Source organism: Eutrigla gurnardus (genome assembly GCF_963514095.1).
Source record: "Eutrigla gurnardus genome assembly, chromosome: 15".
Lineage (NCBI taxonomy): Eukaryota > Metazoa > Chordata > Actinopteri > Perciformes > Triglidae > Eutrigla > Eutrigla gurnardus.
This window is the reverse complement of record NC_139938.1, coordinates 283,472-355,560: the sequence shown is the minus strand read 5'-3', so window position 1 is coordinate 355,560 and position 72,089 is coordinate 283,472. Positions and strand designations below refer to the sequence as shown.

The 72,089-nt window shown below is 42.9% G+C and overlaps 1 protein-coding gene and 2 long non-coding RNA genes across 3 annotated transcripts; all 3 read left to right on the top strand.

Moving 5' to 3' along the window:
* Positions 1-21,732: 21,732 nt before the first annotated feature.
* LOC311025286 (uncharacterized protein) lies at positions 21,733-24,631 on the top strand (the record flags this gene model as incomplete). Its single annotated transcript, XM_084028137.1, has 4 exons — positions 21,733-22,015; positions 22,122-23,482; positions 23,660-23,828; positions 24,580-24,631. The coding sequence occupies exons 2-4, from the start codon at positions 22,288-22,290 to the stop codon at positions 24,629-24,631; spliced, it is 1,416 nt and encodes a 471-aa protein (XP_083884263.1). The 5' UTR covers positions 21,733-22,015; positions 22,122-22,287.
* A 621-nt stretch (positions 24,632-25,252) lies between these two features.
* LOC311026379 lies at positions 25,253-25,974 on the top strand. Its single transcript, XR_014598476.1, has 3 exons — positions 25,253-25,392; positions 25,491-25,756; positions 25,880-25,974. It is a non-coding gene; the product is annotated as an uncharacterized lncRNA (long non-coding RNA).
* A 16,502-nt stretch (positions 25,975-42,476) lies between these two features.
* LOC311025591 lies at positions 42,477-43,723 on the top strand. Its single transcript, XR_014598402.1, has 3 exons — positions 42,477-42,573; positions 42,685-42,760; positions 43,318-43,723. It is a non-coding gene; the product is annotated as an uncharacterized lncRNA (long non-coding RNA).
* The last annotated feature ends 28,366 nt before the right edge of the window (positions 43,724-72,089 follow it).

Sequence of the window (72,089 nt, the reverse complement as noted above, 5' to 3'; positions counted from 1 at the left end):
AGTAGCAGGCGTTTGAAAAGCTACAATTTCTGCTTTTTTTTTTTCGCTCGTCCCATTCAAGTCAATGGGAAAAATGCGTTGGTTTTTCGCGACTTACGTCGCGAAAAATTCGTGTTCGGCTAAGAAAAGCAATAGCACGCCGATCCCGATCGAACCGCACGTTTTGATATATCATTTGTCCTACAACTCTTAAAGCTGTAGGATTTTTAGGCACTCGAAATTCGTCCGTAGGAAAAATAATAATAATAATAACTAGGAAAAAATCCTATGAATAACAATAGTGCTCGGGGCTTCGCCCCGAGCACTGGTCCCTTCAGCTTATAGCTGTAGGGGCCAGTGCTCGGTGCGATTGCCCCGTGGCCCTAAAAATGAGCGAAAAAAAGAAAGCAGAAATTGTAGCTTTTCAAACACCTGCTGCGCAGTCATACTTTCACCTAGAAACTCCATTTAAACTCTAAAACGTAGACACAAGTCTTCTGTCTTGGTGTGTCAATCCGCGTTTCAATAGCTCTTATAGTTTTTGATCAATCACTGTTCAATGACCATGATCGTTTTGGGAGAAATCGTGAGATTATAATGGGTGTGTATTGCGCGGAACCTTCTGGGCTAGAGTGCGTGACATCATCAGTTAGAGTGTGGGGGCTTCTCAGATCTTTTTCCTTTCCAAACTCCTCCCGGCCACAATCTTCACTCTACAGACGTGATATTTTCCAATTTTGTAGACAAACTTGTCCTGTCGCTCACAATGTGCTCAAAAAGTCTGTGCGATTTACAGAATTTGAACTAGCAACCTCTAAGCGCGGCCAAGTCAGGTTTTCTCGTCATCCGCTCTAATGTTAATTTAGAAGCAGATTTTCAAAGAAACCTGATCTGAACAGCATTTCTAACTCGCCCTAGCGTCCACATTTCTGACACTAGGAAAAAATAAAAGTCATCAGTGTCTTCAGCCGAGTCTCATGGCGCTAACGGTGCGAAAATTTTGGCGATAGGAGTTTCGGTGTGAGCGTGGCAAGCTTTTGTTCGGACCCAAACATAGAGGGGGAATTGAGCGATAGAGAGAAGCAGAGAGACGCTCCAAAGCAGTCATACACACGCAGCAAGGGCCGTTGCCATGGTGACAGCACTGTGTGGCACTGATCTTCATAACTGACAGCAGGTGTGCTCTGATTGGAGGACAGGAATGTACTAAAACTACATTAGTAGTGGGATATGTAGTTTTTTTAGTCAAACCTCTTCAGCTCAGCCATACTTTCACCTAGAAACTCCATTTAAACTTTAAAATGGAGTACTCGGTAGTACTTGAGTGACAGCTGAGTTCAGTGACCTGTACCTAGTAGTTCTCAGTACTTGAGTCTCAGTAGTACTCGGTAGTACTCGCTAGTACTCGGTAGTACTTGAGTGGCAGCTGAGTTCAGTGACCTGTACAGGGAAACAGTTGAGTGCGAAGCACTCAACTGTTTGACAATACATTGTAGCTAGTAGTTCTCAGTACTTGAGTCTCAGTAGTACTTGGTAGTACTTGGTAGTACTCGGTAGTACTCGCTAGTACTTGAGTGACAGCTGAGTTCAGTGACATGTACAGGGAAACAGTTGAGTGCGAAGCACTCAACTGCTTGCAAGTACATTGTACCTAGTAGTTCTCAGTACTTGAGACTCAGTAGTACTCGGTAGTACTTGGTAGTACTCGGTAGTACTCGCTAGTACTCGGTAGTACTTGAGTGACAGCTGAGTTCAGGGCATATTTTCACCTAGAAACTCCATTTAAACTTTAAAATGGAGACACGAGTGGTGTGCTCTGATTGGTGGACAGGAATGTACTAAAAACTACATTTAGTAGTGGGAAATGTAGTTTTTTTAGTCAAACGTCTTTTGCTCGGTCATACTTTCACCTAGAAACTCCATTTAAACTTTAAAATGGAGACACGAGTGGTGTGCTCTGATTGGTGGACACGAATGTACTAAGAACTACATTTAGTAGTGGGAAATGTAGTTTTTTTAGTCAAACGTCTTTTGCTCGGTCATACTTTCACCTAGAAACTCCATTTAAACTTTAAAATGGAGACACGAGTGGTGTGCTCTGATTGGTGGACAGGAATGTACTAAGAACTACATTTAGTAGTGGGAAATGTAGTTTTTTTAGTCAAACGTCTTCTGCTCGGTCATTCTCTCACCTAGAAACTCCGTTTGAACTTTAAACTTTTACAGACACACCCCCGGGCGGCGGCCCACTGCCTCCCTCTCAAAATTTCCCGGCGGGGGAATTTTCTAGTTAGGGAGGCAGTGCTAAGCACAGCCACCTACTGTTTGCAGAGACAAACAGTAGGTGGCTGTGCGAAGCACAGCCACCTATTAAAATCCTGCGTGTTTTTTCTTATTATTCTTCCTCTTCTTACCTTTTTTTGATTTCCTACTCCTAAAAAACATAAACGAGCACCTACGCGAATGTAACATCAAAACGTGCGCCTTGATTGGGATCGGTGTGCTACTTAAAAGATGTCCAGAATATTAATTTTTCGCGACGCTAGTCGCGAAAAACCACCGAAATTTTCCCATTGAAATGAATGGGACGAGCGAAAAAAAAGGAACATTCATTGTCGTTTTTCAAACGCCTGCTGCGCAGTCATACTTTCACCTAGAAGCTCCATTTAAACTCTAAAACGTAGACACAAGTCTTGTGTCCTGGTGTGCCAATCCGCGTTTCAATAGCTCATATAGTTTTTGATCAATGACTGTTCAATGACCATGATCGTTTTGGGAGAAATCCTGAGATTTCAATGGGTGTGTATTGCGCGGAACCTTCTGGGCTAGAGTGCGTGACATCATCAGTTAGAGTGTGGGGGCTTCTCAGATCTTTTTCCTTTCCAAACTCCTCCCGGCCACAATCTTCACTCTACAGACTTGATATTTTCCAATTTTGTAGACAAACTTGTCCTGTCTCTCACAATGTGCTCAAAAAGTCTGTGCGATTTACAGAATTTGAACTAGCAACCTCTAAGCGCGGCCAAGTCAGGTTTTCTCGTCATCCGCTCCAATGTTAATTTAGAAGCAGATTTTCAAAGAAACCTGATTTGAACAGCATTTCTAACTCGCCCTAGCGTCCACATTTCTGACACTAGGAAAAAATAAAAGTCATCAGTGTCTTCAGCCGAGTCTCGTGGCGCTAACGGTGCAAAAATTTTGGCGATAGGAGTTTCGGTGTGAGCGTGGCATGCTTTTGTTCGGACCCATGCGCAGAGGGGGAATTGAGCGATAGAGAGAAACAGAGAGACGCTCCAAAGCAGTCATACAGACGCAGCAAGGGCCGTTGCCATGGTGACAGCACTGTGTGGCACTGATCTTCATAACTGACAGCAGGTGTGCTCTGATTGGAGGACAGGAATGTACTAAAACTACATTAGTAGTGGGATATGTAGTTTTTTTAGTCAAACCTCTTCAGCTCAGCCATACTTTCACCTAGAAACTCCATTTAAACTTTAAAATGGAGTACTCGGTAGTACTTGAGTGACAGCTGAGTTCAGTGACCTGTACCTAGTAGTTCTCAGTACTTGAGTCTCAGTAGTACTCGGTAGTACTCGGTAGTACTCGGTAGTGCTCGGTAGTACTTGAGTGACAGCTGAGTTCAGTGACATGTACTGGCTAACAGTTGAGTGCGAAGCACTCAACTGTTTTACAATACATTGTACCTAGTAGTTCTCAGTACTTGAGTCTCAGTAGTACTCGGTAGTACTCGATAGTACTTGAGTGACAGCTGAGTTCAGTGACATGTATTGGCTAACAGTTGAGTGCGAAGCACTCAACTGTTTTACAATACATTGTACCTAGTAGTTCTCAGTACTTGAGTCTCAGTAGTACTCGGTAGTACTCGGTAGTACTTGAGTGACAGCTGAGTTCAGTGACCTGTACAGGGAAACAGTTGAGTGCGAAGCACTCAACTGTTTGACAATACATTGTAGCTAGTAGTTCTCAGTACTTGAGTCTCAGTAGTACTTGGTAGTACTTGGTAGTACTCGGTAGTACTCGCTAGTACTTGAGTGACAGCTGAGTTCAGTGACATGTACAGGGAAACAGTTGAGTGCGAAGCACTCAACTGTTTGACAATACATTGTACCTAGTAGTTCTCAGTACTTGAGACTCAGTAGTACTCGGTAGTACTCGGTAGTACTCGCTAGTACTCGCTAGTACTCGGTAGTACTTGAGTGACAGCTGAGTTCAGGGCATATTTTCACCTAGAAACTCCATTTAAACTTTAAAATGGAGACATGAGTGGTGTGCTCTGATTGGTGGACAGGAATGTACTAAGAACTACATTTAGTAGTGGGAAATGTAGTTTTTTTAGTCAAACGTCTTCTTCTCGTCCATACTTTCACCCAGAAACTCCATTTAAACTTTAAAATGGAGACACGAGTGGTGTGCTCTGATTGGTGGACAGGAATGTACTAAGAACTACATTTAGTAGTGGGAAATGTAGTTTTTTTAGTCAAACGTCTTCTTCTCGTCCATACTTTCACCCAGAAACTCCATTTAAACTTTAAAATGGAGACACGAGTGGTGTGCTCTGATTGGTGGACAGGAATGTACTAAAAACTACATTTAGTAGTGGGAAATGTAGTTTTTTGAGTCAAACGTCTTCTTCTCGTCCATACTTTCACCTAGAAACTCCATTTAAACTTTAAAATGGAGACACGAGTGGTGTGCTCTGATTGGTGGACAGGAATGTACTAAGAACTACATTTAGTAGTGGGAAATGTAGTTTTTTTAGTCAAACGTCTTCTTCTCGTCCATACTTTCACCTAGAAACTCCATTTAAACTTTAAAATGGAGACACGAGTGGTGTGCTCTGATTGGTGGACAGGAATGTACTAAGAACTACATTTAGTAGTGGGAAATGTAGTTTTTTTAGTCAAACGTCTTCTTCTCGTCCATACTTTCACCTAGAAACTCCATTTAAACTTTAAAATGGAGACACGAGTGGTGTGCTCTGATTGGTGGACAGGAATGTACTAAAAACTACATTTAGTAGTGGGAAATGTAGTTTTTTTAGTCAAACGTCTTCTGCTCGGTCATACTTTCACCTAGAAACTCCGTTTAAACTTTAAAATTTTACAGACACACCCCCGGGCGGCGGCCCACTGCCTCCCTCTCAAAATTTCCCGGCGGGGGAATTTTCTAGTTCTTATTCTTCCTCCTCCCGTTTTTTTGATTCCCTAAAACTGCCAAACAAAAACGAGCACCTAGGGGAATGTTACATCAAAACGTGCGGCTTGATCGGGATCGGTGTGCTATTTAAAAGAAGTCCAGAATATTAATTTTTCGCGACGTAAGTCGCGAAAAACCACCGCAATTTAGTCCCATAGGAATGAATGGGACAAGCGACAAAAAAAAAGCAGAAATTGTAGCTTTTCAAACGCCTGCTGCGCAGGCATACTTTCACCTAGAAACTCCATTTAAACTCTAAAACGTAGACACAAGTCTTGTGTCCTGGTGTGTCAATCCGCGTTTCAATAGCTCATATAGTTTTTGATCAATCACTGTTCAATGACCATGATCGTTTTGGGAGAAATCCTGAGATTACAATGGGTGTGTATTGCGCGGAACCTTCTGGGCTAGAGTGCGTGACATCATCGCTTAGAGTGTGGGGGCTTCTCAGTGTTTTTTTCTTTCCAAACTCCTCCCGGCCACAATCTTCACTCTACAGACGTGATATTTTCCAATTTTGTAGACAAACTTGTCCTGTCTCTCACAATGTGCTCAAAAAGTCTGTGCGATTTACAGAATTTGAACTAGCAACCTCTAAGCGCGGCCAAGTCAGGTTTTCTTGTCATCCGCTCCAATGTTAATTTAGAAGCAGATTTTCAAAGAAACCTGATCTGAACAGCATTTCTAACTCGCCCTAGCGTCCACATTTCTGACACTAGGAAAAAATAAAAGTCATCCGTGTCTTCAGCCGAGTCTCGTGGCGCTAACGGTGCGAACATTTTGGCGATAGGAGTTTCGGTGTGAGCGTGGCATGCTTTTGTTCGGACCCATGCGCAGAGGGGGAATTGAGCGATAGAGAGAAGCAAAGAGACGCTCCAAAGCAGTCATACACACGCAGCAAGGGCCGTTGCCATGGTGACAGCACTGTGTGGCACTGATCTTCATAACTGACAGCAGGTGTGCTCTGATTGGAGGACAGGAATGTACTAAAACTACATTAGTAGTGGGATATGTAGTTTTTTTAGTCAAACCTCTTCAGCTCAGCCATACTTTCACCTAGAAACTCCATTTAAACTTTAAAATGGAGTACTCGGTAGTACTTGAGTGACAGCTGAGTTCAGTGACCTGTACCTAGTAGTTCTCAGTACTTGAGTCTCAGTAGTACTCGCTAGTACTCGGTAGTACTCGGTAGTACTCGGTAGTACTTGAGTGACAGCTGAGTTCAGTGACCTGTACAGGGAAACAGTTGAGTGCGAAGCACTCAACTGTTTGACAATACATTGTACCTAGTAGTTCTCAGTACTTGAGTCTCAGTACTACTCGGTGGTACTTGGTAGTACTCGGTAGTACTTGAGTGACAGCTGAGTTCAGTGACATGTACTGGGAAACAGTTGAGTGCGAAGCACTCAACTGTTTGACAATACATTGTACCTAGTAGTTCTCAGTACTTGAGACTCAGTAGTACTCGGTAGTACTTGGTAGTATTCGGTAGTACTTGAGTGACAGCTGAGTTCAGTGACATGTACTGGGAAACAGTTGAGTGCGAAGCACTCAACTGTTTGACAATACATTGTACCTAGTAGTTCTCAGTACTTGAGACTCAGTAGTACTCGGTAGTACTTGGTAGTACTCGGTAGTACTCGCTAGTACTCGGTAGTACTTGAGTGACAGCTGAGTTCAGTGACATGTACTGGGAAACAGTTGAGTGCGAAGCACTCAACTGTTTGACAATACATTGTACCTAGTAGTTCTCAGTACTTGAGACTCAGTAGTACTCGGTAGTACTTGGTAGTACTCGGTAGTACTCGCTAGTACTCGGTAGTACTTGAGTGACAGCTGAGTTCAGGGCATATTTTCACCTAGAAACTCCATTTAAACTTTAAAATGGAGACACGAGTGTTGTGCTCTGATTGGTGGACAGGAATGTACTAAGAACTACATTTAGTAGTGGGAAATGTAGTTTTTTTAGTCAAACGTCTTCTTCTCGTCCATACTTTCACCCAGAAACTCCATTTAAACTTTAAAATGGAGACACGAGTGGTGTGCTCTGATTGGTGGACAGGAATGTACTAAGAACTACATTTAGTAGTGGGAAATGTAGTTTTTTTAGTCAAACGTCTTCTTCTCGTCCATACTTTCACCCAGAAACTCCATTTAAACTTTAAAATGGAGACACGAGTAGTGTGCTCTGATTGGTGGACAGGAATGTACTAAGAACTACATTTAGTAGTGGGAAATGTAGTTTTTTTTGTCAAACGTCTTCTTCTCGTCCATACTTTCACCCAGAAACTCCATTTAAACTTTAAAATGGAGACACGAGTGGTGTGCTCTGATTGGTGGATAGGAATGTACTAAGAACTACATTTAGTAGTGGGAAATGTAGTTTTTTTAGTCAAACGTCTTCTTCTCGTCCATACTTTCACCTAGAAACTCCATTTAAACTTTAAAATGGAGACACGAGTGGTGTGCTCTGATTGGTGGACAGGAATGTACTAAAAACTACATTTAGTAATGGGAAATGTAGTTTTTTTAGTCAAACGTCTTCTACTCGGACATACTTTCACCTAGAAACTCCATTTAAACTTTAAAATGGAGACACGAGTGGTGTGCTCTGATTGGTGGACAGGAATGTACTAAAACTACATTTAGTAGTGGGAAATGTAGTTTTTTTAGTCAAACGTCTTCAACTCAGCCATACTTTCACCTAGAAACTCCGTTTAAACTTTAAACTTTTACCCCCGGGCGGCGGCCCACTGCCTCCCTCTCAAAATTTCCCGGCGGGGGAATTTTCTAGTTCTTCCTCTTCTTACTTTTTTTGATTCGCTAAAACTACCAAACAAAAACGAGCACCTACGCGAATGTAACATCAAAACGTGCGCCTTGATCGCGATCGGTGTGCTACTTCAAAAATGTCCAGAATATTAATTTTTCGCGACGTGAGTCGCGAAAAACCAACGAAATTTTCCCATTGGAAATGAATGGGACGAGCGACAAAAAAAAAGCAGAAAAGGTAGCTTTTCAAACGCCTGCTGCACAGGCATACTTTCACCTAGAAGCTCCATTTAAACTCTAAAACGTAGACACAAGTCTTGTGTGCTGGTGTGCCAATCCGCGTTTCAATAGCTCATATAGTTTTTGATCAATCACTGTTCAATGACCATGATCGTTTTGGGAGAAATCGTGAGATTATAATGGGTGTGTATTGCGCGGAACCTTCTGGGCTAGAGTGCGTGACATCATCAGTTAGAGTGTGGGGGCTTCTCAGATCTTTTTCCTTTCCAAACTCCTCCCGGCCACAATCTTCACTCTACAGACGTGATATTTTCCAATTTTGTAGACAAACTTGTCCTGTCGCTCACAATGTGCTCAAAAAGTCTGTGCGATTTACAGAATTTGAACTAGCAACCTCTAAGCGCGGCCAAGTCAGGTTTTCTCGTCATCCGCTCCAATGTTAATTTAGAAGCAGATTTTCAAAGAAACCTGATATGAACAGCATTTCTAACTCGCCCTAGCGTCCACATTTCTGAGACTAGGAAAAAATAAAAGTCATCAGTGTCTTCAGCCGAGTCTCGTGGCGCTAACGGTGCGAAAATTTTGGCGATAGGAGTTTCGGTGTGAGTGTGGCATGCTTTTGTTCGGACCCATGCGCAGAGGGGGAATTGAGCGATAGAGAGAAGCAGAGAGACGCTCCGAAGCAGTCGTACACACGCAGCAAGGGCCGTTGCCATGGTGACAGCACTGTGTGGCACTGATCTTCATAACTGACAGCAGGTGTGCTCTGATTGGAGGACAGGAATGTACTAAAACTACATTAGTAGTGGGATATGTAGTTTTTTTTAGTCAAACCTCTTCAGCTCAGCCATACTTTCACCTAGAAACTCCATTTAAACTTTAAAATGAGACACAAGTACTGGCATACACTTGAGTGCGGAGCACTCAACTGTTTGCAAGTACATTGTACCTAGTAGTTCTCAGTACTTGAGTCTCAGTAGTACTCGGTAGTACTCGGTAGTACTCGGTAGTACTTGAGTGACAGCTGAGTTCAGTGACCTGTACAGGGAAACAGTTGAGTGCGAAGCACTCAACTGTTTGACAATACATTGTACCTAGTAGTTCTCAGTACTTGAGACTCAGTAGTACTCGGTAGTACTTGGTAGTACTCGGTAGTACTTGCTAGTACTCGCTAGTACTCGGTAGTACTTGAGTGACAGCTGAGTTCAGTGACCTGTACAGGGAAACAGTTGAGTGCGAAGCACTCAACTGTTTGACAATACATTGTACCTAGTAGTTCTCAGTACTTGAGACTCAGTAGTACTCGGTAGTACTTGGTAGTACTCGGTAGTACTTGAGTGACAGCTGAGTTCAGTGACCTGTACAGGGAAACAGTTGAGTGCGAAGCACTCAACTGTTTGACAATACATTGTACCTAGTAGTTCTCAGTACTTGAGACTCAGTAGTACTCGGTAGTACTTGGTAGTACTCGGTAGTACTCGGTAGTACTTGAGTGACAGCTGAGTTCAGTGACATGTACCGGGAAACAGTTGATTTTATAATTAAAAAATATAATGAATTAATAATAAGTAATCTCAATATTTAGTCAAAGCCTTTTTTGCTCAGGCAATAACTGTACCATCAAGCTCTATGATCATTGTCTCTCTTATGCATCTGTTCATGTCATGCATCAACATATTTTTGTAAGGTAACAGACATCAGAGAGGCTGGAGGAGATGGAGGAGGAGAGGCCTCCTTGTCTTTCATTAGTTGCTTTTATCTATAACATCTTCATGACGTGAAATGATGATTGCTAATGCAAATATTACTTTTCTCTAAAAAATACCTATTTTTGAGATGAAAGCAAGTCATTCACACAATGACTTAAAAAAATAAAATAAGATAAAAATAAAAGCATGGTAAAAGTAAAGTGTGGGCCTCTAAGCAGGGCTTTTTCCAGGTGAAAATCACAATATTTCTGGTATTTTGGCCTGTCTCTAGGGCTGCGGGCATGCCATCACTGGTATCCTCTTACCTCAGGGTCACAGACACACAGCTAAGAGAAACGGGTGACTTAGGTAGTCTGATCTCTGATGTCTATGCATGCTATGAAGAATTTCACAGATAACACAATGAACTAAGTTTTTGTCCTGTTTAAATCCTTAAATAGTTGGCGGTTCCTTTGTCTAAATCATTATTATTATTTTTTTTAAATAAAATGTTCAATAATGTCTTTGCTTTCATTGATAGCAACAGTGAATACGCCATATTTCCGCCACTATCCGGTGGCCTTGAACGCCACTTGGGAACGCGTGTGTGTGTGCGGGCATTCAAATCCTTTGTGTGCTCTCGTAGCCCGCGAAACTTTTTTTGCCCAGGAACAATGTCGTACAGTGATATCTATTATCTGATTCGACAATAAATATGGGGTGACGGATCAGGAGGATTTTGATTGGACACTGATGGATATGAAGCTGGTTGTCTGTCTTTGCTCGCCCCCTTTGATCCCGTCATAGGTAAGTGTGCGGTTCTCCTTTCTTCAATTGTGTTATAATATGTGCATAAGCCATTATTTACATTTTTACATTCTGTCTGTTTCGTACAAGAATACTAAGCCGAGCTAAAAGCTAATGGCTGTGACCGAGTACTTTGTCGTTAGCCGAGTAGATCGTGTTACTAACTGTGATGGTTTAGTGCTAGCTGGCGCTAACTACCATACATAAGCTATTAACAGAGGTGATATTTTCGAAGCTAAACATTGGTCTGGGGTAAAGATGGATTTAAATATTAACATTTTGTCCGTTTTCAGACAAGAATATTGAGCCGAGCTCAAAGCTAATGGCTGTGACCGAGTTCTTTGTTCTTAGCCGAGTAGATGGTGTTGCTAGCTAGCGCTAGCTTGCGCGCTAGCACGCTAGCACAAGCTAGCGCCACCTACCATGCATGAGCTGTTAACAGAAGGTGACATTTTCGAAGCTAAACATTGCTCTGGGGTAAAGATGGATTTAAATATTAACATTTTGTCCGTTTTCGGACAAGAATATTGAGCCGAGCTCAAAGCTAATGGCTGTGACCGAGTTCTTTGTTCTTAGCCGAGTAGATGGTGTTGCTAGCTAGCGCTAGCTTGCGCGCTAGCACGCTAGCGCAAGCTAGCGCCACCTACCACGCATGAGCTGTTAACAGAAGGTGACATTTTCGAAGCTAAACATTGCTCTGGGGTAAAGATTGATTGATTGTGATGTGGTTTGATTTGTGATAAGCTCTTAAAACGCATATTACTGAAGCTAGATATTGCTCTCATGTTATGGGCTAAATATGGATTTTAATATTTACGTTCTGTTTGTTTTCATCGAAGAATATTGAGCTGAGTTAAAAGCTAGTGGCTGTAATTGTGTCCTGTTTACACTTGATGCATAGCTCTCAGGTTTAAGCCAGTTAAAAACTACCCATCTATCTGTCTGCCCACAGTTATGCCTGCATGGTTGCTTGATTGATTGATTGATTGATTGTGATGTGGTTTGATTTGTGATAAGCCGTTAAAACGCATATTACTGAAGCTAGATATTGCTCTCTCATGTTATGGGCTAAATATGGATTTTAATATTTACGTTCTGTTTGTTTTCATCGAAGAATATTGAGCTGAGTTAAAAGCTAGTGGCTGTAATTGTGTCCTGTTTACACTTGATGCATAGCTCTCAGGTTTAAGCCAGTTAAAAACTACCCATCTATCTGTCTGCCCACAGTTATGCCTGCATGGTTGCTTGATTGATTGATTGATTGATTGTGATGTGGTTTGATTTGTGATAAGCTGTTAAAACGCATATTACTGAAGCTAGATATTGCTCTCATGTTATGGGCTAAATATGGATTTTAATATTTACGTTCTGTTTGTTTTCATCGAAGAATATTGAGCTGAGTTAAAAGCTAGTGGCTGTAATTGTGTCCTGTTTACACTTGATGCATAGCTCTCAGGTTTAAGCCAGTTAAAAACTACCCATCTATCTGTCTGCCCACAGTTATGCCTGCATGGTTGCTTGATTGATTGATTGATTGATTGTGATGTGGTTTGATTTGTGATAAGCTGTTAAAACGCATATTACTGAAGCTAGATATTGCTCTCATGTTATGGGCTAAATATGGATTTTAATATTTACGTTCTGTTTGTTTTCATCGAAGAATATTGAGCTGAGTTAAAAGCTAGTGGCTGTAATTGTGTCCTGTTTACACTTGATGCATAGCTCTCAGGTTTAAGCCAGTTAAAAACTACCCATCTATCTGTCTGCCCACAGTTATGCCTGCATGGTTGATTGATTGATTGATTGATTGATTGTGATGTGGTTTGATTTGTGATAAGCCGTTAAAACGCATATTACTGAAGCTAGATATTGCTCTCTCATGTTATGGGCTAAATATGGATTTTAATATTTACGTTCTGTTTGTTTTCATCGAAGAATATTGAGCTGAGTTAAAAGCTAGTGGCTGTAATTGTGTCCTGTTTACACTTGATGCATAGCTCTCAGGTTTAAGCCAGTTAAAAACTACCCATCTATCTGTCTGCCCACAGTTATGCCTGCATGGTTGCTTGATTGATTGATTGATTGATCGTGATGTGGTTTGATTTGTGCTGTGAAACTGTGAATGTTTCTTTATGGAGTTAGAAAGATATCCTACTCAAATTTGACATTCAATTTAAAAATCTACCATGATTAATTATTAGAAAAGGGAGCAAGGGAGTTGTTGACACTGACTGAAATTAAGACAAGGAAATTTCTGTTTTTATTGCAGGTTCACCCTTGATCCAGATCTAAGGATTTTGACTCTTCGAGTTCATTGCCATCTTTTGCAGCTGTTTGCCACCAACACCACATACATCACTACTACACTACATCTCTTATAACTTCACATTTGTTGCTTCACATACAGACACACTCACACACACACTCACACACACACACACAGTGTTGTTTTTCTCTTTGTGTGTTTGTTTCTCAGCAGGATGCCGAGGAAGGGGAGGCGGTCGACGGCGGCGAAGCTCCGTTGGAGGAACTTCGACCTGGAGGAGCTGAGCCCATCCGGTCCCCCCCTGCAGGTACTTGCACAGTACATGAGCTTTTGTGTCACAGTGACAAGTGTCAGCATGCAAATAGCTGTAGAAATGGTCCATCTATTGCTTTATTCTTAGCTGCTGAGTTTGTATGTAACTGCCATGACTGAGATTTCTTTGCTGTTAATGTTTTATTAGACGGTCCCGACGGTGCCCACCTCGCCGGCCAAAGGGTCAAGGACCAAAAAGACCCCCCCCTGCTCCCGAGCTCCAGTTGGCAACGTATGTTCCTAACACAACCCTCTCACCCACACACCGTCTCCATTGTGACACTGTCTGAGGTTTAATGTGTTTTATTTCATCTGTCATCAGTTGGTTGGTTCGTCACCCCCAGCCAGGTCGTTCAGGAGCTTGGATGTGGCGTGTGCCAAGTTTTGTGCACGTGAGTATCCGGATGATTTATCCTTAAATGACTGATGAATTGATTAATCATTGGTAGAAAAGAATGATTGTTGCAAAGACATTTTCTGGTTTGTTTTCCTTCATTATGTTTACCTTTTTATGTGTTTTGTCCCTTTCTAACAGGCCGCGGTACTGGTTTCCGCCACCGGGTGCTTCGATGGCCAACTTCTCCCTTTACGGGGCGTAGCCACAAGTTGGTCATCCCTCCCGAGTCTCCTGACAAGAAGGTATTATTATTATTGTCCAGTTTATGAAGTAATAGATCTTGAGAGGGATTAAAGAGTTTCATGCTGAATCAAATAATTTTTGTCGTTGCAGTTTGTTCTGATTGTCGGAGACTCCCATCTACGAGCCCTCGTAGATGGAGTGGTCGCGATGCCTAAAGGTAACGTCTCCTTTGGCATCATGTCGACCCCAGGAGCCTCTGCTTCTCAGCTGCGGACTGAGGTGTTGCACGCCGTGCTCCCTCGGATCCCTGAAGCAGTGTGCGTCCTGGCTCCGAGCAACAACCTGACGGCCAGCAGGACCATTGACGAGGCTGCCGTCGATTACGCCCAGCTCCTCACGGCTGTGAGGAGCCGCTGGCCTAAGGTATGCTATCTTTCATGTCTTGCTTGTTCTGTATTCTTATTAGTGCATTAACTCCTAATCAGATAAAATGTATGCGCTTTTACAAGATTGTGTTGTAACGTGTGTGATTTTGACTGATTTTGTTTCTTACAGGTTGTAGTCTTGGACTTCCCACCCCGCCTGACTGTCGAAGAGTCTTACCAAGACCTTCTTCGTCAGGAGTACCACCGGGTGGCGGCTCGTATGGGTACGTAAAAAAATAAAGTCCCCCCCAAAAATACATGTTAAGATATAGTAATGACTAAAAAGCCCCAATTCATGTGTGGATGCTATAATGACTTGTGTTTTTGAATATATTTTTCAGGTGTGAAGTACTTCTCTGCTGCGGAGTGCTTCCCCCTTACGCGCTTGGAGCTGTGGAGCAGAGATGGTGTAAGTACAATATGCATGCGTGACATAAAAAGCTATATTGGTTATTCTCATGTGTTGATATGAAATGCTCAGTGGGGCTACCTTTTTAGAGGCTCACTTTGTTTGCAATTGTGTCTGCAGGTCCATCTGAGCGATGGCGAGGGGATGGGCATCCTCGTCCGGTTGCTGTGGTCTTCTGTCCACCAGCAACTGGAGCCATCTCCACCTCCCCGGGTCTCTCCTCCGACGCCTAGGCCAGCTAGGAACCTTTCTCCTACGCTGGTTGTGGAGGAGGACCCTGCTCCACCTACCACTGATCCCTTTCAGTGGAGGCCTGCTGGTCGGGGCAGCAAGGTAATTATTACAGTGTAATGTGTGTGTACATGTTTCTGAAGCTGTTTACAAAAGTGATTTAAAAAGAACCAATTTGTTTAATGCAATGTGATGTTTTCTTACTTCCAGAAGAGCCAGCCTGGTGAACCCTCACAGTCCCAGGGTTCAGGCCAGACCAGGATGGCTCAGCAGCTGGTATGTTATATTGATCGTTTTTTTGGGGGGGGGGGGATATGTGTTAATCGTTTACTATTTAAACTTGTGTATTTGACCAGACAAATTCTCATTGTTTTTTTTGTGTGTTTTTCATTCCCAGGAGAAGGAGAGCTTCCTGCCACTGAATCCAGTTTGGTTCAGTGGCGCTGTCCTCCGGGCTATGGAGGAGGTCTCTCCTTCCCAGCTGTCTTGCCCAGCAGACTGCCAGCCTCCTGTAAGTTGCTGTTATTATAAAGTTTTGCCTGATTCCTGAACAGTCAATCCTGCTTATTTTACTTTACTCATAAAACTAATAACACTTTTCAAATAGACAGTTGTGATATATGATTTATGTTTAATTGGTGTCATGTTTTATGTAATGTTGCAGGTGGCAGGTCGCACTACGGGCCGCTCCCCTCGCAGCCGCCCTGGCAGCCGCCGGTCTCCAGCGAACAACGTATGCTACTTTTCGCCAGAATTGACACACAGACATCACTTGACTGTCCACTCTGTCTGACTTCTAATACATTTGTTCTGATCTGTCAACAGCTGGTTGGCTCACCCACAGCCAGGTTGTCCTGGACGTCCGAGGAGGCCCCCACCGGCCCAGTTTCTCTTCCTCCTCCGCAGCTCAGGGTAAATTGCTATTATTATAAAGTTTTGCCTGATTCCTGAACAGTCAATCCTGCTTATATTTCTATACTAATACTCATAATACTAAAAACACTTTTCAAATAGACAGAAATAATTGTGATATATGATTTATGTTTAATTGGTGTCATGTTTTATGTAATGGTGCAGGTGGCAGGTCGTACTACAGGCCGCCCCCCTCGCAGCCGCCCTGGCAGCCGCCGGTCTCCAGTGAACAACGTATGCTTCTTTTCACCACAATTGACACACAGACATCACTTGACTGTCCACTCTGTCTGACTTTTAATACATTTGTTCTGATCTGTCAACAGCTGGCTGGCCCACCCACAGCCAGGTCGTCCTGGAGTTCCGAGGAGGAGGCCAGCCCAGCTTCTGTGGCTCCGACGGTATGTTTTTGGTTTTTACTTAAATTGTCTGCACAGCTCTTTTTGCTGTAGTAATACTACTGTTAACATTCAGCTCAGTGTCTTGTGTAATTAAAACGATGTTGGGTGTAATTGATCTTGTGCTTTATTTGGTGTATCAGACGGCACCCCCAGCGAGACGGACCAGAACCAAGGACGGACGCCCCCCAGGCACCCAAACTTCAACGAACAACGTACGTTACTTCCTGCTACAATAGAAACAATCACACACACACGTGTACACAGTGTCGTCACCAGGCGTGTGAATCTAATATGTTTCTTATCTTGTGTCAACAGCTGGTTGGTTCACCCCCAGCCAGGTCATCCCTGGGTTTGGGTGATGCAGCGACCCCTTGCTGTTCGCCAGTTGCAAAGGTAAATATTACTCCTCCTGAATACAGTGCATAGTCTCATCAAAGTCTGGATTTTACTACATTTTTTGTCATGTGTTCTCAGATGGCCAGGATTAGGACGCCTTCACCAGCCGGACCATCCTGGACCATAACGGATGCAGCCTTGGATACTCCCCTCCCAGCTAAGGTATTTCATCTCCTCCACTACTGACACACACAGAAAGTACATTCACCTATAGATAAATAAAACTGGTTCAGTTGAAATCTGTAACATTATCTTTTTCTGCATTTCAGAAAAGCCAGTCGATAACTGAAATACATTTGGGAAACTTTAATTGTATGACTGTGGTGCATTGTGTTTTTTCATGTGTAAATATTCATTGGTACCGTGTCTCATCATAGACCCCCCGGACACAGACTCTCCCGACAGTGACACGCAACATGGACCACGCCCCCTCCACCTCTCGTTCCCCAGCTAAAGAGGTAAGGACATTTACACTTGCTATATGGAGGGATTAATAAAGTGTCTTTGTTTGTGGAAGTGAGGTTCACTTCAACTCGATTGCATAAAAAAAAAAGTATTAATTACTTTAAGGACAGAATTAATTTAAAGTAATATAGATGTAATTAACAAGTAGTTTTACATAATTGTATTAATTAAAGATACCAATACTGTATTCTAGACAAGATTAACTTTTCAGCTTTTTAACATGTTAATAGTAATTTAATTAACTACTAGGGCTGTAATTGTTATTAGTAATATTATTAATGTTAACAGTAATAATAATGATACTACTAATAGCATTATAATACTAATAAATAATCCTTTACAACATACTTTCAGGTCAGATTACAGAGTCAGCTTACTGTGAGGGCCAGTCATAGTCAGAGTGACAACAGATACACGACATTCTCTAGAAACCATCAGTGTTCCTGTATGTCCCTGACTTTTCTGGCCTTTGAGAACGAGGGCTGTCAGTTAAACAGGGGTACCCTTGACACTGTGCTAGCATATGGAGACAAACTGTATGTGGGAATCAAACAACAGCTAATACAGGAGAACAAATTCCAACAAAACCACCTTACAGTCGAGGAAATGCCAAAACAGGCACAGACAGGCACAAATATGTATGATGTCCACATGCCCGACATCAGATGTGGCCTCATCAGAGCACCCAGCTCTGGAAGCCAGCAGTGGTATTTGGACCTTGCCACACAGCTGGAGTGTCTGTCAGGTGAAGTGAGGCATGCTATACTCATGGTAACTCCAGAGTGTATTGCAGTTTTCCGAGACAAATTGGGTAGGTACGGCGTGTTTGATTCCCACAGCAGGGACGCAGAAGGCCTACCACACTACTCTGGGACTGCAATAATGAGGACCTTCTCTGAAATCGGTGACTTGGCTGACCACCTGCTCAAACTGTTTGCGAATCGTGGACCCTCTGCTACCTATGAGTTTGTACCGGTTTCATTTGAAAAGCTCTCTTCCGGTAAACATCATGGCCAATCAACAGTGGACATTTCCAACACAACTGTCCCACCAGCAGTGGAGACAGTGTCTGTGGCTGCTGTCCCACCAGCAGTGGAGACAGTGTCTGTGGCTGCTGTCCCACCAGCAGTGGAGACAGTGTCTGTGGCTGCTGTCCCACCAACTGTGGAGACGGTGTCTGTGGCTGCTGTCCCACCAACTGTGGAGACAGTGTCTGTGGCTGCGGTCCCAGCAGCAGCTCATATCTCAAAGCTGAGCAAACACAGACGATTAAAGGCTAGGCGGAGAGCAAGAGAGCAGCATGAACCTGTGTGTCGTCAACCAAATAGCACAGTCAAACATCAAAAACACAAGTACGCTAGAAAAATTCAAGCACAAAGGACTAAATATGCGCAAGAGAGTCATTATCACAAAAAACGGTTATCGTCGTTCAAACATTATTATGCAAATCCCTTAGTTCAGATTAGGAAGAAGGCAATAGTCAAACGTAGATATAGAGTAGATCCCGCTTATCGGAGCAAAAAGAAAAACTACATTAGAGAAAAGTACGAGGCAGTTCCCGCTTTTCGGTGTAGTCAGAAACACTATATGTCGCATAAATACAGCACACATAGTATTTATAGGCAAAACAAAAAGTATAGTGTTCTTTCTAGATATCACAGTGATCCCGAGTTTAGATTACGTTGTATTCAACGTTCTACTCGCAATCGGACAACCAAATTGGCCACAAACGCAGCCTTTTGCATCCGTTACAAGATGCAGAGGGCACTGCGTATCAAAAGGAAATATAGACAGATTGTAGACCCCAAACCTCGCCCGCCCCAGCGCTTGATGGGTCGTGTGATGGAAGCAGCCATAGCCTCATTCCGGGAATTCATTACACACGGCCCCACATACGTTTGTACGGCGTGTAACCGAACACTGTTTCCCAATCAGGTCAAAGTATGCAAGAGGGGCAAATATAGTAAACATAGTAAAATGGCTGCAGCATGCTTGACAGGAAACTATGTTCATTTTTGTGATAATGACTGCACTTGCCCTTGCTCTGTTCCCCAAGAGAGACTCCAGGAGTGGATCTGTCACAATTGTGACAGCCACCTGAGCAGGGGAAACATGCCACCCATTGCAGTAGCAAACAAACTGCAGTTGGCACCCATCCCACCGGAATTGGCTACCCTTAATGTGCTTGAACGGCAGCTCATTGCTAAAATTTTGCCATTTGCCAAAGTTGTTGCTTTGCCGAAGGGCCAACAGAGGGCTGTGCACGGAGCTGTTGTGTGCGTGCCGTCGGAGGTCCAAGCGACCGTGAACAGCCTTCCTAGGTCCAGAGACGAAGCGCAGCTACTTCAGGTTAAATTAAAGCGGCACATTAGATTTAAAGGACACCAACACTTTTACACCGTCAGCATGACGAATGTGTTAGCTTCTCTGGCTAAACTCAAAGAGTGTCATTCAGAGTATGCGGATGTGTCTGTTGATGAGGATGTGAGTTTTGACCTTGTAGATGATGTAGATGAGCAACCCCAAATTTTAGACCTAGACTTAGAAGAGGTGTTCAGCAGCCAAAACGAGCCAGGCCAGTCCACAGCTGGGCAAAGCCAGCAGCCCAAGGAGGCGGTGGAGGAAAAGGAGGAGCTGAGGCCTGGTCTGGCTCTGGACACCTGCATGCAGCCACCGGACATTGCACAGGAAATCCTTTCGTATGGCGATGGAATCTTCAGCGTTGCACCTGCCCAAGGTAACACACCTGTGGGATTCTTCACCATACCGAAACTAGAAGCCATGGCCTTTCCTGTGCAATTTCCAACAGGAGAAAACACGCTGGACGAGGCCAGAGACATTTCTCTGTCTCCCAGCTTGTATTTTAATAGTAGATTATTCGCTGCAGACATAAGATTCGCCAGTGACCAAAGCTACCTTTTCTTTGCGCAGTTTGTAACGGAGACACACATGGCCAGCAACAGCATGTCCATACAAATGCGCAAAGGAAAGTCCAAAACTGCAGACGGGCGTCGAATTAGCAATGTTATGCTCCAGGATAGGGATGAGGTTGAGGGACTAATTATGAACCAAGACGCCACGCGATTTATGCAACCCCTTAGAGGCACACCAGCTTATTGGAACAAAGCCCTTAGAGATGTCCACGCCATGGTGAGACAGATTGGCACACCAACCTTTTTTCTCACGTTCTCCGCTGCTGAGATGAGATGGCCTGAATTCATTGAGGTCATTAAAGCTCAGCAGGGAGAACGAGGAGACTTTTCAGAGCTGGATTGGAATGCCAAATGTGAAATTTTGCGCAGTAACCCCATTACGGTTATGCGCATGTTTGAAAAAAGAGTAGATGCTCTGATGTCGAACCTCATCCTCTCACCAGCACAGCCCATCGGTGAAGTAGAAGATTACTTTTACCGTGTTGAGTTTCAAGCCAGAGGAAGCCCGCACATTCACATGCTGGTTTGGATCAAGAATGCCCCCAAATTTGAAGAAAACCTCGACTCCACCGTCTTCAAATTCATAGATCGTCACGTTTCGTGCAAGATGCCTGACCCCGAGGCAGACCCAGAACTCCACCAAATTGTGTCGGAAGTTCAGATGCACAGCAGGAAACATTCAAAGTCGTGCAAAAAAGGCAACGTTTCCTGTAGATTTGGCTTTCCTAAGCTGCCCATGAGTGAAACTCTCATCACCAGGCCTTCCATTGTTGACACCGCACAGGGCCAATCACAGAATCCCGAAGAAGAGCAGAAGAGAATGAAACGGGAATTCGCCAGGATGCAGAGGGAAGCAAAGGAGAAGCTGAAGCCTGTTAGGGATGCTCTCATGGATCCAAGCGCCTCATTCAGCAGCTTGGCAGACCTGCTCCGCCACTGCAAGCTGACACACGAAGAGTACATCGGCTACGTCGAAGATCTGACGAGCGGCAGTGTAGTCATGCTGAAGCGCGATCCAAACGAGTGCTGGGTCAACGGTTACAATCCGGACCTGCTCCGAGCATGGAACGCCAACATGGACATCCAGTACGTTGTGGACGACTACAGTTGCATAATGTACATGATGTCCTATGTTTCCAAGCCTGAGCACGAGATGACTGAATTCCTCAACGCAGTCATCAAAGACGTCAAGAACTCAAAGGTAAACAAGCGCGACGAGATGAAGCAGATCATGCAGGCCTACGCTAAAAACAGAGAGGTCAGCGCACAAGAAGCTGTGGCTCGTACGTGCAGTTTACCTTTGAAGAAGTGCTCCCGTTCCGTCGTGTTCCTTCAGACCGATGAGGACGGTCTGAAGATGAGTCATCCCATGGGCAGGCTTCGGCAGATGTCACCGGATTCGGAGGAGGTGTGGATGTCAGGGATCCCTGAAAAATACCTCAACAGACCTCTCGGTCGAGAGTTTGAAGGGATGTGCTTGGCCGAGTTTGCGTCTGAGTTTAGGGTAGTTTACGGCCTGCAGGTAGAAGGTAAGAATGCCATTCCCCTGAGAAATGACATGGGTTACATCCAGAAGAGGACTAAAGGCAAGCCAGCCGTCATCAGATACACGCGCTTCTCGGAGAAGAAGACCCCTGAGAAGTTTTTCAGGAGACTTGTAAAACTCTATCTCCCGCACAGATCTGATGGCGACCTGACGGATGTAACATACCCCACATACGAACAGTTTTACAAGTGTGGCAAGAAGTGGGGTATGGACGTCCAACGCATCGTGGATGGCAACCAGAAACGATACGAAGGACGAGGCAAAAAGATTGATGCGGCGCTGGAACGGTATCGCCAGATCGGTCCAGTTGTTAGTGCTTGGAACACCTTTGCACCCGAGGCGGAAGTGGACCGGTTGGAGTGTCTGGACCAGCGCGAACCCATTGACGCAGAGCACGAGGGCGACGAAGACATCCCCGAATTTCAAGTCGAGAAAGGTGGGAGCGGCTTCGTGCCCAGGATCGACGCACCGCAGTTGAGTCCAGACTTTGTAAGAAAGATGTTTCAAAGTCTGAACGCCACTCAGGGTTCCATCTTTTACAGCGTGCGTCGCTGGTGCTTTCAGCGTCTCTGGGGGCACAATCCGGAGCCGTTTTATTTTTATCTGTCGGGTGGAGCTGGCTGCGGCAAGTCCCACGTCATCAAGTGCGTTCACCAGGAAGCGTCGAGGATTCTGCGTCAGCTGCCAATATTCCGGGACCAGGGCGACATGTCCCGGCCTGCTGTGCTGCTGACCGCCTTCACTGGCACAGCGGCGTTCAACATCTCTGGCAGCACGTTGCACTCCATCCTCAAGCTTCCGAGGTCCTTAAAGCCACCGTATCAGGGTCTCGGAAATGCACTCGATGACCTCAGGGTGGCACTGTCCAACGCTGAAATTCTCATCATTGACGAAGTGTCCATGATTTCCAAAGAGCTGTTTGCCTACGTCCACTGGCGTTTGCAGCAGATCAAAGGAAACCGGAGGCCATTTGGAGGAATGTCTGTCCTGGCTGTAGGTGACTTTTACCAGCTGCCGCCCCTCGGTAGAGCCAAGCCACTGTGTGTGTACGAGGAGGATGAGTTTGATCTCTGGAAGGACCACTTCACAATGGTCGACCTGACGGAGATCATGAGACAGAAGGACGATCGAGCTTTTGCCCAACTCCTGAACCGTCTGCGAGTGAAGCAAAAGGACGATCGTCTGAGCGATGAAGACAGAGCGTTGCTCACACAGACGGCGGCTTGTGCTCCAGGTTGTCCAGTGGACAGGCTCCACATCTACGCCACGAACAAAGAAGTGGACCGTCACAATGCCGATACTGTAGCCGCCCTCCACAAGGATGCCATCAACATTGCAGCCGAAGACTTCCGGAAAGACCCCACGAGTGGCTGCATGTTGCTGGCGCCTCGCAACATCAGAGGCCACAAACGAGATCTGCCTGACAGCATAACTGCTGCTCCTGGAGTACGCGTCATGGTGACCAGGAATCTCGACGTGGAGGATGGGCTCGTTAACGGCACGTTTGGTACCATCTCAAACATTGTGATGAGTGATCGTGGGCCAAAGGTTGCCAAGCTGATCGGACTGCGGCTGGACAATCCTACGTCAGGACAGCGATCGCGTAAGAAGGTGCTGGGTCCCTCAGATGACTCTGTCTACATCGAGAGATCTGAGGAGAACCTGAACAGCAAGAGAGGAGTTGTTCGACGTCAGTTTCCCATCAAGTTGGCCTTTGCCTGCACTGCCCACAAAGTGCAAGGCATGACCATGACGTCGGCGGTTGTGAGCCTCAAACGTGTATTCGAATCAGGAATGGCGTATGTCGCTCTCAGCCGCACAACTTCACTCCAGGGTCTCACCGTCACGGACTTTGATGAGAAAAAGATATATGCTGACCCCAAAATCAAGACGGCTCTGGAAAGTATGACTCGCGCATCTTTCCAGACTGTCAGACCCCTTTTGACTCGTTCCGGGTGTTTACAGGAAACTCCAAAGGCTTTGACGATCGTCCATCACAACACGCAAGGGCTTCCAACTCACATCGTGGACCTGAAAGCACATCACGAACTCCAACTAGCAGATGTGTTGTGTCTCACAGAGACACACCTGTCAGGCTCCTCTGTGTCCCCAATTTTCCATCTGGAGGGATACGACATGTTCACACGCAGTAGACAACTGTCTTACAACAGCTGTGTGGACTTGGCGGGGAAAGATGGAGGTGGAGTTGCAGTGTACTGTCGTAGCAATGTTCAGGCAGAGCCTCGAGGGTACATGCAAGATGTCAATGACTTGGAGTTTGTTGTCGTTAAAATTGAGGCTCCAGTCAAAGTACTATTAGCGACTGTCTACAGACCCCCACAATTCAGATTAGAACCCTTTTTACTAAACTTGAAAAACCTCTTGGACTCCTTGGCCATATTGGATCACCAGCCCATTGTTGTTTGCGGGGACTTCAATGAGGATCTGCTTTCTAAAGGAAAGAAAAGTATAAAAGATTTGTTTCAGTCCAGAGGTTACACTCAGTTAATTGCGGACTCCACAACTGAAAACAACACGCTGATTGATCACATTTATATATCACATCCTGATAAATGTGTTCAATCAGGTGTTCTCCAAACATATTACAGTTACCACAGTCCAGTTTATTGTATTTTGACTGACTAATAGCCTCTCCAGCTAACCCATTCTGCTATTTCCAATCCATCTCGTCACATCGTCTCATTGTCTATCTTGTGATTTCTGGGTGCTTTTTCCCATCGCTGCTTCTATGTCGTCTCTCTCGTCCTTATAATTGTTATTTCTCTCTCTTCTGTATTTTTCAGTTTGCTATTCTTTTTTTGTTTTTTTCTTGTAAATATACTACAGTGGTATGTATTGGCTGGAAATGTTGTAATAAAGTTGAATTTCAGTTTGTTTCTTTATTTATTTTGGGGGTCAGCATTATCTCAGAAGGACAGGACAGGGCAGGACAGGGATCTCAAAACATCCACAGGATTGATTGTAGGTGTGGTGTGGTAGGGTAGGCAGCACAGTGTCAGGGAGGAAACTGAACAGCAGTGACTGGGAGTAAGCTGACTTGTAATCAAGAAGACGACGACGACGACCAGATGACAGCGGACCAGATGACAGCGGACCAGATGACAGCGGACCAGACGGACACAGCAAAAAAACACAAAAAAACCAAAAAAACACAAAAACACCAAAAAAAAAAAAAAAAAAAAGGGAAGTATTATTTCATTACATTTTTTGGCAAATTGTAAACATGATGCTTTGAAACATGTAATTGACCCATATCTTTTATATCCTTTCATAAGAGATCCAGAAAGAAGACTCCCTTGAAAGAAGACCACAAAAAAGGGAAGTATTATTTCATTACATTTTTTGGCAGTGTTTACATGATGCTTTGAAACATGTAATTGACCCATATCTTTGATATCTTGTCATTAGAGATCCAGAAAGAAGACTCCCTTCAAAGAAGACCACAAAAAAGGGAAGTATTATTTCATTCCTTTTTTTGGCAAACTGTTTACATGATGCTTTGAAACATGTAATTTACTAACCATGTCTTTAATATCCTGTGATGTGATTAAAGATCCAGAAAGACTCCCAGGAAGAAGACCACAAAAAAGGGAAGTACTATTTCATTACATTTTATGTCCTGGTCAAGTGTTTACATAATGCTTTAACACATGTAAACTTATTTATGTCTTTTAAATCCAGCGGCAGAAAGAAAACTAGAAAGAAGACTCCCAGGAAGAAGACCCTCCCCACCATGAAGAAGACCTGCAGCAGATCTCTGTCCATTGGAGACACGATCCCATGAGAGAACAAGTAAGGGACATTTACCAGTGTATCTTCATTGAATGAGTGAATAAATGCTTACACAAAACTTTTGAAAAATTATTAAAATAATGTTTTTGATGTTCTAGGAAGAGTAACAACAGACCCAGGAAGAAGACCTCCAGAGGAACACCGATGAAGACACTTCAAGCCAGCAGACAAGTAAGGAGTCATTGTGACACCAAACCACTGTAATAATGTCCAATGGAACAATGTGTGCTGCACTAATTTGTACTTTGTTTTTTTTTGTTTACACCACACTTCTCTCTGCCACGTACGCACGTATGAGGGAAACCCACATCGGTGACACAACAGACTCTAGAAACCTCTAAGACAGCCACCCAGCACAAGACATGTAAGGCACATTTACCATTGTGTATTCAATGACTGTATTGTATCTGGATGAGTTTGACTTGACTTCATCCTTGCTGCTGTAATGCCATCAGTCTTACTCCTGTCTGTTTTTGTGTGTTTGCAGACATCATGGAAGATCATCGCAGCCAAACATCCCTCTGACCCCTGAGCATACTCGCATCATGAAAGTGCATAGACTGTTAGATAAATAAACACATGAAAAAGAATGTTTTGTTTGACGAGTGCTTTGTATAAGTATTTGAAATGTGTCAAGAAATGCAATTTAATAACCAATAATGAAGAGAGGAAACATGAAGGGGAAGCATGTAATATTACAGAGGTAAGTGTTCATTGCTTTGCTCCAAACAGCATTGGCAGTCGGGAGGTTTCTTTTGCTGAAGACACGTCCTACTCGGCGGCCATCTTGGATGTCCCCAGAGCTGATGAACGGGAAGGAGTATATCATCGACGCTTTATCCACTCCACATTTGACACGTCCGCTCATGAGCCAACTCTGAAGGCACACCCCACTCGGCATCAGATGTTGGCCACACCCCCGGGCGGCGGCCCACTGCCTCCCTCTCAAAATTTCCCGGCGGGGGAATTTTCTAGTTAGGGAGGCAGTGCTAAGCACAGCCACCTACTGTTTGCAGAGACAAACAGTAGGTGGCTGTGCGAAGCACAGCCACCTATTGAAATCCGACGTGTTTTTTCTTATTCTTCCTCCTCCCGTTTTTTTGATTCCCTAAAACTGCCAAACAAAAACGAGCACCTAGGGGAATGTTACATCAAAACGTGCGGCTTGATCGGGATCGGTGTGCTATTTAAAAGAAGTCCAGAATATTAATTTTTCGCGACGTAAGTCGCGAAAAACCACCGCAATTTAGTCCCATAGGAATGAATGGGACAAGCGACAAAAAAAAAGCAGAAATTGTAGCTTTTCAAACGCCTGCTGCGCAGGCATACTTTCACCTAGAAACTCCATTTAAACTCTAAAACGTAGACACAAGTCTTGTGTCCTGGTGTGTCAATCCGCGTTTCAATAGCTCATATAGTTTTTGATCAATCACTGTTCAATGACCATGATCGTTTTGGGAGAAATCCTGAGATTACAATGGGTGTGTATTGCGCGGAACCTTCTGGGCTAGAGTGCGTGACATCATCGCTTAGAGTGTGGGGGCTTCTCAGTGTTTTTTTCTTTCCAAACTCCTCCCGGCCACAATCTTCACTCTACAGACGTGATATTTTCCAATTTTGTAGACAAACTTGTCCTGTCTCTCACAATGTGCTCAAAAAGTCTGTGCGATTTACAGAATTTGAACTAGCAACCTCTAAGCGCGGCCAAGTCAGGTTTTCTTGTCATCCGCTCCAATGTTAATTTAGAAGCAGATTTTCAAAGAAACCTGATCTGAACAGCATTTCTAACTCGCCCTAGCGTCCACATTTCTGACACTAGGAAAAAATAAAAGTCATCCGTGTCTTCAGCCGAGTCTCGTGGCGCTAACGGTGCGAACATTTTGGCGATAGGATTTTCGGTGTGAGCGTGGCATGCTTTTGTTCGGACCCATGCGCAGAGGGGGAATTGAGCGATAGAGAGAAGCAGAGAGACGCTCCAAAGCAGTCATACACACGCAGCAAGGGCCGTTGCCATGGTGACTGCACTGTGTGGCACTGATCTTCATAACTGACAGCAGGTGTGCTCTGATTGGAGGACAGGAATGTACTAAAACTACATTAGTAGTGGGATATGTAGTTTTTTTAGTCAAACCTCTTCAGCTCAGCCATACTTTCACCTAGAAACTCCATTTAAACTTTAAAATGGAGTACTCGGTAGTACTTGAGTGACAGCTGAGTTCAGTGACCTGTACCTAGTAGTTCTCAGTACTTGAGTCTCAGTAGTACTCGGTAGTACTTGGTAGGACTCGGTAGTACTCGCTAGTACTCGGTAGTACTTGAGTGACAGCTGAGTTCAGGGCATATTTTCACCTAGAAACTCCATTTAAACTTTAAAATGGAGACACGAGTGTTGTGCTCTGATTGGTGGACAGGAATGTACTAAGAACTACATTTAGTAGTGGGAAATGTAGTTTTTTTAGTCAAACGTCTTCTTCTCGTCCATACTTTCACCCAGAAACTCCATTTAAACTTTAAAATGGAGACACGAGTGGTGTGCTCTGATTGGTGGACAGGAATGTACTAAGAACTACATTTAGTAGTGGGAAATGTAGTTTTTTTAGTCAAACGTCTTCTTCTCGTCCATACTTTCACCCAGAAACTCCATTTAAACTTTAAAATGGAGACACGAGTAGTGTGCTCTGATTGGTGGACAGGAATGTACTAAGAACTACATTTAGTAGTGGGAAATGTAGTTTTTTTAGTCAAACGTCTTCTTCTCGTCCATACTTTCACCCAGAAACTCCATTTAAACTTTAAAATGGAGACACGAGTGGTGTGCTCTGATTGGTGGATAGGAATGTACTAAGAACTACATTTAGTAGTGGGAAATGTAGTTTTTTTAGTCAAACGTCTTCTTCTCGTCCATACTTTCACCTAGAAACTCCATTTAAACTTTAAAATGGAGACACGAGTGGTGTGCTCTGATTGGTGGACAAAAATGTACTAAAAACTACATTTAGTAATGGGAAATGTAGTTTTTTTAGTCAAACGTCTTCTACTCGGACATACTTTCACCTAGAAACTCCATTTAAACTTTAAAATGGAGACACGAGTGGTGTGCTCTGATTGGTGGACAGGAATGTACTAAAACTACATTTAGTAGTGGGAAATGTAGTTTTTTTAGTCAAACGTCTTCAACTCAGCCATACTTTCACCTAGAAACTCCGTTTAAACTTTAAACTTTTACCCCCGGGCGGCGGCCCACTGCCTCCCTCTCAAAATTTCCCGGCGGGGGAATTTTCTAGTTATTATTCCTCTTCTTACTTTTTTTGATTTCCTACTCGTACCGAAAAAAAACGAGCACCTACGCAAATGTAACATCAAAACGTGCGCCTTGATCGACATCGGTGTGCTACTTAAAAAATGTCCAGAATATTAATTTTTCGCGACGCTAGTCGCGAAAAACCAACGAAATTTTCCCATTGACTTGAATGGGACGAGCGAAAAAAAAAAAGCAGAAAATGTAGCTTTTCAAACGCCTGCTGCTCAGTCATACTTTCACCTAGAAACTCCATTTAAACTCTAAAACGTAGACACAAGTCTTCTGTCTTGGTGTGTCAATTCGCGTTTCAATAGCTCATATAGTTTTTGATCAATCACTGTTCAATGACCATGATCGTTTTGGGAGAAATCCTGAGATTTCAATGGGTGTGTATTGCGCGGAACCTTCTGGGCTAGAGTGCGTGACATCATCAGTTAGAGTGTGGGGGCTTCTCAGTAGATTTTTCTTTCCAAACTCCTCCCGGCCACAGTCTTCACTCTACAGACGTGATATTTTCCAATTTTGTAGACAAACTTGTCCTGTCTCTCACAATGTGCTCAAAAAGTCTGTGCGATTTACAGAATTTGAACTAGCAACCTCTAAGCGCGGCCAAGTCAGGTTTTCTCGTCATCCGCTCCAATGTTAATTTAGAAGCAGATTTTCAAAGAAACCTGATCTGAACAGCATTTCTAACTCGCCCTAGCGTCCACATTTCTGACACTAGGAAAAAATAAAAGTCATCAGTGTCTTCAGCCGAGTCTTGTGGCGCTAACGGTGCGAAAATTTTGGCGATAGGAGTTTCGGTGTGAGCGTGGCATGCTTTTGTTCGGACCCATGCGCAGAGGGGGAATTGAGCGATAGAGAGAAGCAGAGAGACGCTCCAAAGCAGTCATACACACGCAGCAAGGGCCGTTGCCATGGTGACAGCACTGTGTGGCACTGATCTTCATAACTGACAGCAGGTGGGCTCTGATTGGAGGACAGGAATGTACTAAAACTACATTAGTAGTGGGATATGTAGTTTTTTTAGTCAAACCTCTTCAGCTCAGCCATACTTTCACCTAGACACTCCATTTAAACTTTAAAATGAGACACAAGTACTGGCATACAGTTGAGTGCGAAGCACTCAACTGTTTGCAAGTACATTGTACCTAGTAGTTCTCAGTACTTGAGTCTCAGTAGTACTCGGTAGTACTTGGTAGTACTCGGTAGTACTTGAGTGACAGCTGAGTTCAGTGACATGTACTGGGAAACAGTTGAGTGCGAAGCACTCAACTGTTTGACAATACATTGTACCTAGTAGTTCTCAGTACTTGAGACTCAGTAGTACTCGGTAGTACTTGGTAGTACTCGGTAGTACTTGAGTGACAGCTGAGTTCAGTGACATGTACTGGGAAACAGTTGAGTGCGAAGCACTCAACTGTTTGACAATACATTGTACCTAGTAGTTCTCAGTACTTGAGACTCAGTAGTACTCGGTAGTACTTGGTAGTACTCGCTAGTACTCGCTAGTACTTGAGTGACAACTGAGTTCAGTGACCTGTACAGGGAAACAGTTGAGTGCGAAGCACTCAACTGATTGACAATACAATGTACCTAGTAGTTCTCAGTACTTGAGACTCAGTAGTACTCGGTAGTACTCGCTAGTACTCACTAGTACTCGCTAGTACTCGGTAGTACTTGAGTGACAGCTGAGTTCCGGGCATATTTTCACCTAGAAACTCCATTTAAACTTTAAAATGGAGACACGAGTGGTGTGCTCTGATTGGTGGACAGGAATGTACTAAGAACTACATTTAGTAGTGGGAAATGTAGTTTTTTTAGTCAAACGTCTTTTGCTCGGTCATACTTTCACCTAGAAACTCCATTTAAACTTTAAAATGGAGACACGAGTGGTGTGCTCTGATTGGTGGACAGGAAGGTACTAAAAACTACATTTATTAATGGGAAATGTAGTTTTTTTAGTCAAACGTCGTCTGCTCGGGCATACTTTCACCTAGAAACTCCGTTTAAACTTTAAACTTTTACCCCCGGGCAGCGGCCCACTGCCTCCCTCTCAAAATTTCCCGGCGGGGGAATTTTCTAGTTAGGGAGGCAGTGCTAAGCACAGCCACCTACTGTTTGCAGAGACAAACAGTAGGTGGCTGTGCGAAGCACAGCCACCTATTGAAATCCGACGTGTTTTTAGGGAGGCAGTGCTAAGCACAGCCACCTACTGTTTGCAGAGACAAACAGTAGGTGGCTGTGCGAAGCACAGCCACCTATTGTTATCCTGCGTGTTTCTTCTTATTATTCCTCTTCCTCTTTTTTTTTGATTCCCTAAAACTGCCAAACAAAAACGAGCACCTACGCGAATGTTACATCAAAACGTGCGCCTTGATCGGGATCGGTGTGCTATTTAAAAGAAGTCCAGAATATTAATTTTTCGCGACGTAAGTCGCGAAAAACCACTGAAATTTCCCCATTGAAATGAATGGGATTAGTAAAAAATGAGCGAAAAAAAAAAGGAGAAAATGTAGCTTTTCAAACGCCTGCTGCACAGGCATACTTTCACCTAGAAGCTCCATTTAAACTCTAAAACGTAGACACAAGTCTTGTGTGCTGGTGTGCCAATCCGCGTTTCAATAGCTCATATAGTTTTTGATCAATCACTGTTCAATGACCATGATCGTTTTGGGAGAAATCCTGAGATTTCAATGGGTGTGTATTGCGCGGAACCTTCTGGGCTAGAGTGCGTGACATCATCAGTTAGAGTGTGGGGGCTTCTCAGTAGATTTTTCTTTCCAAACTCCTCCCGGCCACAATCTTCACTCTACAGACGTGATATTTTCCAATTTTGTAGACAAACTTGTCCTGTCGCTCACAATGTGCTCAAAAAGTCTGTGCGATTTACAGAATTTGAACTAGCAACCTCTAAGCGCGGCCAAGTCAGGTTTTCTCGTCATCCGCTCTAATGTTAATTGAGAAGCAGATTTTCAAAGAAACCTGATCTGAACAGCATTTCTAACTCGCCCTAGCGTCCACATTTCTGACACTAGGAAAAAATAAAAGTCATCAGTGTCTTCAGCCGAGTCTCGTGGCGCTAACGGTGCGAAAATTTTGGCGATAGGAGTTTCGGTGTGAGCGTGGCATGCTTTTGTTCGGACCCATGCGCAGAGGGGGAATTGAGCGATAGAGAGAAGCAGAGAGACGCTCCAAAGCAGTCATACACACGCAGCAAGGGCCGTTGCCATGGTGACAGCACTGTGTGGCACTGATCTTCATAACTGACAGCAGGTGTGCTCTGATTGGAGGACAGGAATGTACTAAAACTACATTAGTAGTGGGATATGTAGTTTTTTTAGTCAAACCTCTTCAGCTCAGCCATACTTTCACCTAGAAACTCCATTTAAACTTTAAAATGGAGTACTCGGTAGTACTTGAGTGACAGCTGAGTTCAGTGACCTGTACCTAGTAGTTCTCAGTACTTGAGTCTCAGTAGTACTCGCTAGTACTCGGTAGTACTCGGTAGTACTCGGTAGTGCTCGGTAGTACTTGAGTGACAGCTGAGTTCAGTGACATGTACTGGGAAACAGTTGAGTGCGAAGCACTCAACTGTTTGCAAGTACATAGTACCTACTAGTTCTCAGTACTTGAGTCTCAGTAGTACTCGGTGGTACTTGGTAGTACTCGGTAGTACTTGAGTGACAGCTGAGTTCAGTGACATGTACTGGGAAACAGTTGAGTGCGAAGCACTCAACTGTTTGACAATACATTGTACCTAGTAGTTCTCAGTACTTGAGACTCAGTAGTACTCGGTAGTACTTGGTAGTACTCGGTAGTACTTGAGTGACAGCTGAGTTCAGTGACATGTACTGGGAAACAGTTGAGTGCGAAGCACTCAACTGTTTGACAATACATTGTACCTAGTAGTTCTCAGTACTTGAGACTCAGTAGTACTCGGTAGTACTTGGTAGTACTCGGTAGTACTCGCTAGTACTCGGTAGTACTTGAGTGACAGCTGAGTTCAGGGCATATTTTCACCTAGAAACTCCATTTAAACTTTAAAATGGAGACACGAGTGGTGTGCTCTGATTGGAGGACAGGAATGTACTAAAAACTACATTTAGTATTGGGAAATGTAGTTTTTTTAGTCAAACGTCTTCTGCTCGGTCATACTTTCACCTAGAAACTCCATTTAAACTTTAAAATGGAGACACGAGTGGTGGGCTCTGATTGGTGGACAGGAATGTACTAAAAACTACATTTAGTAGTGGGAAATGTAGTTTTTTTAGTCAAACGTCGTCTGCTCGGGCATACTTTCACCTAGAAACTCCGTTTAAACTTTAAAATGGAGACACGAGTGGTGTGCTCTGATTGGTGGACAGGAATGTACTAAAAACTACATTTAGTAGTGGGAAATGTAGTTTTTTTTAGTCAAACGTCGACTGCTCGGGCATACTTTCACCTAGAAACTCCGTTTAAACTTTAAACTTTTACCCCCGGGCGGCGGCCCACTGCCTCCCTCTCAAAATTTCCCGGCGGGGGAATTTTCTAGTTAGGGAGGCAGTGCTAAGCACAGCCACCTACTGTTTGCAGAGACAAACAGTAGGTGGCTGTGCGAAGCACAGCCACCTATTGAAATCCGACGTGTTTTTTCTTATTCTTCCTCCTCCCGTTTTTTTGATTCCCTAAAACTGCCAAACAAAAACGAGCACCTAGGGGAATGTTACATCAAAACGTGCGGCTTGATCGGGATCGGTGTGCTATTTAAAAGAAGTCCAGAATATTAATTTTTCGCGACGTAAGTCGCGAAAAACCACCGCAATTTAGTCCCATAGGAATGAATGGGACAAGCGACAAAAAAAAAGCAGAAATTGTAGCTTTTCAAACGCCTGCTGCGCAGGCATACTTTCACCTAGAAACTCCATTTAAACTCTAAAACGTAGACACAAGTCTTGTGTCCTGGTGTGTCAATCCGCGTTTCAATAGCTCATATAGTTTTTGATCAATCACTGTTCAATGACCATGATCGTTTTGGGAGAAATCCTGAGATTACAATGGGTGTGTATTGCGCGGAACCTTCTGGGCTAGAGTGCGTGACATCATCGCTTAGAGTGTGGGGGCTTCTCAGTGTTTTTTTCTTTCCAAACTCCTCCCGGCCACAATCTTCACTCTACAGACGTGATATTTTCCAATTTTGTAGACAAACTTGTCCTGTCTCTCACAATGTGCTCAAAAAGTCTGTGCGATTTACAGAATTTGAACTAGCAACCTCTAAGCGCGGCCAAGTCAGGTTTTCTTGTCATCCGCTCCAATGTTAATTTAGAAGCAGATTTTCAAAGAAACCTGATCTGAACAGCATTTCTAACTCGCCCTAGCGTCCACATTTCTGACACTAGGAAAAAATAAAAGTCATCCGTGTCTTCAGCCGAGTCTCGTGGCGCTAACGGTGCGAACATTTTGGCGATAGGATTTTCGGTGTGAGCGTGGCATGCTTTTGTTCGGACCCATGCGCAGAGGGGGAATTGAGCGATAGAGAGAAGCAGAGAGACGCTCCAAAGCAGTCATACACACGCAGCAAGGGCCGTTGCCATGGTGACTGCACTGTGTGGCACTGATCTTCATAACTGACAGCAGGTGTGCTCTGATTGGAGGACAGGAATGTACTAAAACTACATTAGTAGTGGGATATGTAGTTTTTTTAGTCAAACCTCTTCAGCTCAGCCATACTTTCACCTAGAAACTCCATTTAAACTTTAAAATGGAGTACTCGGTAGTACTTGAGTGACAGCTGAGTTCAGTGACCTGTACCTAGTAGTTCTCAGTACTTGAGTCTCAGTAGTACTCGCTAGTACTCGGTAGTACTCGGTAGTACTCGGTAGTACTTGAGTGACAGCTGAGTTCAGTGACCTGTACAGGGAAACAGTTGAGTGCGAAGCACTCAACTGTTTGACAATACATTGTACCTAGTAGTTCTCAGTACTTGAGTCTCAGTACTACTCGGTGGTACTTGGTAGTACTCGGTAGTACTTGAGTGACAGCTGAGTTCAGTGACATGTACTGGGAAACAGTTGAGTGCGAAGCACTCAACTGTTTGACAATACATTGTACCTAGTAGTTCTCAGTACTTGAGACTCAGTAGTACTCGGTAGTACTTGGTAGTATTCGGTAGTACTTGAGTGACAGCTGAGTTCAGTGACATGTACTGGGAAACAGTTGAGTGCGAAGCACTCAACTGTTTGACAATACATTGTACCTAGTAGTTCTCAGTACTTGAGACTCAGTAGTACTCGGTAGTACTTGGTAGTACTCGGTAGTACTCGCTAGTACTCGGTAGTACTTGAGTGACAGCTGAGTTCAGTGACATGTACTGGGAAACAGTTGAGTGCGAAGCACTCAACTGTTTGACAATACATTGTACCTAGTAGTTCTCAGTACTTGAGACTCAGTAGTACTCGGTAGTACTTGGTAGTACTCGGTAGTACTCGCTAGTACTCGGTAGTACTTGAGTGACAGCTGAGTTCAGGGCATATTTTCACCTAGAAACTCCATTTAAACTTTAAAATGGAGACACGAGTGTTGTGCTCTGATTGGTGGACAGGAATGTACTAAGAACTACATTTAGTAGTGGGAAATGTAGTTTTTTTAGTCAAACGTCTTCTTCTCGTCCATACTTTCACCCAGAAACTCCATTTAAACTTTAAAATGGAGACACGAGTGGTGTGCTCTGATTGGTGGACAGGAATGTACTAAGAACTACATTTAGTAGTGGGAAATGTAGTTTTTTTAGTCAAACGTCTTCTTCTCGTCCATACTTTCACCCAGAAACTCCATTTAAACTTTAAAATGGAGACACGAGTAGTGTGCTCTGATTGGTGGACAGGAATGTACTAAGAACTACATTTAGTAGTGGGAAATGTAGTTTTTTTAGTCAAACGTCTTCTTCTCGTCCATACTTTCACCCAGAAACTCCATTTAAACTTTAAAATGGAGACACGAGTGGTGTGCTCTGATTGGTGGATAGGAATGTACTAAGAACTACATTTAGTAGTGGGAAATGTAGTTTTTTTAGTCAAACGTCTTCTTCTCGTCCATACTTTCACCTAGAAACTCCATTTAAACTTTAAAATGGAGACACGAGTGGTGTGCTCTGATTGGTGGACAGGAATGTACTAAAAACTACATTTAGTAATGGGAAATGTAGTTTTTTTAGTCAAACGTCTTCTACTCGGACATACTTTCACCTAGAAACTCCATTTAAACTTTAAAATGGAGACACGAGTGGTGTGCTCTGATTGGTGGACAGGAATGTACTAAAACTACATTTAGTAGTGGGAAATGTAGTTTTTTTAGTCAAACGTCTTCAACTCAGCCATACTTTCACCTAGAAACTCCGTTTAAACTTTAAACTTTTACCCCCGGGCGGCGGCCCACTGCCTCCCTCTCAAAATTTCCCGGCGGGGGAATTTTCTAGTTAGGGAGGCAGTGCTAAGCACAGCCACCTACTGTTTGCAGAGACAAACAGTAGGTGGCTGTGCGAAGCACAGCCACCTATTGTTATCCTGCGCGTTTTTTCTTCTTATTCCTCTTCTTACCTTTTTTTGATTCCCTAAAACTGCCAAACAAAAACGAGCACCTACGTGAATGTTACATCAAAACGTGCGCCTTGATCGGGATCGGTGTGCTATTTAAAAGAAGTCCAGAATATTAATTTTTCGCGACGTAAGTCGCGAAAAACCACCGAAATTTCCCCATTGAAATGAATGGGATTAGTAAAAAATGAGCGAAAAAAAGAAAGCAGAAATTGTAGCTTTTCAAACGCCTGCTGCGCAGTCATACTTTCACCTAGAAACTCCATTTAAACTCTAAAACGTAGACACAAGTCTTCTGTCTTGGTGTGTCAATCCGCGTTTCAATAGCTATTATAGTTTTTGATCAATCACTGTTCAATGACCATGATCGTTTTGGGAGAAATCGTGAGATTATAATGGGTGTGTATTGCGCGGAACCTTCTGGGCTAGAGTGCGTGACATCATCGCTTAGAGTGTGGGGGCTTCTCAGATCTTTTTCCTTTCCAAACTCCTCCCGGCCACAATCTTCACTCTACAGACGTGATATTTTCCAATTTTGTAGACAAACTTGTCCTGTCGCTCACAATGTGCTCAAAAAGTCTGTGCGATTTACAGAATTTGAACTAGCAACCTCTAAGCGCGGCCAAGTCAGGTTTTCTCGTCATCCGCTCCAATGTTAATTTAGAAGCAGATTTTCAAAGAAACCTGATCTGAACAGCATTTCTAACTCGCCCTAGCGTCCACATTTCTGACACTAGGAAAAAATAAAAGTCATCAGTGTCTTCAGCCGAGTCTCGTGGCGCTAACGGTGCGAAAATTTTGGCGATAGGAGTTTCGGTGTGAGCGTGGCATGCTTTTGTTCAGACCCATGCGCAGAGGGGGAATTGAGCGATAGAGAGAAGCAGAGAGACGCTCCAAAGCAGTCATACACACGCAGCAAGGGCCGTTGCCATGGTGACAGCACTGTGTGGCACTGATCTTCATAACTGACAGCAGGTGTGCTCTGATTGGAGGACAGGAATGTACTAAAACTACATGAGTAGTGGGATATGTAGTTTTTTTAGTCAAACCTCTTCAGCTCAGCCATACTTTCACCTAGAAACTCCATTTAAACTTTAAAATGGAGTACTCGGTAGTACTTGAGTGACAGCTGAGTTCAGTGACCTGTACCTAGTAGTTCTCAGTACTTGAGTCTCAGTAGTACTCGCTAGTACTCGGTAGTACTCGGTAGTACTCGGTAGTACTCGGTAGTACTCGGTAGTACTTGAGTGACAGCTGAGTTCAGTGACCTGTACAGGGAAACAGTTGAGTGCGAAGCACTCAACTGTTTGACAATACATTGTAGCTAGTAGTTCTCAGTACTTGAGACTCAGTAGTACTTGGTAGTACTTGGTAGTACTTGGTAGTACTCGGTAGTACTTGAGTGACAGCTGAGTTCAGTGACCTGTACAGGGAAACAGTTGAGTGCGAAGCACTCAACTGTTTGACAATACATTGTAGCTAGTAGTTCTCAGTACTTGAGTCTCAGTAGTACTCGGTAGTACTCGGTAGTACTTGAGTGACAGCTGAGTTCAGTGACCTGTACAGGGAAACAGTTGAGTGCGAAGCACTCAACTGTTTGACAATACATTGTACCTAGTAGTTCTCAGTACTTGAGACTCAGTAGTACTCGGTAGTACTCGGTAGTACTCGCTAGTACTCGCTAGTACTTGAGTGACAGCTGAGTTCAGTGACCTGTACAGGGAAACAGTTGAGTGCGAAGCACTCAACTGTTTGACAATACATTGTACCTAGTAGTTCTCAGTACTTGAGACTCAGTAGTACTCGGTAGTACTCGGTAGTACTTGGTAGTACTTGAGTGACAGCTGAGTTCAGTGACCTGTACAGGGAAACAGTTGAGTGCGAAGCACTCAACTGTTTGACAATACATTGTACCTAGTAGTTCTCAGTACTTGAGACTCAGTAGTACTCGGTAGTACTCGGTAGTACTTGGTAGTACTTGAGTGACAGCTGAGTTCAGTGACCTGTAAGGGAAACAGTTGAGTGCGAAGCACTCAACTGTTTGACAATACATTGTACCTAGTAGTTCTCAGTACTTGAGACTCAGTAGTACTCGGTAGTACTTGGTAGTACTCGGTAGTACTCGCTAGTACTCGCTAGTACTCGCTAGTACTCGGTAGTACTTGAGTGACAGCTGAGTTCAGGGCATATTTTCACCTAGAAACTCCGTTTAAACTTTTAAATGGAGACACGAGTGGTGTGCTCTGATTGGTGGACAGGAATGTACCAAAAACTACATTTAGTATTGGGAAATGTAGTTTTTTTAGTCAAACGTCTTCTGCTCGGTCATACTTTCACCTAGACACTCCATTTAAACTTTAAAATGGAGACACGAGTGGTGTGCTCTGATTGGTGGACAGGAATGTACTAAGAACTACATTTAGTAGTGGGAAATGTAGTTTTTTTAGTCAAACGTCTTCTTCTCGTCCATACTTTCACCCAGAAACTCCATTTAAACTTTAAAATGGAGACACGAGTGGTTTGCTCTGATTGGTGGACAGGAATGTACTAAAAACTACATTTAGTAGTGGGAAATGTAGTTTTTTTAGTCAAACGTCTTTTGCTCGGTCATACTTTCACCTAGAAACTCCATTTCTAGGTGAGTGGAGTCGCGAAAAACCACCGAAATTTCCCCATTGAAATGAATGGGACGAGCGAAAAAAAAAAGGCAGAAAAGGTAGCTTTTCAAACGCCTGCTGCACAGGCATACTTTCACCTAGAAGCTCCATTTAAACTCTCAAACGTAGACACAAGTCTTGTGTCCTGGTGTGTCAATCCGCGTTTCAATAGCTCATATAGTTTTTGATCAATCACTGTTCAATGACCATGATCGTTTTGGGAGAAATCCTGAGATTTCAATGGGTGTGTATTGCGCGGAACCTTCTGGGCTAGAGTGCGTGACATCATCGCTTAGAGTGTGGGGGCTTCTCAGATCTTTTTCCTTTCCAAACTCCTCCCGGCCACAATCTTCACTCTACAGACGTGATATTTTCCAATTTTGTAGACAAACTTGTCCTGTCGCTCACAATGTGCTCAAAAAGTCTGTGCGATTTACAGAATTTGAACTAGCAACCTCTAAGCGCGGCCAAGTCAGGTTTTCTCGTCATCCGCTCCAATGTTAATTTAGAAGCAGATTTTCAAAGAAACCTGATATGAACAGCATTTCTAACTCGCCCTAGCGTCCACATTTCTGACACTAGGAAAAAATAAAAGTCATCAGTGTCTTCAGCCGAGTCTTGTGGCGCTAACGGTGCGAACATTTTGGCGATAGGAGTTTCGGTGTGAGCGTGGCATGCTTTTGTTCGGACCCATGCGCAGAGGGGGAATTGAGCGATAGAGAGAAGCAGAGAGACGCTCCAAAGCAGTCATACACACGCAGCAAGGGCCGTTGCCATGGTGACAGCACTGTGTGGCACTGATCTTCAAAACTGACAGCAGGTGTGCTCTGATTGGAGGACAGGAATGTACTAAAACTACATTAGTAGTGGGATATGTAGTTTTTTTAGTCAAACCTCTTCAGCTCAGCCATACTTTCACCTAGAAACTCCATTTAAACTTTAAAATGGAGTACTCGGTAGTACTTGAGTGACAGCTGAGTTCAGTGAACTGTACCTAGTAGTTCTCAGTACTTGAGTCTCAGTAGTACTCGCTAGTACTCGGTAGTACTCGGTAGTACTCGGTAGTACTCGGTAGTACTTGAGTGACAGCTGAGTTCAGTGAACTGTACCTAGTAGTTCTCAGTACTTGAGTCTCAGTAGTACTCGCTAGTACTCGGTAGTACTCGGTAGTACTCGCTAGTACTCGGTAGTACTCGGTAGTACTTGAGTGGCAGCTGAGTTCAGTGACATGTACTGGGAAACAGTTGAGTGCGAAGCACTCAACTGTTTGACAATACATTGTACCTAGTAGTTCTCAGTACTTGAGACTCAGTAGCACTCGGTAGTACTTGGTAGTACTCGGTAGTACTCGCTAGTACTCGGTAGTACTTGAGTGACAGCTGAGTTCAGGGCATATTTTCACCTAGAAACTCCATTTAAACTTTAAAATGGAGACACGAGTGGTGTGCTCTGATTGGTGGACAGGAATGTACTAAAAACTACATTTAGTAGTGGGAAATGTAGTTTTTTTAGTCAAACGTCTTTTGCTCGGTCATACTTTCACCTAGAAACTCCATTTAAACTTTAAAATGGAGACACGAGTGGTGTGCTCTGATTGGTGGACAGGAATGTACTAAAAACTACATTTAGTAGTGGGAAATGTAGTTTTTTTAGTCAAACGTCTTCTGCTCGTCCATACTTTCACCTAGAAACTCCGTTTAAACTTTCAAATGGAGACACGAGTGGTGTGCTCTGATTGGTGGACAGTAATGTACTAAAAACTACATTTAGTAGTGGGAAATGTAGTTTTTTGAGTCAAACGTCGTCTGCTCGTCCATACTTTCACCTAGAAACTCTTCTGGGCTAGAGTGCGTGACATCATCGCTTAGAGTGTGGGGGCTTCTCAGATATTTTACCTTTCCAAACTCCTCCCGGTCACAATCTTCACTCTACAGACGTGATATTTTCCAATTTTGTAGACAAACTTGTCCTGTCTCTCACAATGCGCTCAAAAAGTCTGTGAGATTTAGAGAATTTGAACTAGCAACCTCTAAGCGCGGCCAAGACTGTTTTTCTCCTCATCCGCTCCAATGTAAATTGAGAAGCAGATTTTCAAAGAAACCTGAAAGCCGCTCCATTTCTAACTTGCCCTAGCGTCCACATTTCTGACACTAGGAAAAAATAAAAGTCATCAGTGTCTTCATCAGAGTCTCGTGGCGCTAACGGTGCGAAAATCTTGGCGATAGGAGTTTCGATGTGAGCGTGGCAAGCTTTTGTTCGGAGCGCCCTCAAAGCCGGAATGGAGCGATAGAGAGAGGCAGAGAGAGGCTTAAAGACAGTTACACACATGCACCAAGGGCCGTTGCTATGGTGACAGCACTCTGGAGCTCTGATCTTCATAACTGACAGCAGGTGTGCTCTGATTGGTGGACAGGAATGTACTAAAAACTACATTTAGTAGTGGGAAATGTAGTTTTTTTAGTCAAACGTCTTCAGCTCAGCCATACTTTCACCTAGAAACCCCATTTAAACTTTAAAATGGAGACACGAGTGGTGTGCTCTGATTGGTGGACAGTTTTTGAAGTACATCACAATACTCAAAACGGACTACTCTGACAGCTCAGTCAGCAAGCAGTCTTTGTATTTGCCTCTAAAACAACTCCGTCTCGTTTGAAATCTCGAAGAATCTCATCGTAATGTATATATACTCCGGCAGTAGCCCCCGTGGCCCTTTCAAAATTTCCCGGCGGGGGAATTTTCTAGTTTTTTTTACTATGGATGGGTGGATTTTATTTATGGTTGCTGAAGAGGACCTCGGATTCAAACATTATTGCTCTTTGTATGTGTGTCTGGTGTATTGCAGGTCATAACCATTTTCACCACAGCCATCTTTCCTCCCTCCCATTTAGAAAGACCGATACTACACATCACCTCTTTTGCATGTCTTCATGGCAAGGCGATTATCACATACTCAGGTTACACTCCACTTGCTATTGACTGGATTCACACTTTTTAATCTTTTTTTTTAAATAAATAAATTATTAGTCTTTTTAGACTCTACCTGCTTCATCTAAAGTGATTGATGGTGTTATTGTTGGTAACAATGGTTAACTTGGGCTCTAATCTGTCATCCCAGTATGACCAGCAGGCAGCCACTGCCGCTGCGCAGACTTTTCTCTCAGTGCTCAATCGCACAATAGAAGAACCCAGGCAGGGGAGTCAGGACATGTCTCCTCCTTCAACTGTACAAAATGAGATGTCCAGGTAGTGTAGCCAGCCAGCAGTAGTGCATTTATTTTTCATGTCAGCCATGCGGGTTGTAGGGGATTTATGAGATGTTTTGTGGTGATTTGTGGGATGACATAGCCATCCCATGCAGATTATATTTTTTTACTGACCCTTTTTATAAAATATTACAAACATATTTTACAAACAGGGGTCTCACATGTTTTAACTTTTTTGCAGATCATTCCCTGGATTTTTCAGAAGAAAATCTGCAGACAAACACAGAGGCAAGAAACAAAAACCATGGAAAGGATTTGACATGTCTTTTTTCTTACTGAGTGACAAAGCAGAAACAACCCCGACCACACAAGATGAACTGGAGCTACTACAGGCAGGGCTGGGGAAGAGGACTCTCTCGATCACTAAAGACTTAAGCCATGAAGAGGTGACGAGTAGTATCTTTCTTTATCTCCCCCTACCTCCTCTATCATTGCCTTCTCCATGATCGATTTTTACAGATATCCCTTCCTGAAATATTCTGTCTTTATTAATGTAGTTGTCCACTTTACTGATGAGCACCTACCCGAAAATGGCAAGTCTTGAAGGAGGATGGCTTCTATACAAAGCAGCTGGTATGTTAAACAAGACATTACATTAACATAAGGCTATTTGAATAGAATATTTAAATAGTGTGGAGCCCTGCACTACACAAGGCTTTTCCGGGTTCAAAAGGAGTTTCCAGAGTTTCCCAAAAATAAGCTGTTCAAAAATACTGACTTGACTGTTTTTGTTTTAAGTGGGCACATCCATGTGTACAGTGATCATAATGTGATAACCAAACTTGCCACAAGGAGATATCGCAAATTTAGTGAATAATGTTAGAGCTTAACTCAAGAAGAGATGTCATAGAGGCTCATATCTAAAAATCAAAAAATCAAATATATTTTTACTGACACATGACATTGTAGATTATTATAATGCAGAACACCTGATTGTGCACGTTTTAACTTTTTGTCCTTGATTTCATTATCATTACAGTCGATAATACTTTTCCTCATGTCAACATTTTTCACTTACAAGTATGCCATGATTGGGTCAACTTACACTGGCTGAATGCCATGCTCAGCACACTGATGTTAATATACTTGGTTGGCACTACTTTTAATTCCCATAAAACTTGAATTTGCAGGTGGACATGGAAGGAGGAGAATGACCGCTGTTGCCTTAGAGTCAGAGGGATACACTGGCTCTGTTCTCAGAAGCGCCTCCGCAGGAGGGAGGTTTATGTTATATATTGCTCCTCTCCAAGAGGAGATTGATCTGACACCACTGCCAGTGGATGCTCCAGAGTTCAGTCTCATGCCAAAGGCTACATGCACACAGTGCAAAATGGTTATGCCATTGCAAATGCTAGCTCTTCATGTGCAAGGTGATTGTGAAGGGATGTCTAGGACAACTCTTTGTTATTCAGAGGTGAGATGCCTTTCTTGTCACATTTTTCCACTTAATGCAAGTTAAAGGTGAATGTTGCCACCCGGCCTCCAGACTAACTTTTTCAAAACCGCGGCTTCCCTGAACATTACTGAAAAACTGTCTCAACCATCTCGAAGTGAATGTAAACTGTCCCAAAATCGAAATGGTGGGGATTCTTTTTGTGTTTTTTTTTCTCCAATTGTTATCATCTATATCTGTTATTGGCATAAGATAAATAGAAACATCATGAGGAAATAAAGTTTAGTCATAATAAATTAAAGCCCCTGGAAACATGAATTTAAATATTAAAAATACATATATTATATCAAAGCCGAGTGTCTGATTAAGCATCCACAAAAGTCTGAGTGAAAATAACCATAACTATAAAAAAATCCTGGTTTAAAAAAAAGTTAATTTTGCTGTTTAGATAAAATAACTCTTGGTCTGTTTAAATGTTAAATGACTGACAACTGTCAATCAGAGTGTTATCTGGTTATCTGACACATTGTTTGGCTGCATTTTCAGCAAGAAGATGAGGAGCTTGATTCTTCTGTTCCTGCCACTTCAGATGTAGTGCCACCATCGAACAAGGTGTGGTTCTATGTAGGACAGAATAATATTTATTGTGATAATAATAATATAATATTTTATATTTTTATTACTCTTGATTTTGAGTGAAACCATAAATGATCAAATGAGCATTTATGCTGAGAGGGTTGCTATAAAAATTGGAACTAATCCTGTCCATCTTCCCATTTAGCAAAGTAAGACAGAATGCCCGATATGCAACAAATACTTCCCAATCCAGGACATTGAGTTCCACGCCAGTATCTGTGGAGCAAGGTAAGTCAAGTCAAGTCACATTTTTTTATATAGCACATTTAATACGACAGGCGCAGACTCAATGTGCTTAAGAGTAAAAATAAATAAATAACTAAAACAGACAAGTGGTGTATGTCCTTTGCATATAATAACATCACATTTTTCAGTTTGCTGTGATTAGATGGAAGTCATTGTAACTTCCATTCTTAGTTGTAGTCCTGTATGGAGCCTAGATGCTGGACCTGAAAGTCCCAATGATCTGCAAGAACCAACACAAAATCCAATAGATGACGATGGTAAAAAAACAATAGGGATCTTGAAACTTGCATTTTGCTGCCAAAATATCTTTAGATTTTTAAGATGTAATAATTTATTTTAAGAGTGAAGAAGATGTTCTGCGTTGGGTTGACTCAAAAGTTGAGAGGGGGAAGACCTTCGATATTTGTGTCTCGAGGGACAACATGCTGGAGAGAGGTCTAAAGCTTTGGCAGCGCCAGAAGACTGGAGGCCCAGCGAACAAACTGAATATCACCTTCATAGGAGAAGCTGGCATCGACACCGGGGCATTAAGGAAGGAGTTCCTGTCTGGTAAGTAGTAAGCCAGTCACAAGTGGTTACTGGTTCAGTAAAACAAAGGACAGAGACGCAGATACTGGACTTCTTTCAAGATTTCCTTCTCGAGCTGGAGGGTATGTATTGGCATTACATATTTACATGTTGGTAGCAGAGCTACTCCATGTCTACAGCAACTGGTTTAAGGTCATATGCAAGTCACAGATATTGTGGGGAGTCTGGGTACGCTACATGTCAATCCGTGCAATTTATGTTTTATTGTTCTACTAGTGCCGCTTTTGGTAATTTTCCTAAAATCACCTTTTGCTTTCAAATCAACTGAGCTGCACCAATGTCAATGTCATCCATCAAACTGGATATGAAACTTTTTCACCATGTTCTTGCATTTGACTATGCTTAACTAAGATGGGGACACCAGTCAGCCTGATGAAGAAGACAATGGAGCACCTCTCTCGGTTCCTCGAGTGATGCAGTGGCTGACGGGGCAGGCTCACAGACACCTGCTGGTCTCAGAAAGGGAGAATTTCAAAATCAAAGTCCTTTTTGATCACACTTGTCTTGAACGCATGCCAAAGCACACAGTGTGCTACCCTGTTGTGAGTGATCTATAAGGTGGCGTAGTTATCCGTCATGCAGCCCCAGGCGTGTTAGGGCTGCAGTGGGTTATACTGTTGCTCTTTATGCTGTTGAAAGAGGGGAGGGTCGAGCAGAACAAATAGTTATATAAGTTATAGTAATCAGGTTTTAGGTTTTTTTAATTTCATGGTGTATGTGAGTAACCATGTGTTAGTTACCTTCATTCAAAGCTGAGTGGTGTCTGTCCATTTACGCATAGGCTGTGGGTTTCAACATACAAAGGTTGGGTTGGTTTTTGGAACGCATTTAGAAAAATATGTTTAAAATTTACTTCTAGGAATTTGTAAAAAGTAAAGACATTTTCTTACTGCCCCTTTTTTAATCATTACATTGAAATGATTATCTGTGTATTTATATTTTTTCAAAACATAATTGCTATAATCATTAAGCACTTAATAGTGTAGAGCGTCACTCACTCATTACAAATTGAAGAGCACGCAGGTATATATCCTGACCAAAGGATAAGGAGTCAGAGTTAGGGTTCAATTCATGTTGCAGCAGAGCAAGATTCTCTGCAGACAGGGGGGATGGAATGTCAGGAACTACAACCCCATGGTCAGTGTCTTCAGATACCTCCTCCTGATGGTCTATGTGCTGCAGCTGCATGGCCCAACAAACAAATTAATGATAATAGACAAAGTGCTTAAGGGAAAACTGTCATGCCAATCAAGTATTACATGCCCACCTCTGCATAGTTTGGCTCAGGCAAAGGTGCTTGGAGCATTCCAATGTTCCACATCTGTTGAGGGGTAAGGTTTGCCTCTGTGCTGATCGGGTGGTTGTTCCAACTGTCAGTGAAATGCTGTAGATCTGACCGCAGACGAGGGATGAACACATATTGCACACAGAAGAGGTGGATCGCATTAGACAAGTCAATGAAGCCCTCTTCCTCCAAGCTGTGTAGTGCGTTGTAGTACTTTGAAGTTACAGAACACCAAACATCTCTCCATAAGCGTTCCACCCTGAAACAAGGCAGACAGACAATGGTTAGAAAAAGAAACACTGGTGTTATCTGTTCATAAGTAAATGGCATTTAAGTGGTGCAGCCACTTAAATGCTGGTGTGTGTCCGTCAGTTCACACCAGGAAATTTCAATCAGGAGTGGAGAGTATAGGAGAGAGCGAGCTGAAATCTGTGCCAAGTTTTGTCACCGCTGTTCAATATAAGAGATGACTGCCAACAGCATGCCATGGAGCTTGTTGAAAGCAGCCATCTTGACAGAAGAGGGTAAACCAACATCCAGTCAGACTGACACATGATTGACCAACAAATGGACACAAATTGATTACGTAATTAATGCTTCCTGTCAGTCACATTAATAAAATACAAGTTTACCTTCAGTTCTGTCAAAGTAACTGCTATAAAAAATGGTCTATTGTTGCAAAGCAGCAGAGCACTGCTTACTCCACCACTCTGAGTAGGATTATCAAAAAAGCAGATGTCAAGTTTAGATGCGACAAGTTCATTTAATTACCTCTGGTTATGGACACTTTTGCCTGCAATAAAGCTTCCACGGCCTGTTCCTCGGACAGTAAACATGCACCTGGCTATGTCGACATTTTCCACGCCTTGATCAGCTCTCACTCTGAAAGAAAAGCAAATGCTTTTCACCCCCATATATGACATAACTTCATATTCTACAGCAGCACGTCATTCTTTTGTTTCTCCTGCAATTTGAATATATACCTTGAGGGCCATCCATTTCTCTGAACACCCTCCATGAAGAATCCAAAAGCAGTTGCTGCTTTGTTGTTAGCAGCTGCGTCCAGATACAAAATCTATGAAAGAGGTAGACGCATACCATGTATGTTTTGGAGTTGTTCATGAGGGTAAATATGTTGTGAATTAATAGAAAATTAAATATCTACCTTCCTGGAAAATCCATCTATTCCTCCAAAGATGACAATGTTATACCTTTAAAAAATGCATTTGAAAAAATATATAATTCATTGTGTATTACAGGCTCATGTAGAACTCCCACATCGTACAACACAGTCAATTGGTCAACAAACAATGTCATACAAACGTAAAATAAGTTCTGCCAAACAAGACATTCATTTACCTTATCAGTTTATGATTTGTATCAATGTGGACGAGAGACAGGGGAGCAGGAACAGAGTAGCTTCGTCGAGCAATGCAACGAAGCTGGATCATCCTGGCAATGATACCTGCACCATCTATACGCTGCAACGACAGCCTCACTCTTTTCCATTGAAGACGAAGGCCCATTGCTTGGAGACTTCCTTTGACCATTCTGTAGCCTGCATGCGGCATCCTTGCCTTAATGGCCCTGACTTTCTGGTCTAATTCTTCATCGGAAATTACAGAATAGCATGCCCTCGCTGACATGTTGGTGTCCTTCATTTTTCTGTAAAGGGTTGACCGTGAAATGCCATGCATTTCTGCTAAATGAACTAGAGGTAAAGAGGTATCCAGCAGCATCTGTAGTGTGTCACGACTCATTTGTAGTTCTGGCCGTCCTACATTCCCACTCCAACAAGTGGTGGCTACATCATTAAATAGTGGAGGAACAGGATTCTGTGACAGATGTGAACCGAGCACTAAAGTCAACTGTTGCAGACCATCAGCCAGCTCTGCAGGAATATCCATATATTGTGTGCCAGCTTGAATAAACTGCAACTCTTGAGTGCACACAAACAGGAGGTACTCAAAATCAATGGGTACTCTATTGATGACAGAAACCAACCTATCCCTTAACCTCAGTAACAGCTGTTGTGCCATTGGATGCCTGCAAATTAAAATTTAGCAGAATAAGAGGAGCAATGTTTTAACACAGCTTTTTGAAATTCATGTAAATGGCTGAGAAGAAGGGCCAAAAAATCCCCATAGCATGAAAATCAGTTAACTTACATGACAGCTTGGGTGGTCTGTGGAAAAGAGGTTTGCTGAAGGTGGAGGTAAAAAAAATCCTCAGGATCAGGTGAACCTTTAAACAGGAAGGTACATTTACTCATCTGAATACAAGTTCATCTGTATGTGTGAGTGAGTGAGTGAGTGAGTGAGTGAGTGAGTGAGTGTGTGTGTGTGTGTGTGTGTGTGTGTGTGTGTGTGTGTGTGTGTGTGTGTGTGTGTGTGTGTGTGTGTGTGTGTGTCAGCCAAGGTAATTGGGAATACAATATGAAGACTACGCACTAGAGGAGAGAAGAGAGGACAGAAGTGAAGAGAATTTCTGTCTTTTGAGTTGGATTATGTATCAAGACACTAAGCTGAAGGTGCCTATAAAGTGCTGTTTTTATCTTATTGTGTGTGTTGATTTGACTGGGCACCTAGAACTTGTGGGGAATAGCCTACAAGGTCAAGTAACAACTTTCAAAAATAGGACAGTGGTGTTTACTGTGTCTCAAATTGTATTTTGAAGTGATAGTAAGGCTTTTTAAAGTGTATTTGTATGAGATAGTCAGTGCATTACCTGCGGTAGTAGTAGTATGACCCCAAAATGGAGGATCAGCAGCAGGACAAGGGACAAAACTTAGAGAATGTTTTGCTGCAGACAGAGACACGAGACAACTTAATTTCAGCTACTTAAGGCTTTAGCTAGTTAGCTACTTTTAAAAAAAAAAAATAAAAAAAAATATCTGGCTAAGTGTACACTCTATTTAGCATTAATGCCATTATGCTTAACGGTTACACTTACGTAACTAGTAAAATAACTATATGACACTACTGAGCAGTTATAATTGAGAGTGCAGCAATACCCGTATCGATATCAATACTGCTTATACTTTAAGCTAGTAACTACTTGGACACTATGTCTGACAATAAGCATCACTTTATTGAACTGCCAGATTTGCATATAGTTGTGCGTTAGGCTACTGATAAATAATGCCTGACACAGCTAGTTAGCGCACCGAGCAACAGAATATACATACTGGACGGCATATGTATGTCCCGCTCTCAAAATAAAAGCATCTGCCTCTGTGTCTGTGAGCGATTGACTGCCTGTATGTGTGGTGGTGGGGAGACCACTACCCGTGAGCGAGAGAGGGAGCGGGATAGTCAAATAGCTGTAATCCTGTGGGCTCTGTGCGAAGCTAGACTCAGGCTCTGCATGACCTGTTGCTGCTAAACAGGCAGCGCTGCAGGCAACAGTTGGCCTGTAGACTGTTGTTTGACCACTAATGACGTTACTTATTATAACGTAACATAGCACTAGCACATAGCAAGCCTCTGTACTTAAGTGAAATAAACAATTCATTCAGCGTGCAGGGCCATCGGCTAACGTTATCAGCTAGCCGTTAGCCGCTAGCGCACCCTGCTAGCCTGCCTGACAATATGACGGCGTTGGATATCCAGCACCATCACACAAATTAGTCAACGTGAACTAAGTTAGCATGCTTTATGTTTAATCGAAATGTCAAACAGAGTAGGCTAATGACACCAATCATTTTAATACTACATTTTTGATTGAAGTGATTTTTTTATTGAAAATATTTTTTTTTTGTTTGAAGCAACTTCTTTTTTGATTGAATTATAAAGACACAAATGTCCTACCCATAATATGGCCCAAACACAAAACAACATTACTTCAATCAAAAAAGTTGCTTCAAACAAAAAAAACGTCACTTCTATCAAAGAAAACATTTTCAATCAAAGAAAAACAGTGTTCAAATGCATTTTTTTGAGTCTCAAAAATATTTTTGCAATCAAACACTTTTTTTCTTTGATTGAAAAGGGTTTTTTTGATTGAAAATATATATTTTGATTGAAGCAACCTTTTTTTTGATTGAATAATAAAGACACAAATCTACCTCCATAGAGTTGATCAGGGTGGTGAGGAATGGCAAGATGTCGTGTGAGATGTCTTGGAGAAGAGAGGAGGGAATCGGGTCAAGGGAGCAGGTCGTGGCACGGTTAGATGTAACAAGTGCGTGAATGTCTTCAGAGGTGAGGGGGCTAAAGCTGGTAAGGCCATCAGAGTTGAGAGTTAGGGAGATGTTTTCTGGGAGGGAATAGGCGTGAATGAAGAGCTGATGTCATTTACTTTCTTGGTAAAGTAAGTTGCAAAGTCATCAGCAGTAAGGGAGGGGGGAGGGGTAGGAGGGGTGAGGAGGGAGGAGAACATGGAGAAGAGTTTCCTGGGGTTGGAGGCGGAAGAGTTGATCTTTGCCAGGTAGAAGGCAGATTTAGCTGCTGAAACAGTTGAGGTGAAGTCAGAGAGGAGGAGGTGGTGGTAGTGAGCAAGGTCCTCGTGCTGGCCCGATTTATTCCATTTTCTCTCTGACGCTCGCAACAATGATCTGTTGGTTCGCAGAGGTTCAGACAGCTAGGAAGGGGAGGGAGATGATCGCGCAGGTCCTGAGATGTGGGGACAGAGAGTGTCCAAAGAAGAGGAGAGTGAGGACATCAGGATGCAGGAGGCTTCCTCAGTAGGCATTAAGGAGAACTGTTCTGTGGATGGTAGTGAGGAAAGAACAGTTGAGGAGAGAGCGGAGGGAGTGAGGGATTTCAAGTTGCGGCGGGTGGTGACCATTCGAGGCGTAGAGGGGAGGGATGTGGTGAGCGGGGTAACAGAGAGTGCCGAGATGCCACAGGATCTTGTGAAGACAAGGTCAAGTTGGTTCCCGGCCCGGTGAGTTGGTGGAGAGGGGGAGAGTGTAAGGTCAAATGCGGAGAAGAATGAATTCAGATGAGTGCAGCTTTCCCGGGTGGATGTTGAAGTCACCGAGGACGACGAGTGGTGTGCCATCATCAGGGGAGCAGCTCAGGAGGGCATCCATCTCATCCAAAAAGTCACAGAGAGGACCGGGTGGGCGATAGATCACTATGATGTTGAGCTTGAAAGGAAGGGTGACAGAGACGGCGTGGAATTCAAGTGTAGATCGGGGTAGGTGGTCCAGAGGAAGGACCTGGTAGGACCACCTGGGTGAGATGAGGAGCCCAGTTCCTCCTCCTCGCCCTGTTTTCTGGGGTGATCCAGGTCTCCGTAAGGGCCAGGAAGTGGAACGTCTGCAGGGAGGCATATGCTGGGATGGTGTCCGCCTTCTTGACTGCAGACTGGCAGTTCCATAGCCCCCCTTGTACTTCAAGTTCCGTACCGGTGGAGAATGATGGGTAGCAGAGATTGGATGGGTTACAGCCTCGAGCGAAGGGTCTCTGGTCAAATCTTCTCCAGTTTGATGTCCTGACTGGGATAGGACACATGGCTGCGATGAATTAGTTCAATCAACTCTGTGTGTAAACTCTGAGTTACGCGCGTGCCTGCCGACTCTACAAAGCCATCATCAATGGAGCTCCAATACTACAATTCACTATGGCAACCGGGAGAGCGTTATTAGATATTACTGAGTGTTTATGGAGAAAATGAGCTCATCCTGAGAAAGCGGACCAACGTAACTTCAGCAAAGTAGTTCGCGTGACAGACATTTACGGCCCGACTTAATGCGTATAACTGAATGAAACAGTCGATTGATCTAAAGGTGATAAGTCGTTATTTTCAGCTTTGCAGAGCAATGCTGTGGTGTAATGGTTACCAACGCTGCCTACAGTGCAGGTGACAGTGAATCAAATCCTGTATTTCCCAAAGGAGTGGGATAAGTAAATAATCATTTTCATATAGGTGTAATCCCCCAGGCACAAAAAGAAAGTGGCTTCACCTGAAAATTAAGCATAAGAATATTGCGCAAATACGTAGACTATGGCATATGATTTTTATCATGTTTCACATATTAAACAGTAAATATTAGCGGCTATTTCAACAAAGAAATGTCCTTAAACTTTTCATAAATCTCCCGTTCCAAAAAATCTAAAGAGCTCTGCAAAGAATCTGGATTATGTCCACGATATGAAATGTTGAAAATGTCTGAGAATATTGTTGAGATATGTGATCGGTTCTTTCTCTCCTGACGCAAAGCTGCTAGAATCACTTTTATATTGATTAGTGTGTCGAGGAAAGGACGGCACATTTTTCTGAGTTGGTTCAGATTCCGGGAAAAAGGTGGAGACATGTGGGAGAACTCAGGGTTTGTTGAAGAAAACCTGCCAGCGAGCAGGTAAGGTTCACAGAGTATGTTGCCCGTTTAACAGACTCAGATTTATGCTGAACTGACTTTGTGAAACCGAAAAACCAGAGTTTCCCTCATCTCAGGGTTAAAGTCCCAGTCAGCAAGTCCGGCGGATCGAGGGCACTCTGTCAGATTTTGAATGTTTACAACTCTCACGCTCCTCCCCCATGGCCACCGAGCTTCTTCCCCGAGTAGCCCCCGACTGCAGAGCAGACCTGCAGACCTCAATGTGGGCAGAGTTAAACGTTTAACTCCGCCCACTCCCCAACATTTGATACCACCGTCAGAGGAGACATGCTGCTGCGGGTTTGCAGTGAGGTCTGATGTACAACATCCTAATTCTTGTCATTATTATTATTATTATTATTATTATTATTATTATTATTAACATTATTATCATCTTTGTCATTATGATCATCATTAATCACTTTAGTGTTTCATTAACATTTTTACTGTTTGCCTGCTTGTTTTATGTTAATGTTTGTTTGTTGTAATATTATTTGTTCATTAGATTAGTCACTAGATTGCCACAAGATTAGTGATCCCTTTAATTTATTAAGAAAGTATCTCAGGTTACATTTGATTATGATAAACACACACATTAGAATATATTACTTTTTTTCATCATTTAATGAATGATTAAGGTACATTCATTATGGTTTCTTTTTTAGGCATAAGCACACTTATTTAGACAGTGGATAGATGTTTTGAAATGGGGCAGAGAGGGGATGTGACATGCAGCAAAGAGCCACTGGCCGGGAATCGAACCAGGTTTGCTGCATACGTGGTATGCGCTCTACCCACTCAACAATCTGCGCCTGATTCTTTGACTTCTTGTCCTTCCTCGGAAACCGTATTACAGTTTTTCTCAAATGCTAAAACACATTTCACAAACGTTTCCTCTATGTTCCCCAATGTCTAAACACAACACCCTTTTCTAAAGCTACATAAACACAACCACACCTTCTCACTTCAAAACTCAAACTTTCACACCAAAAGAGCAGCTCGAAGCTTTCAAAAATGTAAACACTATACACATCATTACACACTAAAGCAAAACAATTGAAAACACAATGCTCAATTTGTGAGAAGGTTCTTTGTTTCATAACTGCCAATGCATATTTTTAGAAACTTTACAGTAACGGATCTTCTTAGATCTCTGTAGAGGATTAGGCATTTAGATTTGTGAGTTTCATATGAAGAGTATAAATCTATAGAAAATACTGCATGTACACTACTGTAACACAACTCAATGCGAAAAACAGAATCTATTGCCCACAACAGTACTCTTGAACACATGTTCAGGATGTGAAGTTTTTTTATTTAGTTTATTCACACCACACACACACCACAATCACTGTGCAGCATCATGTCGATGAGCTGCATCAGGCCACATCACCTCATCCACATCGCAGGCTATATTCTGTCTTGCCAGGCACCGCGGGAAAAACGCCCTGGAATGGCGCATCCATCCTTGGAAGGCTTCCACTGGGATGTCACCACAGGCCAGCTCCATTGCCCTTAGGAGGTTCTCTCTGGTGTATGGTTGTCGGTCATAAACCTTCCATCTCCATGATGAGAAGAACTCCTCTATAGGGTTCAGGAAAGGGGAGTAGGGTGGCAGACAGACGTTTAAAAACTGGTCACTGTTGGTGGTGAACCACTCTCTGATTTGGTTCGTTCTGTGGAAGCGGACATTGTCCCAAATGATCACATAAATGGGATGTGCAGGCCCAGGATGGTGTTGTTGGCGGTCCAGGAGGATGTCTCTTAGTTCCTCTAGGAAGGTCAGGAGACGTTGGGTGTTGTAAGACCCAAGGACAGCATGCCGGTGGACAAGCCCCTCTGAACCCATGGCCGCACAAAGAGTAATATTACCCCCCCGTTGGCCAGGAACCTCAGTGATTGCTCTTTGGCCAATGATGTTACGGCCTCTTTGCCTTCGTTTCTGCAGGTTGAAGCCAGCCTCATCCAGGAAGAGGTACTCATGACGTCTGGCCATCGCGTCCAACTGTAATATTCTCTGTGAAAATGTGAAAGTGCACAGGTGTTCAGAAGTCAATCAGGTAGCACAGTATTGTCCAGAAGTAATGTAGGCCACTGAGCAACACAGTATGTCCACTAACTGTACTGTGAACATGGATGTATACTTACTTGCACATACTCGTAACGTAGGTCTTTGTGTCGCGCAGAGTTGCGCTCAAAGGGAACCCTATAGACCTGTTTCATCCGCATCTTTTGGCGCCGGAGAACTCTGTCTATTGTGGCCAAGCTAACATCATCAATGCCCTCAAAGTTGACATTATCAGCAATGACTTTGTCTCTGATCTCCCGGAGTCTGATGAGGTTGTTCTCACGAACCATATCCACAATGAGGGTTTCTTGTGCCGCTGTAAATATGGCAACCCTCCCACCTCTATGCGGCATTCTTTCAACTCTAAAGAAAAAAACATGTGTTGTCAATTGACATGTTTTACAATACCAACTGATTTGAAACCAATAGACTACTTTCACAGGCTTGTAAAACTGTATTGTGACAAAGAAAGCAATAGAGTACAATACCTGTTGTGTTGTCTGAATGCCCTGATAATGGTAGCCACGGTGAACCTACTCAGGTTTGGACGGACTCTTAGTCCAGCTTCAGCCATTGTCATGCCATGGACAATGACATGGTCAATGACTGTTGCTCGCATCTCGTCCGTAATGATGGTGCGAGGTCGTCTTGCTCTTCGTCCTGGACCTTCTCCTCTCCCTCCTGGACATAAATGTGCATAAATGTACTACAGATACCCTCTCCACCTTCAAGAAAACTCTTAAGAGATTTTCTCCAAGCCTTAATGCTGCACTTGACTTAGCACTTGACTTAGCTTAGTTTCCCTCACATTGTGCTGTTGTTTGAATGTTTTATCCTCGATTGTAAGTCGCTTTGGATAAAAGCGTCAGCCAAATGCATAAATGTAAATGTAAATGTACCTTCTCCTCTCCCTTGTTGGCCTGCTCCTCTTCCTCGTTGGCCTGCTCCTCTTCCTCCTGGAACTTCTCCTCTCCCTCCTGGACCTTCTCCTCTCCCTTGTTGGCCTCCTCCTCTTCCTCGTTGGCCTGCTCCTCTTCCTCCTCTGATTCGAACTCCTCTTCCTCGTTGGCCTGCTCCTCTTCTTCCATGACCAGCTCCTCTCCCTCCTCTCACTCGAATTCCTCTTCCCCTGACTCTGCCTTCATCCATTGTATTTGTTTGGAATCTTCAGCAAACTGTGCACCCTGAACTTGCTTTTATACATGTGGTCACAGCATTAGCAACAAGTGTCTTCAATTTTGAGTCGTTGTGTGTAATGAGTGACGCCAGGTGTGTTCATTGTGTTCAAATATTGCTGACTGTGGCAGCCATTTTGCATCACATGAGCTTTCATTTGAGAATATGAGCAGAGTTCTTTTGCAACTTGTGTTTTAGCAAGGAAAAATGTGTTTAGATTTATGAGAACGGAGGATTGTGTTTTGTGAATTGTGTCTTCATGTGAAATGTGTTTATGATATTGGCAAATGATTGCTAGATTTAGTAAATGTGTTTAGACAACTGGTCATTTGGTTTAGAGGATTGGCTTTTGTGTTTTAGCATTTGAGAAAAACTGTAAATGAGTTGGGCCGTGGGCGGGGTTAAACATGGGCGGGGTTAAATGTTTAACTCCGCCCACATTGAGGTCTGCGGGTCTGCAGTCAGGGATACATTGGTCCCTCCCCTCGACTCCGTGCCGTTTGAATTCCCTTAGATCACGCAACCTTTGAAATGCGGGTCCGATGTTGACTCTGGTTTTATTCCAGGCACCGTCGCAATCTCTCTTTTTTTCCTTCTTTTCCACCAGTGTTTTCTTTTCCTTGGTTGTTTTCAACCTCCTCGTTTCGGTTTTTAACCGAGGAATTAGAAGCTTGTTCCTACTTCCCTCCGCCTCCCCCCTGTGATAGTGGTACGACCTGATAGAAGAGGGGCTCTGTTGGCCCTTTTCCACCGAGGCATTTTGCGGGCCGGTTCGGAGCCGGTGCCCAATCGCGAACCAGTTCTTCCTTACCCCTTTTCCACCAACGTGAACCTAGTTCAAGAGCCGGGCCGGTGCCGTGCTGGTTCGCAGTTGGTTCAACTTGCGAACCGTCTGAGAACCTGTTTGCGTTTCCACCAGCTAGAGAGCCCAGAGAGCCACGTCATTACGTCACTGTATACGTCTGAGGTTTCCCCGCAGTGCTCATTTCAAGCATAGCAGACATGTATGGAGCTAGAACAGTCTCATAATTCATAAATGCACACAGAAATTCATAAATGCACAAAAAAGATTTACAAATGTATTTGGGGATTTGTATATACATGTGACTCAAAACACAAATACATTTTCAATGCACACACAAATATGTTTCATTTCATATGTAAGTAAAAAATATTCACATATAAAAAACAAGATTCATAAACATATTTCCAATGCACACACAAATCTAAAAAAAAATCACAAATACATGAATGTTAAAGTATTTGCAATCTTCATCAAATACGCATTTGGGGCTTGTTACATTCATATATGAACTGTTGGACCTGTATTTACAAAGTGCTTTTAATTTGTAAACCTCCCTGCATTTGTGTGTGAAACTTTTGAGACTCCCCTGACGTGACTCTGATCCACAAATGCGTTTTTTCTAAGAGGAGGTTGTCTGTAGCCAATCAGATTTCTCCCTCCTTTACAGCCAATCACGTGAGTGTCTCCCCTCCTCCGGACGGCGGAGACGAAAGATGGCCTCTGGCAGTTCAAATGTAAGTAAAAAGTACTAATTTCTTGTGAATCTTTTACATAAGTCATATTCCAGAATTATGAATGACTGTTTAGCATGAATCGTGACGCTAAATCAGGTCTGAAACCTGTTTTCAGTGACAGAAAGTAAATGCATTCAGCTGTATTTTTTGTTTGACACTGAAATATAACAGGCGAAACATCGGAATTAATTTATTCACGGCCACATTAAGTTAAATTATTAACTTAACCGATTATCCATCTGATTATCCGTCCTGCTGCGAGCGAACAACTTCTATCAGTGGTGACTGACTGTATATAAAAGTAAAATATAGACTATAGTCTAATATATAATGAGCTCCTGACGCTCAGCTCAACGGGTGAGGAGAACACCTGTAGGCGGAGAAGCTCAGAGATAAAGTCAACAGCAGCGGATCAGCTGATCTCTCCCTCCGTACAAACGCTCCGTTCTGATCCAGCTCCACTGGACTTTCAAAGTAAAGGTGCCGCAAGCTGTAAATTAGTTAAATAGTGAAACAGCAGCGCTTTTATAGCCGGTTTTATGATTAAACTCTGAACATAACCTGGTCGTTAGCGGAGCCGTAAGCTACGGCCGATGACGTTGCTGCGTGAATGACTCCTGACACTTAAACCTAACTTGCTTCTGTAATGCTAACTCTAACATGTCAAACTGTATGATGTGTTTGAGGACTAATTTATCTAACTAACCAGCATACGGTAGCACCCGAAATGGTAAACACAGCCGATAAACAACCAAACAAAAAATACAGCTGAATGCATTTACTTTCTGTCATTGAAAACAGGTTTCAGACCTGATTTAGCGTCACGATTCATGCTAAGCAGTCATTCATAATTCTGGAATATGACTTATGTAAAAGATTCACAGGAAATGAGTACTTTTTACTTACATTTGAACTGCCAGAGGCCATCTTTCGTCTCCGCCGTCCGGAGAAGGGGAGACACTCACGTGATTGGCTGTAAAGGAGGGAGACATCTGATTGGCTACAGACAACCTCCTCTTAGAAAAAACGCATTTGTGGATCAGAGTCACGTCAGGGGAGTCTCAAAAGTTTCACACACAAATGCAGGGAGGTTTACAAATTAAAAGCACTTTGTAAATACAGGTCCAACAGTTCATATATGAATGTAACAAGCCCCAAATGCGTATTTGATGAAGATTGCAAATACTTTAACATTCATGTATTTGTGATTTTTTTTTAGATTTGTGTGTGCATTGGAAATATGTTTATGAATCTTGTTTTTTATATGTGAATATTTTTTACTTACATATGAAATGAAACATATTTGTGTGTGCATTGAAAATGTATTTGTGTTTTGAGTCACATGTATATACAAATCCCCAAATACATTTGTAAATCTTTTTTGTGCATTTATGAATTTCTGTGTGCATTTATGAATTATGAGACTGTTCTAGCTCCATAGACATGCCTCTTCAGAAAAAGTGTTTATTTTGGCAAATAATACAATAACAATAAAATACACAAAATACTAAAATCACACATTTTTTTAAAGTGTAGAACAGTGTGTGATCAATAGATCGGAGTGTTTGATGTTTAGTCATCTGCAGGTTGGACCTCCGTTCAATATCGCCGATGTCCGACAGCTCTACAAACACAAACCAGAGAACAGCGGTTTAATCACATACGTGTCCACGACGCTGCCAACACAGATGTTATGTTACGTTGGTAGTTGGTAACGTTTAGTGAGCCAACGGCAGTCAGAAAGTGGCATGCTAACGTTGTTATTAGCAATATCACGCTAGCTGGCAAGCTAGCCGGTCAGCTTACATTACCCGGGGAAACATAGCCACTAGTTGCTGCTGTTACACACGTAATCACTAGCTTGGTAAACTAAACAGAAATGTGCCGTTGGTTTGCAACGAGGTGAAACATTTTAAAAGTGAAACTTACCGGGAACAGTAACGTTAGTAAAACTCAGCGGCATATTTTCCCCCGTCGCCTCGAGCGTTAACCCCGCCCCCAGCTCCTAACGTAAGCAAGACTCAGTGGAAAAGGGCCACCTGTTTCCACAGACAAAGAGCCGTCTCTCGGCCAGGAAAACTGGCTCCCGAGCGGCCCCAACTCCTTGCTGGGCTGGAACCGGCCCCGGAAGAAGGTCTTGCTTACGTTAGGGGCTGGGGGCGGGGGAAAATACGCCGCTGCGGAGTTTTACTAACGTTACTGTTCCCGGTAAGTTTCATTTTTAAATTGTTTCACCTCGTTGCAAACCAACGACACATTTCTGTTTAGTTTACCAAGCTAGTGATTACGTGTGTAACAGCAGCAACTAGTGGCTATGCTTCCTCAGGTAATGTAAGCTGACCGGTGTTGTGCCAGTGTAGGTATCCCCGACAGAAATTGTTTCCCCTGGCCAGTGGCGGCGCCAGAGTATTTTTTCTGGTTCAACTACGGTGGGGCTAACTCATACGGCGGTGGGGCTCAAATCAATGTCAGAATTTCAATGTAACAATATAACAACACCCAGTGGCGCTGCCAGCCGGAATCCAATACGCACTGTGAGGACTTTTTTTGAAGGTGGAAAAAAAAATTGATGCTGCTGAACCGGGCCGGACGCAGCCGCATTTGAGAGGACGATGCGCGTGTGTGCGCAATTACGCATAGCGTGTGTTGGCCCCTCTCCACTACACAATACAGCTCGGCTCTAGTCTCGTCACCTCTCTGCTGCTGAGCACTGTGGGCCGAGCCGATGCATGTCCCTCTCCCCGGGCCGGCAGAGTTATTATACCGTACTGTGCGTGTGTGTCCAAGCGTGTGTGTGCGTGCTGGAGTGCTCACAAGCGTGCGCTTGTGTTTAGTTCGGGGATGGAGGGCACATAAAAAATTTTGCACCGGGGCCTATCACCATGATATACACTACTGATTTCACTGATACTGAAAACATTAGATTTTGTCTTAAAAAAGTATTTTTCCATTTGTTGTTGTATTTGCCGTTTCTGTGCGTACATTGAAATTGAATCCTGGCGGCGGCGCTGATAACACCCTCCCACAGCTATAAACACGCACACAGTGAGAGAGAGAGACAGACAAAGCGAAACGTGAATAGTTACGTTAACAGCCGGGACCCGAGTGGTCATCTTCCCCTGCAGGTGTCAACGGTGCGTCCGTAGTTTTATCCAACACGCCCGCCACCGACATCTGTTGTTCCGTCCGACGACGTTTAAAAACAAATGTATCAATGATCAATTTTGACCAGCTTACTAACGTTAACTTAACGTGAGTGACTATAAGCCGCTAACGCTAACTGCTAGAGCCAGGTAGCTTACAAACTAGTAGCCTGCTGTCTCTGTGTCGAGCATACACTAAAAGCGGGCTCACATGAGTGACGTTTACGTACGGACAGTACAGTCTGTTAATGAACCCAGATCAGTGACAGTTGTCATCGCAGCTGCCTGAATGCCGTTACGACGTGACGTGGTGGTGCTGTTGAACTCCGCACTTTTCTTGGTTATTTTGTTGTTGTTTTTTTCTTGGTGGTTTTATGGTAGGGCTAACGGTAGGGCTGACACAATTCTTGATGGGGCTATAGCCCAACCAAGCCCCTCCCTGGCGCCGCCACTGCCCCTGGCTGCGGGAGCGCGCATTCATTCAGGCGGAAGCCTGAAGGCGGAGCAACAGCCTTACGCTTGCTTTCGCCCAAGTAAATCAAAACTAACAGCAATTGCTTTGTTTAATTCAATGTTCTGATGTTGTAATTATCTACGAGGTTTTGTAACATGGCCCACCCATCAAAATACATTATTTTATTCTTTTGTACGTCGTAACGTCGTACTAGTACTGAACGGCAAAACGAAGGTAATCATTTCCTCATGTGATTTGACATATAACACGCTGTAATTCAAGTCCTGGTATGGAATTTGTCAAACTAAATATACATCAATATCCAAAATCAAGACCACTGTGATTGTTTTCTGGCATCAATTACATCTATTTAAGCTACTTCACTCGAAATGTACTATAGTAGACAGATGAAATCTGACCATCAAAGATACTACTCTATAACCTCTGTGATTATGAGCAAATTTCTTCTCTTATACACAAAGTTATGGGAGGGAAACAGATTATTTCAGACGTTTACTTGTCTGCCAGAATTTGTATCCCCCCCTCAAAATAGACAGATGAAGTCTGACCATCAAATGATTTATTTTGTGTGTTCTTTAGATAATACTCTATAACCTCTGTGACTATGAGCAAGTTTCTTCTCTTATACACAAAGTTATGGGGGGGAAACAGATTATTTCAGACTGTTTACAACCTGTCTGTCAGAACTGATGGATGATGCATGACACAAAGGGTTATTGTACTTTATTTATATAAAATGATACAAAGATATTATAATTCAATTACAAATATGTACATTATATATAATATAGTTGAAATGAATAAAAACACACCATTTTTAAATAACAAAAAATAAAATAAAATGAGGATGGACGATGTACACTAACTGAAACTGAACAGGGTTGAAAACAAAAATAAATAAATAAATAAATGAAAATAAAAAGTCATGGAAAAATACAAGACTATAATAACTGACACACCACTTATCATTATACAAAGACTACTAATCAATGTCACACAATGGAAGGAGAATGAACAAAACAGGGAGAGAACAAACTCACACAAAAAGTTGCAGCCAGGTTGGATTCACTCGGGGAGGATTTGGAGAGATGAGAACTGGAGATGGTTGAGGCCATTATGAACATCGCAGATATGGACTAATGTGGATGCTCCACTGTCTTCACTACAGAATGGAGAGATATAGAAGATCTTTTGTACCCACAGGCTTCACGCTTAAAGTTTTCGATTAATGGAAAATGGGCTGTCTGAGAATTGAATTTCCTTTCAGGGATAAATGAAGTTATAAATGTGATATAACACACACACACACACACACTACTAAATGTGTATACATAGTATATATATGTACACACAAACACACACACACTACTAAACATGTATACATAGTATATATATGCACACACTTACATAACAGTACAACTTACCTAAGGGATAGAACCTATGCATCACAGGCAAGGCAAGAGAAGGCCTCTTCCGTTGGTGGCCCTCCAACACACAGATGGTGGAACCATCGCTTGCAAATGTCACACTGAATCTGGAAAAACAATGAATTTGGGTTTATACTAAGATGTCTTGGTAAAGATGCTGTACATCTTCATTCTAGCGTATCGATGTTACATTGTTTAACACATTTCATGTGGAATTTAAATATTAAAATCTTGTTAAAATAGAAAAATCTAACATAATGCTACAACAGAAATCAAATTTTTTTTTATAACAGAATAAATGTTTCATGCATTCTAGTTTTTAATTGATTTTGTTACCCAATTCTGGTCTGTGTCATGCGCCCCTTCACCACAGTAGTGACACCGGTCTTTGAGGTCATCTATTAAGAAAAAAAAGGGGGGGGAACTTTTTATCAATCAATTTTCAATTGATCAATTCAGTGATGGTTTTTAACCTATCTATCTATCTATCTATCTATCTATCTATCTATCTATCTATCTATCTATCTATCTATCTATCTATCTATCTATCTATCTATCTATCTATCTATCTATCTATCTATCTATCTATCTATCTATCTATCTATCTATCCATCCATCCATCCATCCATCCATCCATCCATAACATTTAGGTAACTTTTGACAAATTCAGATAACTTCAAAGGAGGCCTTTAAAGCATATAAGGACAATTCTTTGGGTTGCTTAAACATCCCGCAATAGCATATTACTTACCAGTCTTTAGGAGAAGAGTGGTTGAAATTTGCAGTCTGAGCTCATTTACTGCCTTCTTGGTGGCTGGAAAAGCTACTTTTTGCCCTTTCAAGAGTTTTTCAGCAAACTGAAAAAGACATAGCAAGATGTTCACATTACATAAAGGTTACAGTTCTATTAACAGAGACAAATTCGCTGTCAGAGAATAATAGTTATATATACATATTTGTTTTTGACGTTAGTTCTGTTAAAAACTTTGTTTTGGGTAACATTTTATATGAAAAAATCTAGTACAATATAGCATAATATTATGTTGAGGACACTGCTCTGGATAGGAAACATGCTTTCAGGGCAAAAACTCCATATGATGTTGCATCCTTTTGTGTGGGATGTGGGACAGTCTCACACTTCCACCTTGAGACATTGCACCCCTTCCCTCGCATGAATGCCCTATAGAAACTTGCTCATAATCACAGAGGTTATAGAGTAGTATCTAAAGAACACACAAAATAAATCATTTGATGGTCAGACTTCATCTGTCTACTATAATACATTTCGAGTGAAGTAGCTTAAATAGACGTAATTGAAGCCAGAAAACAATCACAGTGGTCTTGATTTTGGATATTGACGTATATTTAGTTCGACAAATTCCATACCAGGACTTGAATTACAGCGTGTTATATGTCAAATCACATGAGGAAATGATAACCTTCGTTTTGCCGTTCAGTACTAGTACTAGTACGACGTACAAAATAATAAAATCATTTATTTTGATGGGTGGGCCATAGGGGTGTGACGAGATCTCGTACCATGAGATCTCGCGAGATTAAAGTCGACGATATTTCTCGTCGCGTTAAAAATCCGTCTCGCGAGATTTGTGAGCTATACATGGCTGAGGTTTTACAGACAGCTGTTACTGACTGGTAGCTTAAAAAACCCAACCACGGCATCGCTATTGTTACCGACAATGCACGTAATATGGACGTGGCCGTGCGCGACGCAGGATTGAAGTCGCACATCTGTTTTGCGCACACTATGTCGCTCGTTTACTCGGGCGGGTGAGAAGTGGCTACCGCTGTGAAAATGTCCAAGCAGAAACGGCTACAATTGCCATCACACAAGTTAATCACGGGCACGTTGGATATGCTGGCTCGTTACCTTGAGCAGCAAGCTGCCATAGCAGCAGCTCTCACCAGCCCAGAGATAAGACAAAACTCCCGAAGCATTGATACACTTGACAGCTGCGATGTCAGAGATGCTGAAGATGCTGTAGTTGCAGCATGTTGTTCATGACATACTTGGTCAGGCTCCGTTTGCACTATTTGCACTCTGTATTGACAAAGTAGAACTTTGATTTGGTTTTGCACATATTTACACTTGGGAAAAAGAAATATTTTATTTTATTTATTTTATTTTAACTTTTATAAATTTTAGTTTCAGTTTAAATTTGTGAAAGAAGAAGTTTATTAAAAGATCATGCTTACATCATGCATGTAAAGAGTTATAATAAAATATTTCAAAATGCATGTGCAACTCTGTTAAATTAAAGTCTGTTAGTCCAGTCATATATTTTGTCATTGTAGTTTTCTTAAAATCTCGTCTCGTCTCGTTCTTGTGAACCCAATATCGTGTCTCATCTCGTCTCGTGAGCGGAGTGTATCGTCACACCCCTAGTGGGCCATGTTACAAAACCTCGTAGATAATTACAACATCAGAACATTGAATTAAACAAAGCAATTGCTGTTAGTTTTGATTTACTTGGGCGAAAGCAAGCGTAACGCTGTTGCTCCGCCTTCAGGCTTCCGCCTGAATGAATGCACACTCCCGCAGCCAGGGGAAACAATTTCTGTCGGGGATACCTACACTGGCACAACACCAGCTAGCTAGCCAGCTAGCGTGATATTGCTAACAACAACGTTAGCATGCCACTTTCTGACTGCCGTTGGCTCACTAAACGTTACCAACTACCAACGTAACATAACATCTGTGTTCGCAGCGTCGTGGACACGTTTGTGATTAAACCGCTGTTCTCTGGTTTGTGTTTGTAGAGTTGTCGGACATCGGCGATATTGAACGGAGGTCCAACCTGCAGATGACTAAACATCAAACACTCTGATCTACTGATCACACACTGTTCTACACTTTTAAAAAATGTTGTGATTTTAGTATTTTGTGTATGTTATTGTTATTGTATTATTTGCCAAAATAAACACTTTTTCTGAAGAGACATGTCTGCTTTGCTTGAAATTAGCGCTGCGGGGAAACCTCAGACGTATACAGTGACGTAATGACGTGGCTCTCTGGGCTCTCTAGCCGGTGGAAACACAAACAGGTTCTCAGAAGGTTCGCAAGTTGAACCAACTGCGAACCAGCACGGGCACCGGCCCGGTTCTTGAACTAGGTAGCACATTACACCAGTTTTAAAATCGCTGCATTGGCTCCCTGTGCTTTCAGGATCGGTTTTAAGGTTCTTTTACTAGTTTTTAAATGTCTCAACGGTCTCGGGCCTTCTTATTTATCTGCACAAATTTTACCCTATCAACCCTCGCGGACCCTGAGGTCCCCGGTGCTGGCCTTTTAACCATACCGTAAGTCAGAACCAAAACACACGGGGAGGCGTCATTCAGTTACTATGGCCCCCGATTGTGGAACAGCCTGCTGGAGAACCTCAGGGCCGCAGAGAATGTTGATGTTTTTAAAAAGAGGCTCAAGACCCACCTTTTTAATCAGGCTTTTAACTGACATGTTTTCTAATTTCGTTTATGCTTCTTACATTTTTTGTTATTATTCTATATTATATTATTTATTTTAGCTTATCCTGTTTTACTGTTTTATTAATTTTATTTATTTTTATTGTTTTATTTATTGGGTAAATTTTATTTTATTTTATACATTTTGATACATTTTACTGTTTTATTGTTTTTATTCCCTCAGTTTTTAGCTTCTACCTTTTCTATTATTTTGCTGTTTTAGCCCCTCGGTTTTCCAGTGTTTCCTCCTGGGGGCCTACCACACCGGGAGTTGTTTCTGGTTCACCGTTGGGGGTGCTGTCCCGTGGACAGCCCTGGCCCGGGTGGCTGCAGCTCTACACCGTGGTGTGGAGCCTCCTGTCTGCCTGGGCTGGGGTGGTCCCTGTGGCGGCGCCCCCTGCAGTCATGGACCATGTCTCTGTGTATCTCTGTGTGTATATTTGTGGGGGGTGGGAGGCTTGGGTTTCATGGTATTCTTTGTTGTTCATATCTTTTTTAGTTTTTGTTTTGTTCACTTTTATTTTCTGTGAGGCACTTTGTGCTACTTTAAAGTACGAAAAGTGCCGTATAAATAAAGTTTGATTTGATTTGATTAGGTTCGCGTTGGTGGAAAAGGGGTATGTGTGAACGAACACAGCCCTGCGTACTGAGTGGACAGGATGACCCGGAGCCTTTTGCACAAAACTAGGATAAGGGATTAAGCCGGGATATCTTGGTTATCCTGGATCAACTTATCCGTGATCCGGTTGCACAAAAGCGGGATAGGGGGCAGTAAGATATGTTATGGTATAAATTACCATGGAGATTTATTCTGTGGAGTTAGCCTGCTCCAGGCCAGGCTAAATTCCAGGATCTATTTAATCTCATCCCTTATCTCAGTCAGCAGTCACCACAAACGGAAACCAATAGTTATTCCACCCACTGCCCACTACAGATTGTTATCACATATAACTAGACCCACTGTCATTATTTAAACGTTTGTGATCATTAATTTCAATCATTTTGGATAAATTATGATTTTAGATGATGTTGCTATCATAAGATAATTTACAGTTTCCCATAGACTATAAGGCTATATATAAAATGACGGAATATTAGAGCCACAGAGAAAAAATAAAAACTTCGAGAATAAAGTCATAAATGTACGAGAATAAAGTCATAATATTGTAACCCGTTGTTTTAGAGGAGGAGAGTTGTTAAATTGAGGGCTGTGAAGCATATTGTGGAATTGTACTTCAGTATAGGTTTCACAAACAAGAAGATACTTAATACTTTGGCACATCAGCATCACATTGTCATAAGTATCAGGACTTTAAACAGAATATGCAAGAAAACGCATCTTTTCCGCAGAAAGAACCAGTCTCATAAATGTATGACTTTCTTTCTTCCTTAGTGTGGCCCTAATACTCCGTCGTATAAAATACACATCCCATATAATACACATCAAAGTTTCACATTATGTTCCTTTATTGAATAAGGATAAAGCAAAACAGGTAAACCATCATCTCCTTTCCAAACTGAAGTCACACAGTGACTCTACAAGATGGAAAGCACTTAATACTCACTATGTTGCCAGGCTGGCTTTCTTCCTGTACAGCATCTGGGTCCCGTTACAGAAATGAGATTTTGTGATTTTGTGTGGGCTCCAAATGATGACTCCTCACCATTGTAGCCTGAATAGTACTTTCACAGGCTTGACATGATACCTCATGCCTTCTGGAATCCAGACAGATGGTCTCCTCATCATCATCATCGCCATCATCTGCTGTTGCTGCTGCACTGGTGCCTTAATGTACAGACCCTTTCCGAAAAATTAGAATATCATGGAAAAGTTGTTTGATTTCCACAATTCCATTCAAAAAGTTAAACTTTCATAGATTATAGATTCAGGGCCCACAATTTAAACGATTTCAAGTATTTATTTGTTTATTTGCACATAATTTGGGCTTCCAGCTCATAAAACCCACAAAAACAGGAATTCAAAATATTAGAATACTGTGAAGAAATCACCATTTACTTCAAAGTTTTTGCAGAAAAAAAAGAAAAAAATTAGGATCACATCAAATCAATCAAAATATGGTACTTTCAAAACAATATGTCAAACTTCGATACTTGGTTGGGAATCCCTTTGCCTTAATCACTGCCTCCATTCGACGTGGCATTCAATGGGAGTTATGGAAGCCCAGATTTCCTTGCTGCTTGCTGTCGGCTCTTCTTTGTTGTTGGGTCTGGTGCCCCTCATTTTCCTCTTGAGAATACCCCATAGATTCTCAATGGGGTTTAGGTCCGGCGAGTTGGCTGGACAGTCAAGCACTGTGATGGCATGGGCATCAAATCAGGTTTTGGTGCTTCTGGCGGTATGGGCAGGGGCCAGATCCTGCTCGAAGATGAAATCTGCATCTCCATACAGATCCTCAGCAGAAGGAATCATGAAGTCCTCTAAAACATTCTGGTAGACTGTTGCAGTGACCTTGGATTTAAGAAAGCAGAGTTTACCAACACCTGCACCCCATTGCACCCCACTGGACTTCAAGCAGCTTGGGTTCTGTTCCTCACCCGTCTTCCTCCAAACCCTTGGACCTTGATTCCCGAATGAAAAGCACACTTTACTTTCATCGGAAAAGAGGACCTTGGACCACTGGCCAACAGTCCAGTCCTTCTTCTCCTTGGCCCAGTTGAGACGCTTCCTACCTTGCCTCAGGTTCAGAAGTGGCTTGCGTCTGAATGTGGTGGTTTTTGAAGCTGTGACTCCCACCTCATTCCACTCCTTCTGGATCTCTGCCAGATTCTTGAATCTTCTCTGTTTGATAATCCGCTGAAGCCCACGGTCATCTCTTTTGCTGGTGCATCTTCTCCTGCCACATTTTGCCCTTCCACTAGACTTTCCATTGATATGCTTGGACACAGCACTCTGTGAACAGCCAGCCTCCTTAGCTAGAACTTTTGTGGTTTACCCATCCTATGGAGGGTATCAATGATGGTCTTCTGGCCAGATGTCATGTCTGCAGTCTTCCCCATATTGAACCGAACTGAGACTATTGAACCAAACTGAAGCAATGTAATGACACCTGTGGAAACTTGTGCAGGTGCTTTGAGTTTAGTAGATGATTAGTGTGTGACACTCAGTTTAAAATTGCAAAATTTGGGCTGATTTCTTCACAGTGTTCTAATTTTTTGAATTCCTGTTTTTGTGGGTTTTATGAGCTGGAAACCCAAATTATGTAAAACCAACAAATAAACACTTGAAATCGTTTAAATTGTGGGCCCTGAATCTATAATCTATGAAAGTTTAACTTTTTGAATGGAATTATGGAAATTAAACAACTTTTCCATGATATTCTAGTTTTTCGGAAAGGGTCTGTACATCACATTTAATCGGATTCATATTGAAGCTAGTAGACAAGACATGCCAGGCTTACCGTATGCCTTTGATGGAGTACTCACTGGATCAGCATCGTCTGGTGCTTGTGCTGGTGGCTCTAACAGTGTGACACTGCTGCCATAAACTGTAAGGCAATAGGCAAACCAAAGTCAGACAGTCCAAATGGATTCAATTCAATATGAATGTGGTTGTGTCCCATGTAGGGATGGAAGAATATACCTTGTATGAAGCGGGTGGCATCTTGGGAGGGACATATACTTGTCTCTGTCCCCCCAGGGATCCCCTCCAACACGGGCCTACCTTTATTTAGCTCCAAGGCTATGTGCTCTGCTGGGGTGAGGTCAGCTTTTGGTGACCCACCACCCGTGCCTTGTTTCTTGGTTTTCTTTTTCACTGCTAAAACAGTACAGACAATGTGTGAGCAGGCACCTTCTGGGTACAATGCTTGTGCATTGTTAACAGTGTTGGGGAGTAACAAATTACGTGTAACGACGTTACGTAATTTAATTACAAAATTTACGTAATTGTAATCTGTGACATTACTGGGAGAAAATCTGTAATTAAATTACAGTTGCTTTTGGAAATTTCAATGATTACAACTTAAGTTAAACTGACCACAAAAGCTCGGATTTATCAAATTGTTTTTTCCCCCCTAATGGATTCATGTTTGTTTTTAGTTTTTTTTCAAATTATAGTTTTTTTCAATCGTTAACAAGCGCTTACCCATACTTCAGATACTTTTTCTAAACTCTTAACACAGACTCACAAAACACAATTGGCCCAATAGATAATTTTCTTCCCAAAAACACATTTTGTTAAATATATACTAACTCTTCATTTCAAAATAGAACACATCTTTCTCTGCACACACTAACTTTACCAAAAAACTGGAAATCTGACTCAAAATGAAATGATTCTGTCAAAGAATAACACTTGTTTTCACTTCACAAGGTACATGCAGTCAATCACAGTATACCAGGTTTTAAAATACTGGCTATTGTTGACATTGCAAAAACTTTTTATGGGGACTTTTTATATAGACTTTTATGTTTCAGTTTTACAGGTATTTGCATGCAAAACATGCAATCCACCTGTGACAGGTTGCCGTCCTCCTCACCACCGTGGGGCACCACCGTGTGGCATTGTGCCAACGTGATGCTCATGGTGATGGCAGAGCAAGCTGGCGCGCTTATAAATAGGAGCGGCCCCTTCCTTTTTCCTCTTCCTCTTCCTCTTCCGCTTCCACCTTGGTGGCTGTGGCGTGGTTCAGCAGGCTCTACCATCCCCTACGCCCAGCGTGGCAGGTTGCGGGGGTTGCGTAGAACCACACTAACTGATCGGAGGTTTTTGTGTCGGTCATTCATCTGGTGTGGCGCGGTGGGCTTTCCAAACCCCCCCCCCCCTTCCCAGGTAACATGCTGCCTGTCGGCCTCAGTTTGTGTGATCATGTGGCACGGCGTGTGATGTAATTTCTTTATTTACAGCACGGCTGTCCGCCGGCTGTTGTGGTTGGTGCTGTGCGCGTCCAGGGCTTCCCGGGGTGCGATCACTTGTTTCCCCTTCGGTAAGTCCCGTTTTCCGCCCCGCTGCGGCTCTTCCTCCATTCTTCGCTCATCAGGTGTGTTTGTTTTGAACAGCGGGGTGGCTCGCGGGGCGGAGCTGAACATCACCTGGCTCCCTCGGGCCTGCCGTGGCTCAGTAAAGTGGTGCGTATTTGGTGCGCTTCTTTTTCTGTTTAAATATTACGTTTATTTAAATTATTAATTTAGTTTCCCTCCCCTAGTGTGGTGAATTGCCGCTGGCCTGGACCCGCCTCCACTCCCTAGGGACGCTGCTGCTTTGGCTCCCCCCATTTACTGCGTGGCACTTGGCTTCTTTTTGATTTGGCCTGCGCTTGGTTGGCAGTCGTTATTCTTTGTTAATTATTTGCCGTTAGATTATTATTATTAGTAATTTCCCTGTTTGTTGTTTTCTTTAGGTTATTGTTTGTTGCCCTTGTTGTTTACTTTTGTTTTGTTCTTTTGCTTAGTTGTGTGTTTTTGCATGTTTTGATGATTTGTTTTTATTCCTTATTGTGTTCAATTATGTTATGTTTGCATTATGATACTTTTGGCCTCATTTAATTTTGATTTGTTTGCCCAGGTGCCATGAGCGGTCGGCAGCAGTTGTTTCCTGGTGGTGGTCTTCCCTTCACGAGTTCTGCTGCAGTGTGAGTGTGGTATCACGGGTGTTATAAGTTGAAGTCCTCTTTGGTTTGATTTGTCCCCCTGCTGTCCGGTACGTCACGGCCCTGTGCCACGTTATTCCCCGCTCCTGCCAGTGCCATTGTTTTAATTGGGTATTGTGTGTCTATTTGGTTTTATACTTTTATATCAAATAAAGATAATTATTGTTTAATATTGTCTCTTTCCCCGTGGACGTTTTTCGAACCTGTGTGACCTTTCTTAAAGGTGGAATTCCTGGGGGCTAATTTCCCCCAGGTGGCGTTGTTGCAACACTTACCGTACATGATTATGCCACTGTTACGGCTGTATGTTTCCCTGTGTTCTTGTCCCTCCTTCCCCTCCAGTGGCTGCAGGTGAGCCTAATCCCACAACGAGGTGCACCTGTCCTGGGAGGAAGATCTTTAAAAGCGTCGGTGCCAGCAGCAGAAGGGAGGCCTCTTGTGCAGACGCTGCCGGTCTTGCTGCCATTTTCGTGTGCAGTTTTTGTCATGTCTTGTGGAATACCGGCCATGTG